The 60,948-nt window shown below is 42.4% G+C and overlaps 2 protein-coding genes across 9 annotated transcripts; both read left to right on the forward strand.

Annotated features, from left to right (window-relative positions):
* The first annotated feature begins 2,657 nt into the window (after window positions 1-2,657).
* Window positions 2,658-15,176, forward strand: STEAP1 (STEAP family member 1). Of its 5 annotated transcripts, none has more exons than XM_034760392.1 (5): window positions 2,658-2,978; window positions 6,179-6,265; window positions 9,776-10,288; window positions 11,999-12,163; window positions 14,870-15,176. In XM_034760392.1, exons 2-5 carry the CDS (start codon window positions 6,191-6,193, stop codon window positions 15,125-15,127), a joined length of 1,011 nt encoding a protein of 336 aa, XP_034616283.1. In that variant the 5' UTR covers window positions 2,658-2,978; window positions 6,179-6,190; the 3' UTR covers window positions 15,128-15,176. The 5 variants fall into 5 exon arrangements, with proteins under 5 accessions (XP_034616283.1, XP_034616281.1, XP_034616280.1 ...); XM_034760390.1 differs by lacking the exon at window positions 2,658-2,978 and adding an exon at window positions 3,747-3,858 and having other exon boundaries at window positions 6,168-6,265; XM_034760389.1 differs by lacking the exon at window positions 2,658-2,978 and adding an exon at window positions 3,747-3,858.
* Window positions 15,177-34,025: 18,849 nt separating this feature from the next.
* Window positions 34,026-58,668, forward strand: STEAP2 (STEAP2 metalloreductase). 4 transcript variants are annotated; one of them, XM_034760394.1, is made up of 6 exons: window positions 34,123-34,519; window positions 39,845-39,910; window positions 41,711-42,233; window positions 45,820-46,347; window positions 48,718-48,882; window positions 55,413-58,668. In XM_034760394.1, exons 3-6 carry the CDS (start codon window positions 41,742-41,744, stop codon window positions 55,695-55,697), a joined length of 1,470 nt encoding a protein of 489 aa, XP_034616285.1. In that variant the 5' UTR covers window positions 34,123-34,519; window positions 39,845-39,910; window positions 41,711-41,741; the 3' UTR covers window positions 55,698-58,668. The 4 variants fall into 4 exon arrangements, with proteins under 4 accessions (XP_034616288.1, XP_034616285.1, XP_034616286.1 ...); XM_034760397.1 differs by lacking the exons at window positions 34,123-34,519; window positions 39,845-39,910 and adding an exon at window positions 34,026-34,090; XM_034760395.1 differs by lacking the exon at window positions 39,845-39,910 and having other exon boundaries at window positions 34,124-34,519.
* Window positions 58,669-60,948: the final 2,280 nt, after the last annotated feature.

Genomic DNA, 60,948 nt, shown 5'->3' on the forward strand with positions numbered 1-60,948 from the left:
TTGGCCCCCAAGAGAATTTCGGAGGCTCCCCCCCACCCCCACCTCCGCCTTTCCCCATCCCCCAGCACCTCAGCGCGCCGCGTCCAGGAGCGGCCCTGGACAGCGCTGCAGCAGCGTGGCTCAGGCGGGGCCTGAGGTCCTCCCGCTCGGAGCCGCGTGGTAAGGGGGCGGGGCTGCGAGCTCCGGCGGGCCAAGTGGCAGGAGCTCCTGGACGCGGCTCGCTGAGGCTCTGAGAGAGGGGGTAAGCGGCATGGTAAGCCCCTCAGAGCTGGGCACCCTCCAACCCACAGCTCTGAGCCCAGCCCCTCTGAGCTGGGCACTCCCCAAACCCTCCCCCAGCCCTGAATCCCAGCTCCGAGCCCAGCCCCTCTGAGCCAGGCACCCCCCGACCCAGAGCCCAGCTCCCCACCCAGCCCTGTGCAACAGTAGCGCCACCCCCAGGCAGCGACAGCCCATTGGCACCAACCATCACCATCACCCAGCAACAGCCCATTATGTAATTTCAAATGTATACATACCATTAAAGGATTTAATGTTTTTAAATAATGTATTTGGTGTATTTTCAAATTATTAAAAATTAATTTTTGAATGTATTTCACTGGTTATTTTTTACATTTCCAAATACATGTTACTACTTTTTTTTTATGGAAGGGGCCCCCAAAATTGCTTTGCCCCAGGCCCCCTGAATCCTCTGGGCAGCCCTGCACCTTCGACTTCAAGAGCAAGGTGCATTTCTTCAACCTGTCCTTCTCTAATATAAACACCTAACAAAGAACATGGGGAAATAACGGCAACCCTAGCACCACTCTGCTGCACGTGTAATTTTCCCAGTGGAGAGAAGATGAGAGAACAAACCACATGTGACAGGTGATAGTCACCTCACTTAATGTTCAGATACTCTGGTGACAAGCGCCGTATAAGAACTTAGGTAGAATAAAATCCCCTTCCTAAATTAGCACCTCTTGGGAAACTGGATGCTTCAGCTCATTGCTAATGAGCTTGGCACCACTAGACCAGTCTGAATACAGTGAAGTTCATGTAGTGATTAGAAGTTTTTTCCCCCCTCCAATCTAATGTCTGTTTGATGGCCTCTATATAAGATGAGTTTGGTGGGTCTCCATTCCAGCTCCCATAACACAAACTCACCATCACCCATCACACTATTTGGCAGACTCAGCGGAGAGGCCAAGAACTGCATGATCCATGAAGAACCCCTCCTACCTTGAGAGGTTCAGTTGCCACCTCTCAGATTAGAGTTGTGGTCTCACCTCATGCTTTTGGATACCCCTGATGCTAAAATATGGTGAAAATAGCAAGCCATTCCTAAACAGTCTAGTTTACCAGATAGCCCTAGCCAGGCAAGTTAGCAGAAGACAGGGGCAACAAACATTTTCAGAGTGGCTTCATAATTCCGGTACCTAAAGTCCTGTTTCCCTGACTCAATAGGAATCAAACAGCAGGAGACAGTTCCTTTTTCCCCCATCCCAAGTCTCTTTCAGCTAGCACTCTACCCAGAAGCACCCTTGCTTAGTTTTTCTCAGGATCATGCTACATGTGCATTTTTCACTGTCTTTGCTTGCTTGTTACCTTCACTATCTGCTGCTTCTCTCCTCCATCACAGAGGGGCTGGTCCCTTTAAGACCTGTGCATCTGGACTGATTACCTGCTGCCCAATAGGGTTTCAGGAAGGCACCTGGACCTTGTAAAGGGGGACACAGCTGTTGCTAGCTGTTAGCAATTGCCTGCAGACAATGTAGGGAGTAAGACAGTTCCTGAAGGGCCCTGAATCAGTAGGGAGAAGATATCAGGAGGGAAGGCCTGTGGAGAAGGCTAATCTTTAGGCTAGAGGTGCTGAGGGGAGAAGGAAGCTGTGTTCTTGGGGAGGAGGAGCTGGGCCTAGCTGAAAAGGGGATGAAGGCTTTCTAAGTTTGTTTTCTTTTGAAAGACTGTATAGGACTTAATAAATTGGACTCCAGAAAGGAAAATGTTTTGAATATCTAGCTTGCATGGACTTTTTAAGGGACTCTGAGTGGAAGGGAAACTGAGGCAGGTGCTCTTGAGCCAGGCTGGGCTAGAAGGGATTACTACAGAGCAGGTACACCCTTTGACACCCCTGCATACAAACACACAGCTGTAATCAAATCAATCCTTCCACCCTGATGTTATTAGAATCCTGGGACACATCTTGGACTGCATGGTCTAGCCACTGCCCAGGTTTGCAAGCAGTCTAGCCCTTTGGTACTGGTTTTCCATTGTTTTACCTTTCACTAAACAAAAGGACACTTAATTGTTTCCTTGTTCAGCCTGAATGGAAGTTGGCTGTCATAATCAACAACTTCAATGAGATGGTATGATTACCTAACCCCCAGCTTAACAATATTAGTCATGTTATAAGTAATTTAGCAAATGTAGCCCAGATACCACTAAACTAGTCAATTAAGAATTTCTAATGAGAGTTTTGCCATTGATCTCTATGGAAGCATGACCGCCTTTGGACCATAATATTTATATAAAGACTGAGCCAGATCTCTCTACATATAACACTACCCTTAGCTGTCGCTGATTAAAGCAGTCATGTGCTTCCCCTCATGTTCCTACCGCTAGATGTCACCCTGACAGAAATTTTTAAAGCGTGACAAAGCACGAAAGGAGAAGAAAATTATATCCACAGACAATCTCTTATCTGCTGCCAGCCACATGGCACAGCGTGGACGAACTTGTGCTATGTAGATCTACACCAAATCAAAGGCGTGGAGTCAAGTACTTCGAATTAAACAACCAAATGAGGCTGAGTTACATTAGCAAACCTCCTCTAAACCCGAGTGCAGCCCGAGGCACAGGCGATTTACTCTGACAGCAAGTGCGAGAGGCGAATAACGTTTTGTATCAATGGCAGTAACTTTCCAAATGCCGACAAGATAATCCACAGTACTAGTGTGAACACAGTCCGGAGCTAGTGTTCTGAATGCATCTCCAAGGTGGGTCAACTTTGTCAGAATTGCCACAGGTAAAAGGGGCAAGATCAGGGCAGACTTTGGTCCTGAGGGTTACGTTAGTAGAGACAGGGCTGCAGAAGTGCTGTTTGTCAGCAAGAAGGAGACGGGTTTGGCTGGCAGCGGGGTTAGGGGAGGGAGCTCGGAATTGAATGTGCAATTGAGGTGAGGCATGTTATGCTCTCTATTTAGGCTGGGAAATTGGGGGGAGGGGGGAGTTAGGGCCCCAAACTGGCAGGATCTGGGGCGCTAGCTCCGGCTTTTTGTGCCACTGTTGCGCTAGGATGCAGTGGGATGTCTCGCCTTCGGTCTAAGCAGTACAATTTGCAGGGTGGGAGCCAAAAATTGGCTGGATCCCGCGGATCCAGATACCAGATCCATGGATTGGTGGTGGCACTGATGTGCCAGGATGCGTTGGTCACTGAACGGCTTTGGGGTGAGAGGAGCAGCTACATGTGTCCCCTCTTCACACATTAGAATTTGAGGGTGGGGCCAAACGTGGTTGGATCCAGAAAACTCCAGCTGCCGGGTCCGGAGATTTCTGTACCGGGGCAGCATGATGGGCCTAGAGTTTTTTGGTGCAGAAGGCGCGGTGAAACCTGATCTCTAGCCCTAACAATTTGAGGGCTGTGTGGACGAAAATCAACAGGATTCTGGCAAATCCAGTTTTCACCCAGCCCCAGCGGAGACGGGGTGGAGCCGGATGGATGGATGCAGAAGGCGGGGCTGGAAGGAAGGAGGGAGGGACGATGGGCAGGCTGAAGTCTGGGCATCAGACTTGCAAGGTCGCGTGTGGGCTGCGCCAGCGCGCCTTGGAATCTCACCCTGGCCTGAGCCTGGAGACCTAAACCGAGGTAGAAAGTTTGTAAGTAACTTCAGTTTAATCTCTGCGTTTTCTAACAGCCCCGCGTTTTACGTTCACGCAGACAAATAGCAGCAATCGATTCGCTTTCTCCTGCCTTGCCCTGATTAATCAAATACTTACTGAGCCGAGCCACTGGTGGGCTCTCGGGAGATCCGTTACAACGGGAGCAGGAGGAGTCCTGGAGAGCAACCTCTAACTTCACTTCGGAGTCCTCGCCCTCCCCCACTCCAGCGGCAAATTCAATTAGTACATTCCTGCAATTGGTGACTCAGAAATCGCTGTAAGAACTAGTTTTACAGTCCACAAAGGGAGGGGAGTAAACCCCAGACTCAGGGTGACAAAGTCTTGTTTGGTTTAGTTTCCCAGGCTTTAATCTGAGCTGCCTGTACAGAAGTCGCCCGAGCCCTGGGGAAATGTTTCCAGACAAGGCTCCCGTTTGTAGTAAACAGCAGCTTATTCATATTTCCTGTGCCTGCGAGTCTGACTTCCACCCCGCTGGGTTGGTTGAGTGGAACAGACTTAAGACTATTTCTGTGAAGAACAATGTTTGTTCACGGATTGTCATACATCCTCACCTGGGTCACTTTTTAGGGACAACGTCTCAAAACCTGGAGAAGATCTAATCCCATTCTGACTGTAGGGAGGAAACCCACAACAATACTTTAACTAGTCCAAATACTGTGTGTTTCTCAATAAATCTTCCACAAAGTTCAGAACGAAAGCTTTGCTAAATGCAAATGTGGAAAGTTCTTTTTTTAGAAACTATGTGCATATGTCCAAACAATGCAGAGTTCTTTAAAAGAAAAACTTTTGGTTCTTGATACCTATGCTGTAATTTTGCAAATATAATAACAGGTTTTCAGATGTAACTCCCACAGTAGGTTCTAATCATGTTTATTATGTCTCTTCTCATAAGGCCAAGTCCTGCAGTCCTTACTCCGTAAATCTCCCATAGTTTTCATAGGTAGCTTTTCCTGAGTGAGGGCTGCAGATTTTGGACCTTAGTTTATTTATTTAGCATAATTCTGAGTCAGCTTTTCATGTTGCAAAATGGAATGGTCACATCAGAAGGAAAAATATCATTTAGTTTACCAGCTGAGCTCAAAGTGGACAGCAAACCTTATATTCAACAGCGGGAGCTTGTCCCTTATAGTTTTAAATGATTTTACTGCTTCACTGTAGAAGGTGGGAAGTTGAGCCGACGTGCAGTGAGGAAAGGACTTACTACAACACTTTTTCATACAATAATAATTATGATCTACTTAGCCATAATTCTATTTAGCTATTTCCTCAACAGCTGGACTTTTAAATGTAATTTTCTTTGTCTCAGTGGGTGCACTGGTTGTGGCTGCTTCTTGCCAATTCATTTAGCATTTACCACAGAGTAGAATTATTAATGTCTCCTATTTTGGACCCTCCTAACCAATATCTTATTATTGGACATTCAGCAGATATTTTATTTCATTAATTCTGGCTCAAGAAAACAAGTGGACTTTCATGACCCATCCCCTATGATTCATTGTATGCAGCTCCACAGCTGAGACGTGTGTTGCATTGGATGAGAACATGCATTCATTCTCACAGTTTCTTTTTTCAGTATTGCTTATTAGGAATGTTTTTATTTCCAGAAAACTGATAAATTGGCTTCTAATCATTACTTTTGCAACAACAGCTGTCATCCCAGCTGATAGCCATTATAGTGAATTTCACTCCATAGTCCACAATATCACAAGCCTTTAATAGCAGGCAGGTATTGTTGGGATTCTCATCTCTAGAATGTGTAGTATCAGAATAAGAGCTGCATGTCTTAATGCATGAATATCACTTGCCCATCTATCTTTCCAATCCACATCATGCTCTTGGAAATCTGTGTGAAGTGGTACAAAAAAGGATTATTAGAATGGCAGCATTGAAACCAAGAGAAGATAGTGCTGCAGACCCTTTCCATTTTATCTCTTTCCCCAAACCTTGACCTCACTGTTATGGATTGACATGATCTTCGCAAGTCCATTCAACTTGCTCAGCTTTACCTATGCTGCCTTTAATGTCTCAGACAGAACTGAGTGGTCTCATGATCCTCATTCTGCCTAGGATCAGGAAAAAATGCAAGGAACTCCAGTTAGAGCCATGAGTGCCCCCAAGGAAGCATGCACCACTCTAAAGCCACAGGCTGAGTGTCACTTCCATAGGAGGCAAATGGTCCTGCAAACATATGGCAAATGAAAAATATGGTCATTTCTGCATTTCAGTAAAATAAGTGACAAAACTGCAGCAGTGCCTTTGAGCACTTGATGACTTACATCCTGTAGTTATTTTTCAGGGTTCCTCTGTAATGGAGAGCAGGATGGATCAGGATGAAGTTCAGAAACCGGAGCCTGGGAGAAATACGGGAAACCATAACGATTCGGTAACATCCATATAAAAAAAGCTCATATGCATCATGCAAATGTTTGATCTCGCACCTCGGTTGTTCTAGAGAATTAACTGTTTCCATAACACGGGGATCTCATCAGCTCATCTTTAAGTCTTGTAACAATATTGTCATGAGGAGATAAAAAGATAAAGACATTTCATTCTGTGTAGTCAGAGACCATGCTTAAACACACAGTTTGGGCCAGTGGAGTAGCGGCACAGTTCAGAGCTACATAAGGGGTTTGAGTTGTGCCCTACTAGCTGAACAAAGCCCAGTAGAAATTATTTTATTCCAGTAAGAAATCCCTGAACTCCCCCTTTAAAAGACAGTCTTTTTAAAGTAGTCATCTCACAATGAACATTATGTCTTCCTCACTGCCCCAAAAGAAAAGCACAAAAAAAATCTTTTCCAGCAGAAATTTGCCTCTGCAGGAGGAAGCTGAACTGGGAAGTGCTCTGCGACTGTGGGGCCTATTTCTGAACCTGCCTAAAGTCATGTATCTGGGCAGAGTTCCTCTGGGCCGTGTCCACTGGCTCCCTGGATGACTTTGAGAAGCAGTGGGCACAGTCCAGGGTTCTCTGCTCAGGGTCTGCCTCTGGCTCCCTGCTTTTAACCCTGTGACCCTCATTCCCTTGCCTGGTTTTTTTCATTTGTTTCCCCCCCCCCCCCCCAAATCTTGACGCCTGGATCAAGTAGCTCCTCCCCTTAGCCTGGGGGGAAGGGCATTTAGATGTGGGCAGGCTTGTGCCCGCCCATCCCCCAGAGCCTCAGTAGGTGCTGAGTCACAGAACTAATTCCTTATCCTGAGGGTAGCTATCCCTTATCATTGAATTAGGCCTTTCAAACCACTTCTTCAAAAGGTTAGAACCTCTGGGCCAAGTTCACAGATGAATTTTAGTGCATATAATTTACCCCATCTTCTGTCCTCTCCGCATGTATGTTACACCAGTTCAGCCTGCCTCTGCTCACCCTCTAGAGCTGCTTACGGAATGTCTGCACTGCAATCCAAGATGCGATTGCAGCTCAGGCAGACATAGCCGTGCTGGCTTTACTCACGCTGTCATTGCTAAAAGTATCAGTGTAGATGTGGCAGCATGGGCTAGTGATGGGAGTAGGTACTCAAGGACCCCAGCGGGCTTGTATATCCCGTGCTGAATCCTGAGCTGCTACGTCTACACTTATGTTTTTAGCCATGCTAGCTAGATTAAAGCTAGCATGGGTATGTCTACCTGAGCTAGAGTCACACCTCCGATTGCAGCGTAAGGTTACCCCTAGCCTGAGTGCATCTAATGGAGTCTGTCTTCACAGACAGACAAGCTATGCTTTTACTGTGGCATAACTAGCATGTTAGCTGTCCTAGTGTAAAACCTACTGGAGACAAGGCATAAGGTAAACTAGGTCAAACCGCAGAGGAGGGCTGATTTCACCTCGCTGTCATGCAGTAACCATTGCGAGTACCTTGTCTCCACTTAGGATTTTACAGCGAGATTACTATGCACACTTGTTATCTCGCTGTCAAAAACCCAAATACTATTCTGTCAGTGAAGACAAAGCCTTAGGGTATGCCTGCACTTCGAGCTGGGTGTGGAATTCCCAGCTCAACGAGACATACCCTCGCTAGCTCTGATGGAGCTAGCATGCTAAAAATAGAGTGTAGCTGTGGCGGCAGGAGGAGCTAGCTTCCCCAGCTATGTGCATGTGGTCTCGGACAGTTACATACTCAGGCTGGCTACCCTTCCTGCTGCTCAACCAATCCCTCACGCCACTGGGACTACCTTCTATTTTTAGCGTGCTTACTCAATCATAGCTAGCACAGGTATGTCTCCTTGAGCTGGAAATTACACTCCCAGCTTGAAATGGAGACTCGCTCCCAATTACCAATGAGCTACATGCTGCCCCCTTTTGCACATCATCTCTGAATTGCCCCCTCTGACTTGTCATATGGAGCAGTTTGGTTCTTGAGAATGATGCTGGATGACAGCCCTGAACCTGCTTTGGGAGAATAGGCACTGACTCCATGGGTGCTCCGGGGCTGGAACACCCATGCTAAAAAATAGTGGGTGGTCAGCACCCACCAGCCACCCGCCAGTCAGCTGCTCGGCGGGCCCCCTTCTCTCCCTGCTCTGCCTCTTCCCCCAGTGCCTGCTGCTGATCAGCTCTTCAGCGGCAGGCAGGAGGCGCTGGGGGGAAGGGGTCGGAGCAGGGTGGGAAGAGGTGGAGTGAGGGCAGGGCATGCTCGGGGGAGGGGGTGGAAAGGAGGCAGGAAGAGGCAGAGCAAGAGTGGGGCCATGGGGGAAGGAGCAGAGTGGGGGCAGGGACTCTGGGCGAAGCAGGGGTGAACCACCCACCCGGAAAGAAGAAAGTTAGCACCTGTGTTTGGGAGTCCTCCAATGTCCTAATGTGAGGCAGATTTAGAACTTCCAAATTACAGTCGCTAATTATTTTTTCCCAAATCTAGTACAGAGACTTTTCTTCACTGAGTTCTGGACATATGTCAAGTTAGATGTCTTCAAACGGAACCATTTCTGCTTATTTGAAGCTTTATTTTATTTTTACAGGATTATGAAGGGAACACTCCTTTTGGATTGTGAAGAATAAATGCAATTCCTCACCCTCAGACAAACTTTTACCAGCATCCCATTATTGCATAGATATAAAAGGAAAACATAAATTCTAATCTGTTTCCCTCTCCAGGAGTTAATAACCACAAGACAATCTTTAAATTCACTGACTGTAATGCATGCTATAGTGTTATGCTGAAGTTCTGGCCTAATTCTGCTCCCACCAAAGTCAATGAGAGTTTTGTCACCAACTTCAGCAAGAGTCAATCAAGCCATGCCTACCTGACAGAAGAAAATTAAATTTTGTAATTGAGATTATCTAATTTCACATCATTTGTGAAGGGGGAAATGAGGCAGAAAACTATTAGATCTTGTGTGTATCTGGTGAGGAAGAAGGGGACTCAAGCGTGGAGTGGGCTGATGTGTACTCCTAGCTCTCTGATTTCTACTGTCTGTGAACCATCAATCAAAAAAATTTCAATTTCTCCTGCAAATGCAGTTAAAATATCACTGGGTGACTAGAATGTTGTATTATACAATCTCTGGCTTCCATTGCCATGTGCGTTATTTGGGTTACATTATTAATCTGTGTCTTGAAATTTATTCCTCTTATCAGAAGAGGTCATAATGAAATCTTCTCTTGTGGTAGTTAACTTCCTGGAGTGAAAAATCTATTCAGAAGCCACCTTAGAGGATGAATAGGGAACCAGAAATCTAGATTTAAATTGCCTCAGCACAGATCAGCTAAGTACCTAAGTATCGGAGAGTTGAAACCTCACATGTTTGAGCTGTCTCGTCTTTGATAGCTATTATGTTACTGTTTTGTATAATGTAAGGGAAACATATGGTGAAAGGGCAATAATGCAGGAGTCTAACATGATTGATGGATTCTTTAATTTCCTCTTAAACTTGACATATTTTTTTTTCTTTTTATCCTTTTCAGAATACGGATTTGCAAGTCACCTACACCCACAAAGAGGTTGCGTTTTTTCATTTACATCAAACACATCATTTTGATGAGTTTGAATACCCTTCAGATCAATACTGCAAGCAAGATCTCTTCCCCAAATGGCACTTGCCACTGAAGATAGCATCTATAGCCTCATTGCTAATATTTATCTATACTTTTCTGAGAGATGTTGTCCACCCTTTTGTCACTACTAATGAAAACACTTTCTATAAAATTCCAATCCTGGTCATAAACAAAGTTTTACCAGTGGTTTCAATCACCCTTCTTGCACTGGTTTATTTACCAGGGATATTAGCTGCAGGTTTCCAGCTCCACTATGGGACCAAGTACAAACGATTTCCACAGTGGTTGAATGGGTGGATGTTATCAAGAAAGCAACTCGGCCTTCTCAGTTTTTTCTTTGCCTCAATGCATGCATGCTATAGCTTGTGCTACCCAATGAGGAGATCTTACAGATACAAGCTTTTGAACTGGGCGTACCAACAGGTATGATTGGGTCCAAATATCGAACTAAAACTTCTTTATTGACAGAGTTCTGATCTCACATCTACTCAACTCACGCAGAGAAGCCTGTGAGGAGAAAGATTTTCATTTGAATCTGAGGCAGCTGCCACAAAGCTCTTTGTTTAAAAACCAATGGGCTGACCCACAAAGTATATATTGCTTCATTTAACAGGCCAGGGTATGTTAAAGTGAGAAAGCAGAATCTGATTGCTAAAGCCTGGAACTAAGAGTCCCGTCCTCCAGGTGTCAATCATGGGTCTGCCAATGAATCTGCATACTCTTGAGCAAGTCAGTTCCCCTGTGTGGGCTTGAGATTAGCCCTCCATAAAATAGCCCTCCACAATCATACCTGCCTCAGAGGTAATTAGTTGTTTGTAAAGTACTTTGAGATCCTCATCTGACTGTCTTCCTATCTATACAGCTCCTGTGCTAATCCCTGTGCCACCCTTTCCATGAGGCCCTGTCCTTGCCCCACCTCTTCCCACCTCTGCCCTGCCCATTCCAACCCCTTCCCCAAAGTCTCCGCCCCCTCCCTGCCCCCATTCCAACTCCTCCCCAAATCCCCAGCCCTGCCTCTTCCCCGCCTCCTCCCCTGAGTGCGTGATGTTCCGCTCCTCCCCCCCCTCCCCGCCCCAGAGCATGCTAACGCCACCAAACAGCTGTTTGGCGACAGCCGGGCGGGAAACACTGGGAGTAGGCAGAGGAGTGGGGACACGATGTGCTGCGGGGGGCGGGGAAGAGGAAGAGGAGGTGGGGTGGGAGTGAGGGGAGCTTGGCTGCACTCACTAATTTTTCCCGGAGTCGGCTCCTATGAGCGTAGATGTGTTTGACTCAAAGAGGGTAGGGTGCTTTCAGCTTCTTGAGAATTCTGCACATGCACAAGCTCTTTGCTCCAGAATTTACAAAAAACTGGCCTGAATGGCCTGCTGGGAATTTCCCTGGCATTAGAGTAACCCCAGGTAGTGTAGTGCTGCTAAGCCACTCGCAGCCCACCCAGTATAGAGAGTGTCCTGGTGCCATGTCAGGCTAGAATGACTGTGACTGGAGCACACTGCATTGTGATGATCCCTACCTGATGCAATGGCCTCTTAAGGGCTGTTGCAGGCAGCCATAAATTAGAATAACGTGGAGGATCAAGGTCCTCTGAAGTCTAATCCTTTCCTCTGTACAGACCATTGTTTTCAGGGCAGCTCAGTGTAATTCTTAGAGCTAAATAGCTATCCTGGCAGGATAACAAAGTAATTGAGAATGCCTGCTGATTAGCCCCTTAAAATAGTCCAGGTTAATATATTTCCTGTTAGAATCTTCCAAATATGGTGTTTAGCTATAGGTAAAATTTTGTTTGTGAAAGAATAAAGATTCCCCTGCTGTGAAGTCAGGTTACGAAGGCTGCAGGAAAAGTCTCCTCTGGGTCAAGGCGTTTCTCAAGTCAGTAAACACTTCTCAATCTAGGTGATTTTCCTTCAGCATAGACTGATGCAACCTTTGTCATCAGAAGTAAATAACCTAACAGTTAAATGCAGAGACTCAGCTGTGTTCTCACTTGTAGGGCAAAAGCAAAAGAAAGAGAGTGAAAACAAAGTATTTCTCTTGGCTCATGGCTAAATGACTCTAATGTAAATAGCTACAATTCTTGGGAACAGCAAGGTCCTGTGTCAGTCTGTCACTTTAAATGTGATGTTATTTTGGCAGGTCAAGCAAAAAAAGGAAAATGCCTGGATTGAACATGATGTCTGGAGAATGGAGATTTATGTGTCTCTAGGGATTCTGGGACTAGCTCTGCTGGCCATACTGGCAGTAACATCAATTCCATCTGTCAGCCATTCTTTGACCTGGAGAGAGTTTCACTGTATTCAGGTACACATAAACATTACATGTGATCTGTGTGCTCTTGGAGGATTTTACATTATAAATTAAGATCAGCAGTAATAGCCTTTCTCTAAAATATCAGACCATACAGTGTTCATGGAAACCAGTCTGAAAATTTACTCGGTGTCCTTTGCCAATTGCTTTGCAACAAACATTCTACTTTATTTGGCAAAAAAAGATTGACATATTGATAGGCTACAGTGTTGTTGAGGATTAGAGATTGTTAATGAGAAGGAGTATCCCCACACCTGTAGGAAACTAGTTCAGAGGTCACCAACTTGACATTCTTGGTTATAAAAAACCAGATGGCTGTTCTATGACCTACTGCATGAGAAATGAGACTCTGGACTCAGTGCAGTCCATCACAAAAAACATCCCCACAATTTGCACCTTTGTTCAAGGCTTGATCATAAAGTCAGGTATTAGAAGGGTGTTAACATGAATACTTTTGAGTCCAGAACAGGATCAAGGTATGTTGGCAGGGCAGCGGAGATGCATTTGTACTGCCACCTCCTAAATCAAACCATTAAGGCCAGATCCTTGGGACCAAGCCAACTTGCATTCAGTATAGGAGACAAGGTAGGGGGAAAGGCCACCTTTCCGCTCCACTAATCCAGGGGCTGGCCACTGACAGTGATGGTCACTTTGGGATCATTCTATTGGCCAAGTATCATTGACATAAAAGGCATTTCAGAAATAACTTGGCCCATTCCTACTGGCCCAGACATGCCCTGATGTGCCTGAGCAGCACAAAGCAGATGGAAGGGAGGGCAAGGATCAGGTCCTTACCATAAACATAGGCTTTCACTCTCCCTCTCCAGCACAAAAGGTGTATTCAAAGCAAAGGAACCTAGTTGAAAAAGTAAGGGGTCAAATTCTGCCCATAGGGACACCCAATCAATCCTACATATGTACCAATCTCAGCATTCACATGTGCTTGCTTCAGCCACCTAGGCGTCAGTTTGAGGGGCTGGGGTTTTCCTCTAACTTACATTTTTATTAATTTTAAGACTCCCCTGAAGTCAGTGTAAAACTGGTTTAGGAGAGTGGTGAATCAGGCCCTGAGCACCTAAACATGAAAGTTTGATGACCTATTAAGCACTTTGCATTAGGTCATCAATGAGTATCTCCTGAGAGTGCTATGATGGGGGATCATATATACTGTAACTTGAGATGCAATCAGCTGTGGTGAAAATTCTCAGATGTATAGAGGGTAGCTGGGGGAAGATAGTGAAGAGGCGCCTCTACCTCACAATTTTGGCTATTCATATTAAAGTACTGGTATCCCTTTTTGACCCAACCAGTAAGCAAAGATTCAGGATCTAGAGGGTTGTTTTAGTAGAGGAGAAATCACAGATACTACAGTGTTTCTCTGATACAACTCTGTTAATTTCCAAAGAATGTACATAAAGTCCTGTTTCCCTGAACACAGCAGGAATCAAATAGCAGGAGACAGTTTCGTTTCTCTCAGTTCCAGCCAGCACTTAGCCCCAAAGCTCTCTCAAGGACACATTCCCAGACAGTGCTGGTTCTGGCTGTGCCCTTGGCCTTCTACTGCTTGTGTCTCAGCTTCTGTGGTGTTTTTTCTTCCCTCCTGCTTTTATCTCAGACACTCACATCTCCACTAAAACAATATCCAGTGAAACCCCTTCACCTGTGTGGCTCTGTTTCTGACCTGTCTTGCATCTGCCTTTGTTTTGAGTGATGCTCATAGTGTTTCAACATCTCAGTTCTCTAGAGGAGCTCAATAGCTTCTCATGCTGTCCTAAATGAAAGGGCAGCAGTTATGCCCACCTTCTTCTTCAACTAGGCGTCACCCAGCCCATACCAGCAGCAAGGTAAAGAAGTCCATCTAACCAGAAGAATAACACTAATATGCTAGATTAGTTTTGTAAACAAATAATTTATCAATCTGATTATGTGAAGGGATATCTAGAACATGAAAGTGCAGTGTATGATTTCCCAGTGATTACTATGAAAAGTTACATTAAAAAAAAAACAATTTTTGTTTTCTCGGTGTTGCTGCTAGTACTTTTTTCTCTTCGGGCCCGATCCTGAATTCCCTGAGCATCCTAAATCAAATCCAGTGATGTCAGTGGGAGTTATTTCTGCACTGAGCTCTTCTACAGTTATTAAATTGGGGTTGGTGTTTTTTTTTTTTTTTTTTTTTCATAGCATGGAACATCAGAAGTTCTTGACTGTAATAATTCGCTTTGCAAGAAATTAAAAAAAAAAAATCTTACTTTGTACTTATAGAAGTAAGAGGTGGAAAGACTTAACAAAACATCAAGTCACATCCATGCTCCTGCTAACGCAGGATAAAAATGGCATGTGGGGAACTAAGCTGATATCAAGAATGGACCTATGTCTTCTGAGGAAAGTACGATTTGTATGTAGCACCATAGCCCACCCATCTCTCTTGACATCTCATTTATACTTCTGCTCTAGGGAAAAGTTGCAAAAATGTGCCCAAACTTTCTCCCATTAAAGTCGAGGAGAATTTTGCTACTACTTTGATGGGTTTAGGATTGAGCCCCTTAGTTACTGAATTAATGGTCTTTGATCTGATCTAAAGCCCAGTGACTTTTGTGGGTTATGCATCAAGCCCTTAGTGCTTACAACATCTGCCTAATAAAGTACATTTTTTACTGTTATTGGAAAAAAAATAAACTTGTGTTTTTTTTCTCTTTCCAGAGCAAGATGGGGTATTTAGCTTTGCTGCTATGCACAATTCACGCATTGGTATTTGCCTGGAATAAATGGGTTGACGTAAACCAATTTGTATGGTACACCCCCCCTACATTTATGATAGCCATTTTTCTTCCTATTATAGTCCTGCTTTGTAAAAGCGTCCTGCTTCTCCCATGCCTTAGGAAGAAGATCCAGAAGATCAGATGCGGTTGGGATGCTAACACAGAGATGAATAAAACACAGATGACTTCCAGACTGTAGATTGAATGAGTGTTTATCCTGCTGCCATGTATAGATTTAATGAGCTCTATGAAATGGTCACATGTTGGGGGTTTTTTTTGCATGCATTGGTTAAATACTTCTTTTGTATTTTTCATTTCCACTATTGTTTGGGGGTGTGGTATCTGTGTTCTTCTCTGACCTGATCTGGGCTAAGGGAGTACCCTTTACTGAGACAGTGGATTGAATTGGGGTCCTCAGGCATTCACTTATTTCTTTATTCTGAGTCTTATGCTGTTTAAAATCCAATTCTTCATTCCCATAAGTAATACTATCATCAGCCATAGGGAAAGGCAATCATAAATTAGTGCTTGATATGTTGATTACAGAAGGTCAATAAGATAACAATTTGAAAGAACCAGATCTGACTCTTATAGTATAGAGGGTGTTTCCCAGTGCTTGCTATGTTTAAGGTAACACATGTCACATTTTTTCCCCATTCCCTTTTTCCCCTCTTTTTTTATTTATTTTTTTTTCCTATTTGCTTCTTTATTTATTTCTTTCATGCTTTTGGCGGGAACAAGCACACACTTACACATGTGCTTAACTTAACTCACATAAGTCCTCTCAGGGACTTCAGTGGGGCTGCTCACATGTAGAGTGACCAGATCACAACACTAAAATATCGGGACACATTAGGGGTGCCATCAGCCCAGCCCACAGTCCACCCCCGCTCCTCCCAGGCTCCGCCCCCACTCTGCCCCAGGTCCCACGCCCTTCCCGCTTGCCCCCCCCCCCACCACGCCCTTCCTCATCACCTGCTGGTTTGCTGCGTCCCTCAGTCCCCCACCCACCGCTCACCTCCTCACCTACCCCGGCCGCACGCCGCTTACTCGCTTCTTCACCCTCCCCGCCCACGCCTCCCCTCTTCACCCCCCCGTCCGCCACTCACCTCTCCAGCACCAACTTCCCCTCTGCCAGATGGGTGCTTGCCCACCACCCCGCCTCTTCCCGCCCAAGCATCCACCCTCGCTCCGCCCCCTTCCCCCAAGTCCCTGCCCTGCCTCCTTCCTCCTGGAAAGTGCTAAGTGCCGCGGCGGGAAGCGCTGGGAGGGGGGAAGGAGCAGGGATGTGGCACGCTGGGGGGAGAGAAGGAGAAGGAGGCGAGGAGGGGGGAGCTTAGCTGAAATTTTTCCCCATGGGTGCTCCAACCCTGGAACACCCACGGAGTCAGCACCACCCTCCCGCTCACCTCCTTACTGAATATCGGGACCAGGGCCGGCTCCAGGCACCAGCTAAAGAAGCAGGTGCTTGGGGCAGCCAATACCAGAGCAGCGGCAATTCGGTGGTGGGTCCCTCAGTCCCTCTCGGAGCGAAGGACCTGCCGCCAAATTGCCGCTGAAGAGTGGAGCGGCGCAATTGTGCTGCTGCAGCTTTTTTTTTTTTTTTTTTTTGCCGCTTGGGGCTGCAGAAAACCTGGAACCGGCCCTGATCGGGACAAATGGCGTCCTAATCGTACATTGATCGGGACGCGGGACAAAGGGTTAGATATCAGGACAGTCCTGATTTTATCGGGACATCTGGTCATCCTACTCACATGAGTAAAGTTAAGATCATGCATAAGTGTTTGCAGGATTGACCTTTACTCTGTACCCAAGGGTGATTTTATTTTTCAGTTAAGCCCTTTTAGACACTTCTGACCAAATAGGGTGGAGTGGGGGAGAAATGTCAGAGAATAAACAACGCTTTGAAACTTCGCATTGACATAGTCCTTGTTGAGAATTTTGTTTAGACTGGGTGAGATCATTACTTTTTAAAATATGAAACCAACTCTGAATATACTTACTCTGCTTCTACTGAAATTTTAATCAAAGCTAATGAATCCTCACATTCTCTGTGATAGCAGCAGCTGATTGAATGATATTAGTTGAATAATTCACTTGACAAATGTCAGGATATTTTTCAAATAAATTATGCAGTGACTACTTTTTTCATTATTCACCCAGCGTTAGCTCCATCACTGCCACTCTCCTGTTTGGGCCGACTAGGGAGCCCAGAACTGGTGCTGATGATGCCAGGCTCCTGTTGGGACCAATGAAATAAGAATTGTAATTGCTTCACTGGCCCACACACAACAGACACACAGCACGCACGTGGCAAAATGATCCCCAAAAACCCTCTACAAATCAGAAACAGGAGAAAATTGATGATTGGTAAAAAGGAATGGATCTAGTGCACATTATACATGGACCCAGTATACCTTAAAACTAATTAGTCCACTATACATTAATGGACCTAGCATACATAGCAAGACTAATGGACCAGTTAACATTGCTGTAGGGACAGTATATTTTACATTTCCTGTCTTTTTGTAACTGTAGTCTACTACACTACTTAAATCTTGCATTAAGCATATTCATATGTTGCTTTAGTACAAAACATAAGGGAGTGGTTACCTCGATTCTTCACTGACTAAAGAGAAAGTGGATAACACTGTTAGTGGCCATGACTGGTCTGTACTTGTCGTGTCTAAAACACAAATATATTTTAATATGTTCAGTGTTTCTAAACCCACTAGCCTCCTAGAATCTCATTGCCAAGCTGTCGTGTATAAAAGTCAGTAGTGCCAGATAGTGATGAATGTTGTCTAAGGAATTTAAACAAAGGACGCTAGTGTGCAATATGAGTCCAAGAACATTTCAGACTTATTTACTCTAGGAATAGGGCGCATGCAATTATCGGTACATTAACACTTGGAGTGCCATCACTAAAACAAATACAATGAATGAGAGGATGTTATCATGGACATAGATTAGGAGCTACCAATGGCTCCTGGTATTTGTTTAATCAAAGTATTATCTGCACTCCATAGTAAGATGCTGTAAAATAGTTTACTAACAATGCTACAGAACTACACGAACCAGTTTACCAGATTAGATAACAGGTAGCAGAGTACTTTGAGGTCATCTCCTTCCTTTACTCAACAAACCAACTAGTATTTTTAATATAAAAAATGCTAATTTCCTCTCCCATTGTAGTGATGGGGGGTACGTGGAATCTAATTGCTTTTATATATTCAAGATGTAACCATAAAACCTGACCAAATTGAATGCCTAGGGCCAAGTTCAGTCATAGCACAGGTATAAATAGCAGTGTAGACAGTGAGACACAGCTTAGGTAAGTGGAGTGCCCTACATGCCTCACCCCCAGGCTATGTACCCTACACAGCTCTCTACTCACCCAAGCAGTCCCTCTCCTGGCTACGCTGCTTTTTATAGTAGTGTAGTGTCCTCCTCCCTCCCTACTGGCGGAGACTTTCCCCACTGCAGTGAAAGACTGGGGCAGCAGGAAAAGGATCCAGCAGCAGGAAAGGGAGTTACCGAAGCCTTTCACTGTGATGCGTAGCTACGCCTGTAGTGCCTGCCAAAAGTGTAGTCATAGACTTAGTAACACAGTGCAAGCCCCCCAGTGCACCATGTAATAGAAGGTAGTATTTGATCTTGAATGATTATCTATTAAACATCTTGTGCTCTTTGCAGGAGCAGTGCTGGTTTGCTGCTTCTTTAAAAGAATTTGGTTTGGAGCACTTTCCAGTTGTGTTGCATTCTGGATTAATTGTTTTACAGCTGACAGTGGAATCAGAACCTTTGACACAGAGTTGAAATAAACAGCTCTGAGGGTAACCAGGCATTGCGACACACAGATCTAAGCAGAACCTGACCCTTGATTGTTGAAAGCTATGGAGAGGAGATGGATTAAATGCATGCTTTAAAAAAATCTTTTAAAGCAACCACTGTGCTGTCTGTAAAAATGAAGAGCAACCTAATCATACAATTGTACACATGTAGTGAACAGAATTGCTCAGGGGATTAGTAATGGAGTTGAAAGCTTTTCACTTGTGTTATCTTAACCACACTTGAACTGGTAATGGTAAGCTCTATCAGTGCAAATTGGGGGTTTTCTTGTTCACACTTGGGGCTTGAACTGGTACAACTACATTAGTGACTGACTACAAAGTGAACTATCAATATAGACAAAGGGTTGCATTTTCAAATGCCTATGTGACATAAGCATCACCCACGAAAGCTTATGCTCCAATACATCTGTTAGTCTTAAAGGTGCCACAGGACTCTGTTACTTTTTACAGATCCAGACTAACACGGCTACCCCTCTGATATGTGACTTAGGAGCCTAACTCCCATTTTTCAAAAGTGACTTAGGGCTAGATGCACGCTGGGATCTAGGTGTTGCAACTCTCAGCGTTACCACACTTAACTTTTAGGTATATAGAAAATCATTGGGATTCACAAAGCCTAAGTTGAGTGCTCAGCCTTTCTAGGCAATGAATGGAGGAGATAGGTGCCTAAGAATGTGATTCACAAAAGCCAGCATGCTAGGTGTCTCCCTGCCTAAGCTAGCCAATGGGAGGGGTGTGTTGTAAGCCGCACCATTCTCCAGGAGTTCAATGCCTATCTCTGCGTGGGCTTCTCAGCTACGAACCCACTTCTGGAGTGAAGCACCTATGGTATTTCTTGCAAGCAGCAGCTCCCTGCTTTTTAGTCCAGTGGTGAAGGTACCCATCTGAGATGTGGGTACCCTGTAGTCAAGTCCTCCTGTTGTCTGAGAGAGAGAGAGGATTTGAATGGGAATCTGCTACCTCTCTGGTAAATGTCCTAATCACTGAGTTGTGGGATATTCCGAGGTGGAACTGCCTCAGTCTCTCCTGTGGAAGCTGTTCCACTGTGGAGAACTAGTTACAGAGTCATTGGCACAGGGGAACTGGATCCTGGTTCTTCCACATCCCGAGTGAGTGCTGGAACCACCAGGACTACAAGGTCGTTCTTGTGCAGGTTTGCACTCTCACTCTCTTTGACCCAATGACTCTTTATTTAGCCACAGTGGAACAGCTTCAACAGGAGAAATTGAGGAATCCCCACCACACAATATCCCACAGCCCAGTGGTTAAGGCACTCACTGGAGAGGTAACAGATCTCTGTTCCAATCCCTTCTCTCTCTAAGGTGAGAGTGGACTTGAGGTTGGGGGTCTCCCACTGCCCAGGTGAGGACCATAAACTCTGGGCCAAAAGATATGAGGGAGGTCCTCCCCACCCAGCTTTTTTGTGTGGAATTAGGCAAAATTACAAAACCAGGCCCTGTAGGCAGGTTAGATGGAGGAACACCTATCTTCCCCTGGTTTGTGAATTGCACTGGGGCTTTGGCATCCTAACTCCTATTTATTTCTTCATTATGCATGAAGAATACAGCATATCCTCCCCAAAATTACAACACTTAGGGCACAAGATGAATCTTCTGAGTTTTTACAAGTAAATGCATTAATTAGTTTCAGTTAAAATTAATTTTAAAAGGGGTCTCAAGAAATTTAGCTCCCTGTGTCACACCATTTTTGTGTCTGCAATGATACTAGTATTGGAACAATACAAATCCTTCAAACTTGATTTCAATGGGAATTAGGTGCCTAAGCCCTTGGGAAAATCCCACTAGACACCTATCTGCTTGTTACATGCCTAAATACCTTTAAAATCTGGCCCTAAGTGTCTAAGCCATTTTAGAAAATGGGACCTATGCTCATAAGTCATTTTAGGTGCTTTTGAAATTTTTTCCAAGTCCTAAAAGTCATTCCTGAAGGGTCTTTGGTGATCCATAGGAAATTATCTTAGTGCAATTTCTGATGCACAGGTTCACATTACAAAGAGCACCAAAACACTTGGGACCACTGTTAGTAGAGAGGCCAATGACTGAATGGGCCTGAAAATTAAACTACTGTATCCATATTCTCCATGCCATCAAGAGTGATCCCTCCATTTCAGGTGTAATGTATATTAGTTGAGCAATGCAAGGGAACTTCTGTCCCTATTGTCCATATTCTGCAGATAAACAGACTAAAGGAGGACTTGCTCTGCAGGACATCAGACCAGGACATATCACAAGCACTACAGTCACTTCAGAAAGTGTTGAAGTAAATCCTTGAAAATGTGCATATTTAATTATCTAGCTGTAATTTGTACAGCACTTCCGAGTTTATATTCATCCTTTTTAAAACAGTGGGGGAATTATCTTACATAAAACTACAGTTGGTATATCCTATTTTTAATCTCTAGGTTATAGCTTTGTAGAGGGTGAGACAGAATATAAAATGATTACAAGAGCTCTGAATCTGATTTTTCCAGCATGTATCCAGGTGCATTGTCAGTAAGCTACAATTAAGACCCACCTTAAGTATGTAAAGAAAATGAAGTTGTAGTGACAGTTTGTGTCTCTAATATATTATCACAAGGTGCGTTTGATATTCATATAGAGCAAGATTCTTAGCTGATGCAAATCAGAATAGCTCCACTGACTTCAATGTCTGAAATTGGTTGAAATCCTAGCTTAGGTTACAAGTATACATCAGTTTGATGGTTTCCGTCTATTGTAAAGGCAGAGGCTTATCTTTCTCACATCCCCAGCACATATACTGTGACATTTGAGCACATCTGAGGGTTTGCTCTTTCTGACTGGCCAAAGGTAATAGCAGAAATGTACACTGGTAGCTGAAGTTTGCATAGCACCCATGAAAGCCATTCCTAGCTGTGGTCAGTTGCAACCCTTACATTAATGAGCAACAAAGAAAAAACAAATTATAAACAGATTATTTCCTGGTTATTGTTTATTGTGCAAGATCCAGATTTTCTGTCTAACAGGAATCTTTAATTCAAAGGAGGGAAAGGATGATCCAGTGGTTAGGACATTGGCCTGGGACTCAGGATACCTTGGTTTAAGTTCCTCCTCTACCACAGTCTTCCTGGGAGACTTTGACTACCAGGGCCGGCTCCAGGGTTTTGGCCACCCCAAGCAGCCAAACAAAAACAAAAACAAAAACAAAAAGCCACGATCGTGATTGCGATCTGCAGCGGCAATTCAGCGGGAGGTCCTTTGCTCCGAGCAGGAGTGAGGGACCGTCCGCCGAATTGCCGCCGAACAGCTGGACGTGCCGCCCCTCTTCGAAGAGGCCGCCCCAAGCACCTGCTTGGTAAGCTGGTGCCTGGAGCCGGCCCTGTTGACTACATAACTTAATCTCTCTGGATGAGATTCACAAAGGTACTTAGGAGCCTAACTCCCATTCAGCTGTGTGACTCAGTTTCCCATTTGAAATATCAGACTAATAGCACGGCCTTACCTCACAGCAGTGTAATGAGGCTAAATACATTAGAGCTTGAGCGGTACTTGCAACAGTGATGGGAGTCATATGAATACCTTGGATAGACATTACATTACTTGGATAGAAAACATTACAGTATCTGATTCACTCACATGAGTGTTTTTTCTCCTGTTAGTACTATATATAATTCAATCCATACAATTATAACTAAAATCTGAATGCCACTTAGGCTCCCATGCATGTATTTCATTCAGTTTATATCCTTATGACTAGGGCCCTACCAAATTCACGGTCCATTTTGGTAATTTCACGGTCATAGGATTTTTAAAATTGTAAATTTTATTATTTCAGCTATTTAAATCTGTAATTTCACAGTGTTGTAATTTTAGGGGTACTGACCTATAAAGGAGTTGTGGGGAGGTTGTGGTACCTCTACCCTTACTTCTGCACTGCTGCTGGCGGTGGCACTGCCTTCAGAGCAGCTAGAGAGCAGAGGCTGCTGGCCGAGAGCCCAGCTCTGAAGGCAGAGCCGTCATCAGTAGCAGCGCAGAAGTAAGGATGACATGGTATGGTATTGCCACCCTTATTTCTGCACTGCTGCCTGCAGAGCTGGGCCCTCAGTCAGTAGCCACCACTCTCTGACTGCCCAGCTCTGAAGGCAACAGCGCAGAAGTAAGGTTGGCATAGTATGGTATTGCCACACTTACGTCTGTGCTGCTGCTGGTGGGGCGCTACCTTCAGAGCTGGGTGTCTGGCTAACAAATGCCGCTTTCCATCCTCCCAGATCTGAAGGCAGCTCAGAAATAAGGGTGGCAATATTGTGACCCCCCTAAAATAACCTTGTGACCCCCCTGCAACTCCCTTTTGGGTCAGGACCCCCAAGTTGAGAAAATCTGGTCTCCCCTGTGAAATCTTGCATCTGAAGAAGTGAAGTTCTTACCCACGAAAGCTTATGCTCCCAATACTTCTGTTAGTCTCAAAGGTGCCACAGGACCCTCTGTTGCTTCCTGTGAAATCTGTATAGTATAGAGTAAAAGCACACAAAAGAACAGATTTCACAGGGAGAGACCAGATTTCATGGTCCATGACACATTTTTCATGGCTGTGAATTTGGTAGGGCCCTACTTATGACATCTATCTACCTGATTTGTAGATATCAAGTGGACATGCAATTAGCTGTGTCTACAAAATGTCATGGAAAACACCAGAGGGCAGGTTGATGCCCCTTTAAAAATCAGACCTAAAATTCATTCATTAATTTCCCTGAAACCAAGTTTATTTATGTCTACTATATAAGAATTTTACACACATTTCTTCAACACTCTTGTTTTCTTCACTTATGGCTTGATCCCACTTCCAATGAAATCAAAGATAGCTTTTCCATTGACGTCAAAGAAGTAAGACCAAATCCTTTGCTTCTACAGCTGCCCCTGAATAGCAAATACTTCAATAGTGTTCTGTTTTTGAGTACATTAGGGCTTTTTAAATCCAAAGCTGGAGTTACTACTTTACCCCATTTCAATAGCGAGAGTGATATGATTGTGTTTTATTGCTTTGTTTATTATCCGGCGTCCTCAGTTTTTTACAAATCATCAGTCAAGGAATCCATAGAAAAAAAATATTAAAACAGATAGAAATGACTGACCTCAACATAATTGTGGGAATGACTGGCTTGGAAAATATTCTTAAAATGGTTTGTGCAGCTGATGACCTCACCTCTTATTTTCTCTTCTATTCTGTCACATCCTTAGTTTTTCCACCACAATCCTTATCTTTGTTGCACCCACTCCTCTTTTATCCTTTTCTCTTATAGCCTTACCAACCCTATTTTTCTCTGCTCTCCCCTGTCCCCATTACCCACTTAGAAGCATTCATTCTCTTTTTCATCTCTTCCCTCTCTTCTTTCTGCCCATACCCTATTTATTTATTCAATTGCATTTACTTTACCCAAGTCTTACTTCTGTAGTTCCCTCTGATTCTTTCCTCATAGCCTCTGTTTCCCATCTCCCAGGTTTTACATTTACATATTGTATTTACCACTGAAGATTAAGCTCCCAATTTGCCAAGTCAGCCTTCCACGAAGCAGTTGGTCTGTTTAGTTAGTGAGAGGAGGTCCTGTGTCCGTGATGCTGACTCAGGGGAGCCAGGGATTAGTGGATTTAACACAGAAGCAGCAGCAACTACAGTAAGAAAATTATGTATGGATCTACTATTGACTAGGCCAAGATCACTAGGTTCCCTTGGTGAAATCCTGGCCTTATTGAAGTCAATGGCAAAACTCCCATTGATTTTAATTGGGCTAGGATTTCACCCTCTGTGACTCCATTTAACTCATCTGTAAAATGTTCGTTATTATTATACTCGAATGAATGCTGTGGAGCTGAATTAATAAATATTTGTAAAATGCTTTGAGAGCCTCAAAAGAAAGTTGTTCTATAGGGTCAGTACACAGTTGTGTCAATTTTTCAAAAATGAAATATTGTAGCTGCTTCCAATGCACCTGATACAACAGAAGAGGTTTTACCAGGAATGTTTTTGTGTATACTGTCCTTCAAGCAAGGAGGTAGAGGAAGCCCACCACCACCCCCGCGATCTAAAACTCAAAGTCATAGATCCTTCCTTGGATACGCACATGCAAGCCCAGTGAGGTCACTGGGATTACATCATTACTGAGAGGTGAATTTTTCCTTTAATTTCCTTTTTTGGTCTCAATATGAAAAAAGTGAAAAAGAAAAACTGGTGCTTGAAGTCTGTTTTGTTACACTGGAAGAGCCAGAACTCACAGCCTTAGTCATGCATGAATTGTCATATTGGCTTCATCACTGGGATTATTCATCTGAACAAGAATTTCTCATATGAATATGTACTGCAGAGACTGGCCCTAATATTTGAAATGTGGGAAAACAATGACAAAAACTCAGCAGATGCTGGAACTTGAGGAAAGGACAAATGAGAAACATTGCTGTGTAAATGCAGGAAACTTATTTTGGATCTAAAATTTGGAGTACATTTGAGGAATGGTGAAATCTTTTCACAGTCCACTTACAGATCTTATCAGAAGAAATGTTCTGTGAGTCAGGGAATTCTTCTCTCACATCAACAATTTCCTCAAATCCTTGTATGGATAAAGAATAGGTTATTTCTGAAGCTTGGGAGAAATGAGTGATTGTTTTCCAGGGTAAATGGATTTATGTACTCCTGAATATTGTTCATGCTTCACAAGCCTCTAAACATAAGCTGATTTCTCTTAAAATAGGTTGTTCTTATATTGGAGCAGATGTGGCTCTTTTGTTCCCTGATAAATCGTACAGAACATTGTTTTAAATGGGGAAAAATGTATTCTTTGATCACTGTTATACTAAATCATTTTAAGGTTTTGCTCCCCATGAAATGAAGGACAAAAAACCCAAATAAGGTATAGAAAGTGCATTAGATTCAGAAAAGCAATTATTAAGAACCTCAGTTTTACTCTCACTCCAGTATTGCTTTTTTATTGACTTTCTTTGGGCCTCATCCTGTAGTCCTTGCCAAGGCAAAATTCCCAGTAAAATCAATGGGATTTTTACCTAGATATGGGGGGACAACAGGATCAAGCTGTTTTTTGGCAATTATTCTCTTTTACAGTAAGCATGGTATTTCTGCTTTTTCTTAATGCATTTGTCTCTCCTTGGAAATATACTTTTCTGATATTTTGGATGGACTTTTCTGATGTTTGGATGTGACATAAAATACTTCTGTTTGGGCTTTGTATCACTAAATTCCTCAGTCCCAGCTGCTCCATACAAGTGGGTCTTTACATCCATGTAGAGCCCTATTGAAGTCAACAGGGCTGCACATGAGCACAAGGGTCCAGCTATGCAGTACAACTTGCAGGATCATGGCCTAGCTACTGTTGAAGCCTCAGTTTTCCAGTTTTTTGCAAATTTGCAGGGGCTTAATTTTCTGCACATGGGTAGCCCCACTGAGCTCAGTGCATGTGTGTGTGTACAGTTAAGCACCTGCATAAGTATTTGCAGAATTGGGGTCAAAATTGGTATCCCATTTTGGATGTTCTGTTCCCCACATGTATATGTTTTCCTCTCATGGTTACCCCCGTGCTGTCAAACAGAGGGTATAGATGAATTGGTTTTCTTATTCTAGGAATGTTTCACTTAATTGATGTGCCAGTGTTATACTTAGATTAAATAAAAATATTAAAAATATACTAGCTGAGGGTGTAATGTGACAGTTATGGATATTCTACTTTTTGTCATATTTCTACATTTCCATGTCCATGCTGTTACAGACTACTTGATGTCTTCTTCTTGTTCCCTTTCCATCTGCTCTTGTCAGTTGAATAGTTATTATTCTCAGCTCATAGTAGTTGCAAGACAGCCAAATTGCCTCTGCTGCTTCCCAAAGACACAAGTAGAATGAGGAAATCAGCAGAAGGATCCACTTAATATATATACAGCTTGTGATCTACAGCTTTTTGAACAAATTCAGACCCAGTGTGGGCAGCAAGAGAACTAGATACTTGCCCAGTAGGCTGGCCCTGGTATGGGCTGCAAGAGAGGTGCGGAAACCTGATCTGCTCCCTCTACCTGCTCTAGTGTTAAAGCATTTAGTAAAGTCTTCTTTCCCGGTGGAACAAGGGTACCCATACTGCACCTGGAACTCTGCATCTCTGTTTTTTGTTAAAAACCTGACTAAAGGAACATTTTGCTCTGGATATAATGAGCTAAATTTTCAAAGCAAGCCAGGCAAATTTTCATCTGCAGTTCTGGATGCACAATCATTGTGGAAAGACTATAATTTTAGCATCTAATTTCTTGCTGGGTAGTTGCACATACCACTTGTGCCTGCAAATCATGTAGTTGGGCACTGAAATTCTATTATTTGTGTCAAGAAACCATTCTGCATGCAAAAATTGTAGATGGAAATGAAGAGGTCATGTGAGGGCCTGTGTGTCTACCAAACGCTCAGCTAGAGAGTGCAGGGATTGAAAACCTTTACTGCTTAAAGTTGAAACAGAAAAAGAAGCTCTCACCCTCCAGCTGAAAAGGAGGAGAAACTGTAGGGGAGCACTGTTTACTCAAGCCAGGGAGAGATCTCGCTCTCTCCACTCTTAGCAGAGGAGGAAGAACTGTGTTCTCCCTTTTTTTAACCCCAGATGAGATGAAAGGAGAAATTTTTGTCTTATCTCATCTCTGAATAATTAAAAGTGACCGGTAAAGGTTTAAAAAAAAAAAGTGGGGGAGGTGTGCCCTGTTTGCTTTTTTATAATGTACAAAGAGAGTTTGAAAGCTTCATTTGTTTATTTTAAGATTTTTTTTCTGCTTGTTTTTTATAGTAGAAATTTGGGTCTCATCTGGCCTGGAAGATTCTATGATAACTGAAGAACTAATGAAATGATGACATCACAAAAGAGTGAAATTGAAGCAACTGCGAGGTAAAAGGATTTTTTTAGTCAGACTGTTTAACATACTGGCCTGGATCCACAAAAGGACTTAGGCATTGTGACTTCTCATTAGCAAACTAGGGAAATGTGGTCTAAATGAAATTACTATATGGTGGGTGCATAACTGGTTGAAAGACCATACTCAGGATGTAGTTATCAATGTTTGCTGTCAAATTGGGGTGATGTATCTAGTAGGGTCCCAAAGGGGCCTGTCCTGGGTCTGGCATTATTCAATATTTTCATTAATGACTTGGATAACAGAGTGGAGAGTAGGCTTATAAAATCCGCTGATGGTACCAGGCTAGGTGGAGTTGCAAGCATTGTGGAGGACAGTATTAGAATTCAAAACAACCTTAGCAAATTGGAGAATTGGTCTGAAATTAACAAGATGAAATTCAATAAAGATAAGAACAAAGTACTACACTTGGGTAGGAAAATCAAATGCACAGATACAAAATAGGGAATAACTGGCTATACAGTAGTACTGCTGAAAAGAATCTGGAAATTATAGTAGATCACAAATAGAATACTGTATATACTCGATCATAAGCTGGTTTTTATGACCCATTCATAAGCCGACCCTATAATTCAGGGGTCAGCAAACTTTGGCTCCCGGGCCATCAGAATAAGCCACTGGCGGGCCGAGATGTTTTGTTTACCTCAAGCGTCCACAGGCACAGAGGTAAACCTAAGTAAACAAAGTATCCCGGTGCGCCAGTGGCTTACCCTGATGGGCCGGGTGGGGGGAGAAGCTGGGGGTCAGGGGAGTAACCCCTGTGACCACCCCCCACATGACCCCACCTCTAGCCCAGGACCCCCACACTCTCCCCATCCCATCCCTTCCCACCTTAGCTGAGGCAGGCCAGGTGAGGATGTCTCTGGCCTGGCCGGAGCTGCTCCGGCAGGTTGGGCAGTACGGCTGCAGCCTGCGGTGGGCTGGGCCAGGCGGCATGGCCGCAGCTTGCTCCAGTGGGCCAGGCGGCGCGGCCACAGCCCGCTCCGGGGTGCAGGGCTGAGTGGCACGGCTGCAGCCTGCCAGCCCCGGAGCTGCAGCTTCTTTGGAGGCTGTGGGGAGAGCAGCGTGGCCAGCAGTGGAAAGACTCTGGCCCCGCCTGTTCCCTTCTCCGCTCTGCTGGCTGTGCTGCCTCTCCTTGCCCCCTCTGTTGGGGTGGGGGAGGGGCCGTGTCCCACCTCTCCCTCTCTATACCCGTTCATAAGCCGACCCCCTTCTCTGATGCTTCCCTTTTTTACTAAAAAATATTCGGCTTATGAACAAATATATACGGTATGTCTACAAAGTGATGTAGTTGCAAAACAGACATATTATTCTGCGATGTATTAACAGGAGTGTCATGTGTAAGACATAGGTGGTAATTGTTCTGCTGTACTGGACACTGGTGAGGGCTCAGCTGGCATATTGTGTCTAGTGAGTCCAGAGGAGAGCAACAGAAATGATAAAAGGTTTAGAAAACCTGACCTTTGCGGAAAGGTTAAAAAAACAGAGCATGTTTAGACTTGAGAAACAAAAACTGAGGGGGGAATCTGTAACAGTCTTTATGTTAAGGGCTGTTATAAAGAGGATGGTGATCAGTTGTCCTGTGAAGGTACCGACAAGAGTTAAGGGCTTAATCTGCAGCAAGGGAGATTTAGTTAGATGTTAGGAAAAACTTTCTAACTATATGGGCAGTTAAACTCTGGAATAGGCTTCTTAGGGAAGTTGTAGAATCCATATTAGAGGTTTTTAGAACAGGTTAGAGTGACAAACACCTCTCGGGGCATGGTGTAGGTATACTTGGTCCTGCCCCAGCGAAGGGGACTGGATTTGATGACTTCTCAATGTCCTTTCCAGAGCTACATTTCTATGATTCTATAATACACATGCTTTACAGCAACCAGAAGGTCCTATGGGGGAAAAAAGGGAAGAGCAGATCTCATAGTCCCATTTCTAAGGTGAAAAGCAAGCGTAACCCACACACACCACAGGCAGAAAAATTAAGGGTTTTTTTTGTTTTGTTTTCGTTTTTCAACCTATCAGGCCTTTTTTATTCACTATGAAGAAGCAATAATGGGCATAAGTGCAATTTAAAAATAATCCTTTAACAGGCAGTCCTACTTTCCTTTACCAGGCAACCCTAAAGATGGTGGGGATCAGTTGGGGTGGAAGAACCTGGTTTGGAGAGGCTGTATCTCTCTGTTGACCAGAACTCAAAACTGGCTGCCTTGAAAGCAGCACACCAAAAACTATTGTGTTTGATTTGTTACCCTGCTGGGAAGGGAAACTTTTTTGTGTTTGTTTTCACTAGCCCAGGAGCTTTGTTTTCCCATGGCCAGAAGGAAGATCCAAAATTTCTCTTTCCTTTTGCCAACTGGGAGTTTCTTTGTTATAGTCCCTCCTTCCAAGGAAGAAATAAAAGTTTGTCTGGACCCTGCTTAAAAAAACAAACCAAAAAACCTTCCTGAAAGAAAAAAAGGTTCCTGTTTTCTTTACACTGACTGTTTAGTATTTTTTCCTTTAAAGTAACACCATCATTTTAAAACTCTTGTTTAAGGGCTTGTCTATATTTAAAATGCTACAGCAAGACAGCTGAAGTGCTTCAGTGTAGACACTACGTACCAGCGGGAGCAGCTATACCCAAAAAGAGGCAGCTAGGTCAACGGAAAAAATCTTCTGTTAATCTGGCACTGTCTACACAGGAATTTAGATCAGTTTATCCATGCCACTGTGGGGTGTGGATTTTTCACACACCTAACCAATGTAGTTAAACCAATCTAATTTTCTTGTCTAGACCAGGCCTAAATGTTTTACATCCTATTGTTACAGCTACACACTTTAAGGTTTATGTAATTGGACAGCTCTTGGTTTATTAAGTTTCACAGAATAGTCAGGGTCCAATTTTGCAATGAGCTTTGTGTGTGGACACACTGTTGCTCCCATGCACAGTTCACTGCAAGATCAGGACCTCCCACTGCTTATGGGAGGGAACTGAACCCCATTCTCTTGAGTTACAAGATAGCACCCTAACTTGTGGGCCACCTTTCACCTCTTTCATTGTTTGAGTAGGTCTTTCACATAACAATGGGGGAGAGATTTAAAAAAAAAATATATATATATATATATGGAAATTGACACTGTAAATCCATAACAATTAGCAGGGAGACCCGCGGTCAGGTATAGTACTTGAAACTACCTTTAACTCATTTTTTAAGATGACTAGATATCAAATTGATGGTGCCTTGTTAATGGGTTAGCAAATGGCTGTGACTCATCCTACAAGGCTATTTGAAAAGTTGTCATAATAGAGCTAAATTTCAGAAAATATATTCTATTCAGGGCTGGCTCCAGGCACCAGCTTCTCAAGCAGGTGCTTGGGGCGGCTGCTCCGGAGAGGGGCGGCAGGTCCAGGTATTCGGCGGCAATTCGGCAGATGGTCCCTCATTCCGCCAGGGAGCGAAGGACCTCCCGCCGAATTGCCGCCGCAGCTTTTTTTTGTTTTTTTGTTTTGGCTGCTTGGGGCGGCCAAAACCCTGGAGCCGGCCCTGATTCTATTACACAAATGATTGGATCATAGCCAGTTAATATAGTACAAGGAGAGTTAAAGGAATACAGTAAAAACAAGTTAAAGCAAAGGGTACTTGTACAGGTCAGCAGTTCAAGTATCCAAGAGATAAAAGTTCAGTGGTTCAAGGGTACTGAGGCCCACTCTTGTTTTCCTTGTTAATGAATGATCCTGTGAAGGTCACTTAAAACTTGTTTAATTGCCAACAACCAGAAAATGAAATCAGGGATACATATCAATATGAAAGAGCAAAGCAACTAAATTCACAACTGTGTTAGTAAGCTTGCCTTCTATTTATGCATTTGATATGTGCAATTAATTCTAGTAACATGTAAGATAATTAGATGAGAAAAAACAATGTAGCTGAGAGTACAGTAAATGACTTCAGTGGGAGTTTGCATGCATAAGGGCATACAAGATCAGGGCCTGAACTAGAACATCATGCAGTGCACAGACCAGAATGTGTGGGACTTAGAGAAGGCAAATTTAACCGGTGAACAATCATAAGGCAAAAAGCTGTGAAACAAGAGACAGCTGCAAATAAGATTTAGAGAGCAATACCTGAGCTGTCTGCTTAGAAAAAAAGAATTACTCTCCTTGCTACAGTATTTATCTAATGCAATATCCGCTAAAAGTTTGAATATGCTATGATAAGTATCACATTTTTTTTACTGTCATAGAACACATCTGAGGAGTAAAAAAATGCACAATACAGAAAAAATATCACAAGCATTCAGGTGTAGGATCTTCCTATGTATGTTGATATATTCTCAGTCTAAACTTTCGCTTCAAATAAGTTAAGTTTCTAGCCTGTGTGACTGTGATTAGCCTTCACCTTGTAAGCATATGCAGAGTTGTCATTTTGACAGGTGTGAATATCTCCCGTGACAAATTATGCCCATTTTAATGTAAATACTTTAAACAGCTAAGAGAATCCCAAGAACTAGCTGAAGCACCAGCTGCAGTAAAACAGTATTAAAATATGTAAAGCTACTTATTTTGAGTTAGCACATAATTAAGAATATATTTGTTGAATATTTGGAGCTGACATTTTAAAGACTCTAGATGTAGACTGCTATAGTTGAACTGGCTAAGGAAAAACAAACCAAGCATCTGAAAACATTCTGAACCCGTTCCAAACCAAAGGAGAACCATCTAGTAATTAAAACAGGGAATTAAAGGGCTGAATTTCTGGTCCTCACACTAAGTGGGGAAAATCATTTGGTGCCTGTTCCAAAGCCCATCTTTCCTTTGACTTCACTGAGTTCTAGATCAGGTAATAAGGTCCTGGGAGCTGAGAGTGCAGCAGCCTGGAGGATCAGGTTCTGAGTTTCTGTGCTTCAGTTTCCCCATATGCAAAATGGTTAGAAACATCTCCACCATGCACCGAGTTGTATTATTTAATGGTTGAAAAAGCTCTGAGTTTTTGTGATGAAAGGGTTTCTTAGATCTCTTTGCAAATCCCATATCATATTTGTTAGTATTCATGGGAACAAATGTTTGATGTGGTGATCAATATAACTCAGATTTTCTAAATAAAATAAATCCCTATACTCATGAACTACCCTGCAGTAAAAAATCACTCTATATAGCTAATTCATGAAAATATACACATTAAGAATTTCACTGAGCTGCCATAAGTAACTTTTTTTTTTTAATCACTTATGTGTGTATTGGCTGTTTTCTGTTGGACCTAGTTGTGCCCATTTGTTGTTTAATCCCTGGCTGCTTTTGTAACATGCATGTTGAACACACAGAGCTAATAGCTGTCCTCTTTTACACTGATGTAACCATATTGCACAGATGTAATGGACAGAACTTGGCCCATAAATTAATATACATTAAAGGCCAAACTCTGCAGTTGTTACACAGGCAAACACCACATTGCCGTCAGTGGAGGATTCACCCAAGTAAGGCCTGCAGGTTTTGGCTCTTAGGCCTAGATCCTCAAAGGCGTTAGGCATCCAACTCCCACAGAAATCAAAGGGATTTAGGTGCCCAAATACCTTTCAGGACCAGTGCCTTAGAGTTTAGGTTTACTATTTATAATAGTTCAGCCAAAGTGTGTGCTGACTTACACTTTATGTGACCCCAGTACAGGGAACAAATGAATCAAGGTACAATAATGTGACAGATATAAATTAAACCCAGGAGCCAAAATTCTCTGTGGGCACCCCCATCCAATCTGTGTGAAACCAGCGCGGGCTGCACTCAGTGCAGAATTCAGGCCCTTGGCGGGAATTTTTACCTCCTGATTTCCTACCATGCCACCGCTGACAACGGCTCGGTAAAGAAGAACAGGAATACTTGTGGCACCTTGGTAGATGTGCAGGTGAACGAGCCCCTGATGGTATGGCTGATGTGATTAGGTCCTATGATGATGTCACTTGAATAAATATGTGGACAGAGTTGGACTCTCAGAGTTGGTAAGACAACTCCCACCTGTTCATGCTCTCTGTATGTGTGTATATATATCTCCTCAATATATGTTCCATTCTATGCATCCGAAGAAGTGGAAAATACAGTAGGAAGACACACACACACCATGAAAAAATGGGTGTTGCCAAGTGGGTTTTAGCCCACGAAAGCTTATGCTCTAATAAATTTGTTAGTCTCTAAGGTGCCACAAGTACCCCTCATTCTTTTTGCGGATACAGACTAACACGGCTGCTACTCTGAAATCGGTAAAGAAGCTGCATTTTTGAAACTAGTAACTAGAGGCAGGTGTGTCACACCGGCTCCTATTAAAGACAAATCAAGGCAAAAGCCGCTTCCTGCGGGGCCCAAATGCAGGGCCGAGTAGGAGGGGGGTTTCGAGTCACAGACAGCCCAGTGACCAGCCTCTGACGGTGAGCGGGGCTCTCTGGGCCCGGGGTCTCGGATGTCCGTCCTCTGCATTAGCCGGGTCTCCGCGGCTGAGGAAGGGCTCCAGGCTTACAGACCACAAGGGGTTTGGGCTCAGGAGGAGTCACCGCTCCGGCGGAGAGGGAGGGCTGAAGTCCGGCCAGCAGCGGCTGCTGCAGCCCCCTTGGCCTCCCTGCACACACACTGCTCCATCGCTCCGTGTCACTCCGCAGCCGCCCCCCGCCCTCTGCCTGTCGCGGCGGCTGTAGGAAGGAGCCGGGGCCGGGGCCGGGGCCGGGCCGGCCTGTGGTGAGCTCGGGCCCGGCCGCAGGGGGCGGGCTGGAGGAGCGGGAGAGGCGCCTCCCTCCAGGGGCTGGGGACCGGAGTCCGGAGAGAGACGCGGCGCGGCTGCTGCGGGAGGCTCGTCCCGGGAGGTGAGCGGGTCCCGGGCGGGGCGGAAGGATGCATCCCCCCGCGCACATCTCCGCGGTGGGCTGCACGGGGGAGAGGGGGGTCTTCGGGCGAGCCTTGTCCTGACCGTGGGCCTGAGCCCTGCGGCCCCATTCATCCAGTGCCCCCTCTCCTCTCCATCGTCGGGCCGGGAGCATCCCGGGCTGGGCAGAGCAAGCGCCGGGGGGGCAGCGCCACAGACCTGCGCTGCTGGGGGCTTCAGCCCAGCGACTGGCTTCCAGCAACCCTTCAGCACAGCAGCGCCCTGCCAGGCCTGCTGTAGCTTGTCCCCCCACCCCCGAAGAAACGGCTAGGGGGGCGCATTCTGCACTGATCGTCAGCCTCTTTTTGCACGCACACCCTGCAGTTCAGTGGGGCACGCAGGGTGTAAAGTCAGCCCGGAACTGGACCCAGTGCATGTGATCGTGGGCAGGTCACATTTTGAAAAGCACCCCAAAGTCACTTTCAGTGTCAACTCTTGTCAGTGGGACTCCGGCTGGTAAGTGACTTTGGCGTGTTGGGAAATGTCCCCTGAGAAGGTAGGTACCAGGCCAAATTCTGCTCTGTTGCACATCAGTTATTTCTTCACTGACTTATTATGGTAGAAGCTAGAGGCCCCAACCAAGATCAGGGCCCCCATTGTGCTAGGCACTGTACAGATGAATAGTGAGATACAGTCCCTGTCCCCAAAGAGTTTACAATCTAAAGAGACAAAGCATGGGAGAGGGGAGTGACCTAAATAGAGAAGTGACTTGTCCAAGGTCCTACAGTAGATCAACGGCAGAGGTAGGAATAGAATCTAGGGCTGGCCTACACGTAAAAATTAGGTCGACATAGTTACGTTGCTCAGGGATGTGAAAAATCCACTTCCCCCTGAACATCATCGCTGAGCCAACATAATCCCAGTGTAGTAGTTAGGGTTGATGGAAGAATGCTTCCATTGACCTAGCTAACATCACTCAGGGAGAGGGTGTACCTACAGCGACAGAAAAACCTCTTCTATTGGTGTAGGATGTGTCTACGCTACGGGTTTATGCCACCATACTAATTGCACCATAGCTATGCTGGTGCAGCCCCTATAGCGTAGACATAGGTTTCCTGGATCCCAGCCTAGTTCCCCAGCCTCTATGCCACATTGCCTTTCACATTACACCAGTGTAACTGAGAACAGACTTTGGCCCAGTTGTCTATGTGCAGGCTGGGAAACCACTGTGGATTCTTTTAAGATGAAAGGACTTAATTGTTAGAGAAGGTGTTTTAATTAATTACTTTACTTAAAAACAGGTTCATTGACTAGGAGCTTTTCTCTTTCTCATTTTTGCCTTTCAGTTTTTGACATTCTGTCTCATTTTTCTATGTTTCTATTGCTCTGTATTTTTTATTTTTTCTTCTCTTTCCCCTTATTTCTGTCTCTCTACCTTTCATCCTTTTGTGTTTCTTTCTTTTTACACGTTCCTAGAAGCTACAAGAGGAAAATTAAAAAGGAAACCATCATCTTGAAAAGCATATTTCTGACTGAAACATTTGTATTATCCGTAGTAAAAAGTAACACTCAAGATAACTATAAGTGAAATAAGTTGGCAAAAAACAAATATTTTTCACTTTTTTAGTTTGTGTACTTTGTCCATTTGACAACACTTTGTGTATAACCGGTTTCTCTTTTTCCCCTGTAAAGTCAGTCAGTCAGTGTCTCCCTGGCTGAACCAACCCTTATCAGCTTCAGTAGAGTAGCAGAATAAAATATTTATTTGATAGTATCCTGTTAACTATCAAATGACCTGTAGAACAGGGATTTAGAATTTACCATGCCAAACCATATCATTAGTCCATTAAGTCTGGCACATAGCGCCTTGCCCAACACAAACATAAGACCCCAAATGAACCAAAAACTAACCAACCAAAAATTCTATATTTAAGACACTTAGCTGGCTAGTTGTGCAGTGTAGAGAGATTCCTTCCTTCCTAATCTCCACAGGTGAATTATGACAGTGAAATATTATTAGGTGAAGCATGAGATATGTATTTACTTTCTCCTGATTGTATTGGCTCTGTCAGCACTGGTTCTCCACTTGTGAGGTAACTCCCTTCTCTTCATGTGTCATAATAATAATAATAATGCCTACGTCTGTAATTTTCACTCCATATATCTGAAGAAGTGGGTTTTGTACCCATGAAAGCTTATGCCCAAATAAATCTGTTAGGCTTTAAGGTGCCACCGGACTCCTTGTTGTTTTTGTGGTTACAAACTAACACAGCTACCCCCTGGTACTTTCTCTTGAGTGACTACACATTTTATTTTTAAAAATTCCATATAAAGATCCATCTGGCTGTCTTCCCAATTCTGCCAGTGCTGCTGAAAACAGGAAACCATTATTATGTATGGATGATTTTGAATGCTAGTTAATTTTGTGGAATTCTACTTGTATAACAGCTATGGGAGCTCCCTAAAGCCATCAAACCCTCTTGATCCTATCGCTTATTGGTAGCACCCAAGAAAACAGCTCAAGGAATGGTTTCAGAGCAGCAGCCATGTTAGTCTGAATCTAGCTCAAGGAATGTAGCTGTGGATGAAATAGTCCTTGTAAATTATTACTGGATGCCATAACCTTAGCTTAATGAATATCTTAATACTTTGTACTCCACAACATTGCCTTAACGATATGTCAGTCTGTTTTTTTCCATGCTGTCTTCCAATCTGTAATTGTCAAAGCAGCTGGTGGTGGAATCTCTGAAGACAGCAATCTTGACATCACATCTGTTGAGTACTTGATTTGTGACATATGCCTTAACCTTACACAACAACGTCCCAGAGCACTCCAAAAGCAGACAATGTTGGATCAAAATTTCAGTGAAGTGCTGCTTGTATGTTAATAATGGGTTTTCACAAAGATAATCTTCCTTAGTTTGCAATGCAATTCAGCCACCAATATCCCCTCCTCCCAAATGCTAGTTGCAATGCAGTCACCTGCATCTCTTGATCCAGCATTTTTCAGTCCCATCCTAATTACTTGATCCTTGGTGCTTCCTAATACTTTCCTTAATTATCTGGCTTTTTTCCACATCCTTATTTCCATTCTCCCACTCACCAGGGGTCTCAGGAGCACAGGGTTTTGTCCCATGGTGGTTTTGCTACCGAAGAGTGTATGTGTCTATGGGAATGAAAGTAGAATGGGCAAGTTGTCTTGCAGAGAAGCCATCACTGCATGTCCTTTCACAGCTCCCAGGTAGGGCCGGATGGGCATTTGCCTCTACTTGTGCTACCTGCTACTATAGCTGCAGTCAAAGTGAGGGGAGCATGGAAAGCGGAGATGTGTTCACACCCATCAGTCTCAAGGATGTTTGTGATCCAGGCAGTCACCAGCACTTCTCAGCATAACAATTGTCTTGGATTGTTCACTCAAGATTTTCAATACTGTTGTTAAATTTAAAATTGACTCAGGTGCATAGGCTTGAAGGAGATGCACTAAAATGAAGCTGTCGCAGGTATTGCTCAGTAGCCTACAGGGACAGTTGAGTCAGTTCAATATATATATATATAGCTACAAAGGCAAGGATGCCTTTGAATGGTCTGTTTGAATGTTCCCTTTGTCATTAAGGGAGTCACCACAAGTAGTAACCATAGACCAAACCACAGCTATTGAGATGGGCCTTCTATACCACATAGAGGAAGCTGGAACAGTATTAGGTGAAAAAGGCCTGCTTAAATGATAACTAGTGTGGAACCTCTTTAAAAAAGAGTTATGGTCCTCTCTTTCATTAGAACAGTTTAGACCTTGCCCATACTGCTGCTTCCTAATGCGGTGAAAGAACCAGTCAGGATGGGGAAGGATAGTATAATGGAGCACAATCCTGAACTGACAATGGTGTGCTCATATGGTGCCTTTTTGGAAGGAAACGGGCATAACTATATCTGCATAGACCTAAGAAGGTCAATGTAGCAATAAGGTAGAAAGGTATATTCTTCCCATCATAGAAGGTACAATCTCAGAGTGAAATGCTAAAAAGTGTCCATTCTCATTTGAGCATTCCAAAAAAAGTAGTCCATTCCAATTTTATGTGTACGGTATAACTTCCAGCCCCCATTTCCCACAAGAGAATAGACTGGTGGGGAGATGAAGTACAAATAGCTAAGGGTTTCAGAGTGGTAGCTGTGTTAGTCTGTATCAGCAAAAAAACCAGAATTTATTTGAGCGTAAACTTTCGTGGGCTAAAACCCACTTGGCAACACCCATTTTTTCATGGTTTGTGTGTGTGTCTTCCTACTGTATTTTCCACTGCATGCATCCGATGAAGTGGGTTTTAGCCCACGAAAGTTTATGCCCAAATAAATTTGTTAGTCCTCAAGGTGCCACAAGTACTCCTTGTTCTTTTTGCAAATGGCTAAGAGAATTCTTGAGCAAAAAGCCCATGTGTTAGTTCTCCTGACCATAGGGCAATCTTCATGTCAGGCACTGGAGTGAATCCACCTCAACGTTTTTTGGGTCCACAAATCAGAGTGACATAGTTAATTTTGTAGGGAAATGTTTGTCCTTAGGGGCCCTGCTAAAAGGATATAAAACTGAGCGATTATTCAAGTGAATTCAACTGGACAATACCCTCTTCAAGTCCAAAAGATTTTCAGATCTGGATGAGTAGAGAAGTTGGTGTTTTGTCTAAATATGTTATTATTTGCTGTTAAATATTCTTGTTAAAGATTGCTCATCGGTGGGGAAAGGTAAGATGTGTACTGTTTCTTTAAATCTGTAACAGCTAGGTAGAGGGAGGTTTGTGAATGCTCTAAGTCAGTGATACTCAGACCTCAGTGGTTCAGGAGCCAAATTAGCAATCAACATTACCAAAGACCCACAGTAGTGTGAATTCACTGTTTCATTTACTATATATACATATAATTTTCACCAATTATTATTATTTTATCAACTATAATTGGTTAACAACATAGTAAAAGCATCCTGATTGGTTAATACCTTAAATTGGTTAATAATTACATCTTACATAATTTCATATGTGCTGCAAAAAGCTGCAGGAGACACATTAAAGAGACACTTGTGGCTCCCAAGCCTCAGTTTGAGTATCACTGCTCTAGGCAGAAGTTCTACACTGAAGGTAAGAAAGAAGCTTTAGGGACAATACTGTTTTCCTCATTCTACTAAAGTTTCTTGTTCAGGGTTAGAAGAAAATGATTGTGATTTTTTTTTTTTTTTTTTTTTTGGCCGTTGTCACCTGACACTCATCATCTCTGAAAGATCAGGCCAAAACATGATGTTGAGAGCCAATGTAACCCTGCTTCAATGTTTCTTCCATTGTTACAGTGCTGAGTGAAAGGGTAATACATAGAGCTGTAATGTTGAATCCTTTGGCCAGCCTTCTCATTCAGGGTAAGTAAAATATCATTAGTTAGTAAGAGGTTGTTTCTTTTTTTGTTAGATTTGAAGGGTGTAAGTGATATGATATTGCGCCTGGATTGCTGTACAACTAGATGTGATAGATTGAACAACAATACTGTTTCGCAATTCTTAGCTTGGCATGCACCCAGGACCAAGAATGATTTTGCAGATATTTTATCTGGATATAAGGTTGTAAGACACTGGCTTCAGAAAGTAAAACTTGCCTAAACTGAGTTGTTGCATTTAGATTCATTAGCTAGATTTCATTCTTCTTTAGAAAAGTCTTAGACTGTAAGCTCTTTGTGGCAGGGGCTGTCTTTGTTCTGTGTTTGGATAGAACCTAGCCCAATGGGGTCCTGGTCCATAACTAGGGCTCCTAGATATGGAGATATCAATACCATAATACCTGTGATAATACCAATAATAACTATTTGTCTTGCACAGTGGAAAAAGAAATAGACGTATTAGGCTTCCAGGCTATTTAATTGTTTGTCTCTCTTGTCTTACAAATAGGCTACATTAGGTCCCCTGATTGTTCCAGTAGTACAATCATGAATGCTACTGTGAGATTTCATCATAAGTCAACACATGTAACAACTGTAATAATAACCAGGGGCGGCTCTATGTATTTTGCCACCCCAAGCTCGGCAGTGAGGCAGCCTTCGGCAGCATGCCTGCGGGAAGTCCGCCGGTCCCGCGCCTTTGACGTACCCACCGCCGAATTGCTGCCGAGGCCGCGGGACCAGCGGACCTCCCACAGGCATGCCGCCGACGGCAGCTTGACTGTCACCCTCATGGCGACCGGCAGGCTGCCCCCTGCAGCTTGCCGCCACAGGCACGTGCTTGGTGCACTGGTGCCTGGAGCCGCCCCTGATAATAATATATTTCCACAAAGTTTTTGTACATAGCTCTCACGATAGTGATCCCAGAAAGAGTTATCATCCTAATTCTACAAAGGGTACAGAGTGATTAAGGTCAGCATTTTCAAACTTGTAAAAGCAGCAAAGAGTCCTGTGGCACCTTATAGACTAACAGACGTATTGGAGCATGAGCTTTCGTGGGTGAATACCCACTTCGTCGGATGCATGAAAGCTCATGCTCAAATACGTCTGTTAGTCTATAAGGTGCCACAGGACTCTTTGCTGCTTTTACAGATCCAGACTAACATGGCTACCCCTCTGATTTTCAAACTTGTATCCCCCAAAGTCAGGAACTTAAAGCCATATTTAGGTGCCTGATTTTTCAGTGGGGGAGTCAACAGAATTCCTTGGAATTTATCCCAGAGTAACCTAGATCATGATGTGTAATCAAGAACAGAATATAGCCCATTGTCTCTCATTCATATGTGAAATCTCCCTTTGATCATTAAGCACTGGCCTTCTTGCACTCTCCACTAAATCTCATAGGCGTTAGCCCAAAAGCCTTCTCCCCTACATTTTTTTTCCTATCTGGAACAGCATTCACATCTCTTCTGCATTGACTCCGCATCTTATTTCAAATACATTTGAAAATACATTTTTACTCTCTTGCCTGTACTTTTTAATTTCTTTCTTCTTTTCTCTCCGTTGTTATTTATGTATGCAACCATATTACTTAACTGCTTAAAACATTTGTATTTCGGATTGTATCACTGTCACTATACAGATTAAAAGTGATTAATGCATACTTTATAAAGAAGAGTAAATAGGTTAAATTAGACCCACCAAATTTGCTTTAGAGTGTGTTTTGATTACTCTAGTGTCTTGTAAAAATATATAATGCTGCATATTTTCTTTTTGTTTTCTTTTAAAGGAAATCATTGTAAGCTTGGTGTCTTGAAAATATGGAATCAATCTCTATGATGGGAAGTCCTAAGAACCTCAATGAAACCTTCTTACCAAATGGTGTTAATGGTATCAAGGATGCCAGTAAGATCACAATAGGGATATTTGGAAGTGGAGACTTTGCCAAGTCCCTGACCATTAGGCTTATAAAATGTGGATATCATGTGGTCGTAGGAAGCAGAAACCCTAAATTTGCTGCTGAGTTCTTCCCACATGTGGTTGATGTTACTCACCATGAAGATGCTGTAGCAAAAACGAACATCATTTTTGTCGCCATACACAGAGAACATTATGCCTCTTTGTGGGACCTCAAGCATTTACTTATAGGTAAAATCCTTGTAGATGTTAGCAACAATATGAGGGTGAATCAGTATCCAGAATCCAATGCAGAGTATTTGGCCTCCCTGTTCCCAGATTCGCTGATTGTCAAAGGATTTAATGTCATCTCAGCCTGGGCACTGCAGTTAGGACCAAAGGATGCCAGCAGACAGGTATGCTTTGTGTTTGAGTTCATTTAGTGTGTGTGCAGAATGAAAACGCAGTAACTGTAATAACAGCAACTCCCTGGTATCAGCTGTCAGAACCAACACTTACTGTCTTTTTCCAAAAACATTATTTTTGTAATTTTTTCCCTAACACCAGAGGTGAAAGTAAGCTAGTATGGTCTGGTAGGGCATACCGGCAGGAGCCTGTACACAGCCGATTGTCCCGGCAGGGGGCAGCTTCCCTGGGCTGGCAATTTAAAAGGGGCCTGGGCTCCTGGCAGCTGCCCAAGCACCTGGCCCTTTAAATTGCCGCCAAAGCCCTGCTGCCAGAGCCTTGGGGCTCCTGGTCACTGCTACTGCCACAATGGGGCTCTGGTGGCGATTTAAAGGGCCCAGGGATTTAAAGGCCCCGCTCCTTCTGGTTGAGCCTTGCTGAGGTCCCCGGCCCAGCATACCGGTAAATCCCTTAAATTACTTTCGCCCCGCCTAACATCTAAACAAGGCTAGAAGCTGCGTTTCCTGCAGTGCTCTACTTTAGCTGTTAGTGATGGTATCAACTGTAGCAAGAGAAATTGTGGGAAATAAATTAATGATCTAATTTAAAACAATTTACTTTCAAGATGGCAGCTTGGATGTAACTAAAGGCATAGTTTGTTTTGTAGGCCTAGGTCTTCAACTGCCCTGAGCTCACACAGTTGACGTAAAGGAGGAAGGCAAAGGCAGCTCAAACCTACCTTTAATCCTCCCCCAACCTTAGGGACCTTTCCACTAGCACAGGATCTCAAGAGCCCCTCATGCTCAGCTCCATCCCTAAATTATCTCCCCAGAGTGCCTCCTGCGCAAAGTGGAGGAGCAGATAGGGGTTCAGCTGCTCGTTAAAGCTGCTTTAAGTTTTCTTTGCACTGCTGGAGTAGTGAAAAGGTGATTTTATAAGCAGGGGCAAAAATCTAGTCCTTGGAACCTTTGCTGGTTATGGTGCAACATGAGAAGTAACTAACCTAGCATGGCTCCCAGAGCCAAGGATGAGTTTCCAAATCTGGCATTTAGAAAACAACCATCTATTTATTTTTAAACTGAGTAAATTGATATGGAATCATATATAAAAAAATGGGACCCCCCTCACATACATCATTTTTACAGAGCCACTTTTCAAAGTGGAACTGTGCTGTATGTCGTTATTTTATTAGATCTCAGTCTAGGTTGAACTCAAAGCTGATCATCAGTAGGTTAAAAAGATGATCAGATGCCCTGGTGATGGGCAAACTATATGACTGTAGGTAAAAAAGGAGCAAGATCTAGCACTTTGTTTAAATTGTGTAATAGCACTTTTTTTTTTTTTTTTTTAAGTATAATGAAGTATCCCTTGGATCTTGCGTCTTTTTATTCCCCTTTAACATTCTGCTAAGCCATCTCTACTTTTTTCGGAACCTGAGCTGTCAAATGCAGCCCAAATTGTTGTACAAACTATGATTAGTTAAAAAACAGCGGTCAGGTGGGGTTCCTGCTTTTGTTTTTTGTTGTTGTTGCAGCTGTCCTGGTCCATTGGGCAAGTTTTCTATTAGGGCTGTCAATTAATCGCGGTTAACTCATGCAATTAACTCAAAAAATTAATCATGGTTACAAAAATGAATCACAATTAATTGCAATTTTAATCACACTGTTAAACAATAGAATACCAATTGAAATTTATTAAATATTTTGGATGTTTTTCTACATTTTCAAACATTGATTTCAGTTACAACACAAAATACAAAGTGTACAGTGCTCACTTTATTTGTATTACAAATATTTGACCTCTAAAAATGATAAAAGTAGTAATATTTTTCAATTCATTTCATACAAGTACCGTAGTGAAATCTCTATCGTGAAAATGCAACTTACAAATGTAGGGTTTTTTTGTTACATAACTGCATTCAAAACCAAAACAATGTAAAACTTTAGAACCTACAAGTCCACTCAGTCCTACTTCTTGCGCAGCCAATCACTCAGAGAAACAAGTTTGTTAACATTTATGTTAGATAATGCTTCTTATTTACAATGTTACCTGAAAGTGAGAACAGACATTTGAATGGCACTTTTGTAGCCGGCGTTGTGAGGAATGTACGTGCCAGATATGCTAAACATTCGTATATCCCTTCATGCTTTGGCCACCATTCCAGGGACATGCTTCCATGCCGATGGCACTCGTTAAAAAAATAATGTGTTAATTAAATTTGTGACTGAACTCCTTTGGGGAGAATTGTATGTCTCCTGCTCTGTTTTTTTTATTCGCGTTCTTCCAAGTATTTCATGTTATAGCAGTCTCGGATGATGACCCAGCATGTTGTTCGTTTTAAGAACACTTTCACTGCAGATTTGACAAAATGCAAAGAAGGTACCATGTGAGATTTCAAAAGATAGCTACAGCACTCAACCCAAGATTTATGAATCTGAAGTGCTTTCCAAAATCTGAGAAGGACGGGGTGTGGATCGTGTTTTCAGAAGTCTTAAAAGAGCAACACTCTGATGTGGAAACTACAGAACCTGAACCACCAAAAAAGAAAATCAACCTTCTGCTGGTGGCATCTGACTCAGATAATAAAAATGAACATATGTCGGTTCGCACTGCTTTGGATTGTTATTGAGCAGAACTCATCATCGGCATGGATGCATGTCCCCTGGAATGGTGGTTGAAGCATGAGGAGACATATGAATCTTTAGCACATTTGGCACGTAAATATCTTGCAGTGTCGGCTACAACAGTGCCATGTGAACACGTGTTCTCACTTTCAGGTGGCATTGTAAACAAGAAGCAGGAAGCATTATCTCCTGCAAATGTAAACAAACTTGTTTGTCTGAGTGATTGGCTGAACAAGAAGTAGAACCTAGTGGACTTGTAAACTCTAAAGTTTTACATTGTTTTATTTTTGAATGCAGTTATTTTTTGAACATAACTCTACATTTGTAAGTTCAACTTTCATGATAAAGAGATTGCACTATAGTACTTAAATAGTATTTTTCAATTCACTCAATATTTTATTTTTACAGTGCAAATATTTATAATAAAAATAAATATAAAGTGAGCACTGTACACTTTGTATTCTGTGTTTGTAATTGAAATCAATATATCTGAAAATGTGGAAAACATCCAAAAATATTATTATAAATGATATTCTATTATTGTTTAACAGCATGATTAATCACAATTAATTTTTTTAATCAGGATTACTTTTTTAATTGCTTGACAGCCCTACTTTCTATATTTAAGTGGTTCATTCATTTTTAACATGATTTTAGCCATTGGCCCAAAGTTCATTCTAATCCTGTAGACATTTTAGTGTTGTGAATACCAGGCATCTTGAAACCAGTTTATATTAACTCAGATGATGTACAGTCTTTTTATTTGGTTACCTTGTTGTTTAATCATTTTTCATATTTCAATATTGACCTGAATTGTTCACAGGTTAATTTTTGTGGTTCAGTTGATGTGCTAGTGACAATGGCTAGTTTAGATCTTTGTACTGTGACATCTGCCTGGAGGCCTTGAAATTGTTGATTTCATCTTTAAAGGCATTTCTGTGACTAAAAAGAATTAATTTGACTTTTCCATCAGGTCTTTATATGCGGTAACAATGTTCAAGCTCGCCATCAAGTTATCGAACTTGCCCGACAGCTGAATTTTATTCCCATTGATTTGGGGGCATTGTCTTCTGCAAGGGAGATTGAAAACTTACCTCTGCGGCTGTTCACGTTGTGGAAAGGGCCGGTAGTAGTGGCTGTTAGTTTGGCCACCTTTTTCTTCATCTATTCTTTCATCAGAGATATAATACATCCATATGTGAGAAATCAGCAGAGCGACTTTTACAAGATTCCCATTGAGATTGTGAACAAGACTTTACCAGTTGTTGCTATTACTTTGTTGTCTCTGGTGTATTTATCAGGGCTCCTGGCGGCTGCTTATCAGCTTTATTATGGCACTAAGTATAGGCGACTTCCTCCCTGGCTGGAGAGTTGGTTGCAATGTAGGAAACAGCTGGGACTACTCAGTTTTTTCTTTGCTACCGTGCACGTGGCTTATAGTCTCTGCTTACCAATGAGGAGGTCTGAACGATACTTGTTTCTTAATATGGCTTATCAGCAGGTAAGGAACATACCATTTTTTATCTAATGACAGAAGAGAGAATCAGAATGCCTTGATTGTATTTATGTGACATATATCAGTGTCTTTGAATACCTTTTCAATGGAAAATCTTTGGGGCTACATTGTGACTGCCTATTGGTCAATAGGGAAAGAGGCTACAAGGAGCGCTCTACCTTGTGGCAAGCTTCAGATGGGGTCAACCACAATCAAGTCCCTCCAGTAGGGGGAGTCTAGCATTTGTTCCCTTTTTTATTCCCCACCGGCCATGAACATTACCCTAGAGAGGGTGGGGAAGAGGCAGGCCAATAGTAAAATCAGAAGAGCACTCTTAGTTTCTATCATCTTGGGATGTGAGGGCTGAATGATAATTCATAAGAAAGCTCAAAACATCTAGCAAGTTGTTTTCATCTCTCTAGTCCCAAAGGTTTTGGTGTGTGTATGTCATAAATGTAGATGTATGTTGTTGAAAAGGTTTTTACAGGTGGCAGCATTAATATACAAACTAGATTATACACAAGGACCACTCACTGAAATGCAGACAGTTTTGGGTAGAGGTATGCCAGCTGTTTAATAGCATACCATAACACTACACAACCGTCTAGAACAGCAAAATCCTAAGCAAATATATGTTCCTTCTAGGGAAAATGAAGATGCTGTATCACTTCTCAAACTAGCGGTAAAAAAATATATTTTGTTTAGAAGAAATTCTTTGTTCCTCTACAGTTATTGGCAGGAGGCATTGACTCAGAGTTCTGAACAGCAGTTAGTATTTATATCCAAACAATCCTGGACAAAACAATCATCCTAGGCAGAAAGGTCTGCTTTTCCTAATCAAACTGTCAGTGAGGTGTCTGTTTGCCTCTTCTTCTACACTAGCATTTCATAAAGCAGGTTGGCCTTTCAGCATATGAAATCTGCAGAGCCAAGGGATGAGGCAGGAAGAAGCAGCAGCTAAGCAAATCAAGCCATAATAATGGAAAGAATAAAAGGGGATTGGATCAACAGTGTAGAAAGAAGGGTGAGCATGAAATATTGAAATAAGACAGCTGAAGAGCATGAATGAATCTATGACTGGCATTGTGACGGGGTCTGTCAGGTCATCTTTTCCCCTTGCAGGAGGGTTCAGTGTCTGACACTCCCCATTTAAGGAAAATCCACTCAGACTAGTGACCAGCAAGACAGTCCTCCAGAGGCTTAGAAGGGCTAGGAGGAAATACTGACCAATCAAGGCCCAGCAGGCCAATTAAGAAGGCTTGCCTCCTTTTGCTCATGAGCAAAGACTGGGACAGAGCAGGACCTCCTCAAGGTTCTCCCAGAACCTCGGCCAGAGCCTTGCCTTGAGCATATCAACAGAGCACTTGCATATGGGGGGAGTTTTTACTTTTTGTTTAAAGGCACAGACAGGCAAATCTTAAGTTGCTGTTTTGTTACTTGATTGTTCAGAGGCGCTCACGGCACAGGCTACCCTGCCCGAAGCTGGCAGCCAAATCTTGAAGACTTAGGTGGGAAGCGCCTGCAATATCACACATGGCCCTGATGTGGGGATTACAGTGCAGCTCTGCCTCCCACAGACATACACAAAATTCAGCCAGGAACCCTAATTGTTTAGGTTTACATACTTGTCAAAGGACCTGCTAGTACTTTTGTGAAGAAGTTCTCATATCTTCTATATTAATTTGAAAAATCTCACATGTCATCATCAATGGTGGCCCCTTGCAAGAACTGACATGTAATTACAGATTTGATAGACCCCAGGGAATTGGAAATTTGTGAGATCTAATTGAGTATACAAGTGACTTGACAGTTGAAGTGAATTGTTTCTTTCCTGTCATGAGGATGTCCAAGCTCATCCATCTTTTTTATGTCTTATGTTAATAACAGAAGAGACAGAGTAATTTAGGAGTCAGCACAAGGATTTGAAGCAATAGCAGGAAATAATGATAATTTATTTGTAAATTCAACAAAATAAAGAGAATTGCAGACCCACCCATTTTATAGTGTAGATCATAAATTGTTGATGCCTTAAAAAGTAGGTACTTTGTGTCGCAATGTGGAGAATCTCATCTGATTTCATGAGATAATTTCTATAAATAAGGAGTAGCTAGTACTTTAAGCTAATGCCTGTCCTTTTTCCACTGTTTCAACATATATTTCAACCTAATATGCACCCAGAACCCACAGTGATGAAGCAAATAGCTTTTTCTCCAAGACATGAAGAAATCTCTAAAATATTTGACTACATTTTATATTTGTTTGTAATCTGTTTTCTTACAAAACTCAGACTGGAGACTATTACTCATCAAAAGAGCTTTTGTAAATAGTATTTAATATTCTGGAAAATAAAGGCCATCTTTTTTGCTGTCTCCTCAGGTTCATGCAAATGTGGAAAATTCTTGGAATGAGGAAGAAGTGTGGCGAATTGAAATGTATATCTCCTTTGGAATAATGAGTCTCGGCTTGCTTTCGTTGTTGGCACTTACTTCCATCCCTTCAGTAAACAGTGCCTTAAACTGGAGGGAATTCAGTTTTATTCAGGTGTGTGTATGTGTGTTCTCTGGTTGTTTGTGTTAATAAGGGGTTTAATGGTTAATAAGAATGCATGGTCATTTTTATTTTGAACCACACTTTTGCTATAGGATGAAATAAGGTTTTTTTTCCCTCTCAATAGTAACTGTAAAAATGATACAACTTCTCACTCAACAGAGAGAGTCCCTCAGAGTTGGGCAGAAAATGATTTTCCTGTCCTCCTACTGTTTTCAGGAGTTAAAAATTTTCTCCTGTCTCAAATTGAGATGAGAAGTCAAAATCCTTAATATAACCTTATAACATAGGGTATAGATGTTAAGTGAGATTAATGCATGCAGCATCCTGCAAGCATTTCATAAAGTCTAAACACATTCTTATAACTCTAATATCTACTTAATAATACTAATACCCAGGTGAGCCAGACTGGTTTCCAGCTCTGCATTTGTCAGTATTCAGTGAGGCCTAAGGGCCTTCGCATGAGCTGGCACCTGGTCTGCCAGCATCACAGTGGGAACATGTCATGTTGTCCTTGTTGTCCTTCTTCCACTTCCATATACTTTATTTTTATTTGCGGTCCTCCGTACATCACAGCATATAGGGCCTTTGAAGGGCAAAGCATAGCTAGCTCCTAAATGCATTATACTCATGAAACTGGAAGTAAGAGACTGCATTTGCTATACATGTGGCATAAAGGAGACCTTTCATCCCCATCAGCAGACATTCCTGACTTGCAGAAGTCGCCATTTTAATAGTAATGCCACTGTCTGATGAGAGACAGACGGTGATGTCACTGGACCAACCCAGAACTGTCTGCCCTGAACTAGGAACTTCCATGCAGCAGCTGGGAAAATGCAGGCATGGCAGCCCAACATATGTGTAGATGACATAGAAGGATCAGAAAAACACTTAGGAATAAGCTGTGGTGAAGCACTTCATATACTTCCTGTGTGTAACACATCTTAAGTAGTACCGAAAGCTGATAGAGAAGCAAATAAACATAACCAGCAAGAAGCATTGAGACATACAAAAAGCACAAGTCCCAATTAATCACAGAAAGGTGTCAGCATGAAATGAAATTATTGTCACCTTTAAGCTGTGGTTATTGATATGAAGTACTAATAGACATACGTCTGTTGCCAGGAGACATTCTGATAGAGCACATCTGAAAAGTGTGTATTTTGCTATAGTTTGGAGTGTATTAATGTAGGCCTTACTCAGAGTCCTGTCTGACTAAGGTCTGGTTTGTCCCATTTAGGGTGACCAGACAGCAAGTGTGAAAAATCGGGATGGGGGTGGGGGGTAATAGAAGCCTTGGTAAGAAAAAGCCCCAAATATCGGGACTGTCCCTATAAAATCGGGACATCTGGTCACCCTAGTCCCATTGTAATTACATTGCCTAGTTCATAATTCTGTCACTGTTGACTGATTCTTGCCTATGTAGACTCAGACACTTTAAGGTCAGAAAGGACCATCGTGGTCATCTAATCTGACCACCTGCACATTGCAGCCACAGAACCTCACCCACTGCTGAAATTTATCCAGCTCAATCTTGAAGCCGATTAGGATTTTTACCCCCACTGCTCCCCTTGAAAGGCTGTTCCAGAACTTCACTTCTCTGATGGTTAGAAACCTTTGCCTAATTTCGAGCTTAAACTTGTTGATGACCACTTTACATCCATTTGGTCTTGTGTCCATATTGGCGCTTAACTTAGATAACTCTTCTCCCTCCTTTGAGTGTATCCCTCTGCTGTATTTATAGAGAGCAATCATATCTCCTCACATGTAACACATATTGTCACTACTTTAATAATTAGGGCTCTAGAAGGGCTTTGTAAATTATAACCATTTTAAGGGGAGTGACATTGAACATTGCATTAGCTGCAGTTGTCAGAGGTGTTCTGTCTGTGGAGGAATTCCTCCTTCTCTCTCTTTGGGTTTCTGTCAAGGGAGGAATCTATAGGAAACCTCCAACAGTGGTTGCTGGGGGAAGTGCTGATTCAACACATTTCTTCAACTGACCTGGCTCTTCCCCCTCCCTGAGAAGTGCCACCCACTTCTTAGGTAATGAAGAGAGAAGCAAAGTTGTGGCCCTTTGCATTTCCATAAACTCACTACCAGGCAGACTTTCTCCTTCAGAAGTTCTCTGCCTGGAACTATGCTAGAGACGATGGTATGAACTAAATCTTCAGTTTAAAATAAAACAACAACAATTAGTCATAGGTGATTTGAGCCATACATCCAGTGTATGATTAGGAACTCCAGCAGCAAGTCATGCAATTGTAGCTTTTCCTTACGAAAGTTTCCAAATTTGGGCCTCAGGTTGTGGGGGTAGAAATGTGCATGCAGGCAAATCATTGTGTAATTGTTTTGTGGTCTTTGGAATGCCCTGGTATACCACAACTATTCCCACTGTAATAAAAATCAACTTGTTTCTAGTTATCACAGCTTATAAACTGTAATGAAATGCTGAGAGATGATTCAAGACGTCTGACTGGTGTACAGGACATTCCTCCTCTAGACATGCCCTCATGTGAAACTGCATCACACATTAAAGAGAATTTGGACAAATTGTCTTTTTAATTATCACCTTTGGTGTGCAATGGCAGTAATAATTGAAACACAGGTGTTTCCTTGGGATTAATGACCAACTAAATATAATGGTCTTTAGCTGTTTCTCAGGGCATTAAATGTTCCCTAGATACTCATTAATTCTTAGGAAACATCCTCTGCCTCAAGCCTTGTTTCATAATCACTGACCTTACAAGGGTTATTTTACCAAGGAAAATGAAGCTGGCATTCCACCACACATTAACAGTGATTAAGTTCAAATCTCATATAGAGTGCTTAGGCAGAGCCAGATAAAATACAGCTAATGCCCTTTTAGCACTATTTCTCCATCTACTGAAAGACAATATTATAAAGAAGGTTTGTACTTAATGATTATAATCCTGCCTGAAATCAGCAGGAGATGCAGAGTGGAATAAGGGCTGGTCAGCTCAGTATAGCTAGGGGAGTTGGTGCTGGAGTAGCATGACACTAGTTTTACTCCTGGATCTAGCAGAAGCATAGATTTTCCAAAGCAGTGGCTGCTGAAATTCTCACTTCTATCCTACAGATGAGGGCTCAGTGTAAGAACCTGCCAAGCTAGAGCCTGGTACTCAGGAGATTCTGGCTGATGCCTCTGCATCACCACTAGAGGTTTAGGTCAGGCATCCTGAAGAGGACCCTGCAAAGCTAAAGTCGAGAGGAAGTACCATCCTTCAGGGCCTGAGTGGCACCCCACAGCCCACTGACTGGCCAATACCAATATATAAAACCAGGAAGCCATGATGAGGAACTGTCTGAGCAACAACACAGACCACCTGTCTGCTTCTGACTCTCCTAATGACAGTCCTGAGACTCTGGCTTCTGACCCTGGTTTGTTCTTTCCCTGTCTCTCTGATTGCTATCTGTAACCTGGTGCCTGACCTGGTCTCCTGATAACATGACCTTGCCTGCCTCTTGATGCCTGACTCTTTTTGCCCTCTGACCTATCTTGGACTCTGACCTCCTGGCATTGGACGTGGACTGACTTCTGCTCTGACCACTAGGTCAGACCACCCATATCCTGTTTGTGACACTCAGCATCATTGCAGCTGCTCAGTTTCTGACCTCCCCCTTCTGAGAGCCGCACACTCACGCAAATGCGGTTTCTAGCTCACTTTGCTGAATTCACTTGGTTTCTAAGGGCTTGTGTAAATGGCAATTTACTGTATGGCAAGCCACAGTGTTAATCTACAGCACATCAGTTTGCTTCACAGTAACATCTTGTGTGGACACTGCTACAGTGCACTGAGAGTCCCGGAGTGCAGCTTGGCATACTTTAATTGCACTGTAGCAGTTTCCACATGGGATCTTACTGAGTGGCAAGCTGGTGTGCTGTAGATTCACACTGGGCCTTGCCAGTTGCCATGTAGACAAGCCCTAACTGAGTCAACTAGGCCACTTTTCAGGAGTATGTCGTGTTTGTTATTGTGCTGTATCACACCTGAGTAACAATCAGAACAGTGCACAAGCCTAGACTATATGAAGAGCAGCCCTTTTCTATCTGGGCAGGTTTACTTGTGCAGAAGAGAGGAGATGAAGAGAGTAGTAAACTCAGAAGAAAACCCCATACTCCACTCCTTGTGTGACTGAAGTTTAATTGTTGTCAGGCTCTTCTGTTTTAGGTGAAACAGTAACATAATGTTCTGTCAAATCTTAGTCCTCTGATGGCATTTAAATAAAACTAAACTTTCTCTGCTTAAAGGATGAAAATTCTCTGTAAAGCATTTCATTATCACTGGCTTTCTCCAATAATTGTTATATAGTATTACCCATAGCTGAGCCTGCTGAAGAAATGAGCAGTCAGATTCACTAAGTTGTTCCATGTTTACACTGGTGTAACAGCACTGATTGCAAGGGAGTCACACCAGCATAGAACTGGAACAATGCAGTGGTGAGTCAGGCCCAAGCTTTTATTCGTCATCTGAATTTCTTTCCAGAATATCAGGCAAGATCCTGCGTATGCCAAATTATACCAAATAGTATCTGGCCTATGATGTTCAATTTCTTGGGGATTTTTGTTCTTGTTCTTTTTAACTAAATAGGTAGTACATCTAAAAAATGCCAACACAACTCTGGAAACCATTGTGTACACTGAAAAAAGTAATGCATAGAAAATAGCAGCTTGCTATATGCAAAAGTCTGTTACCTTCCTCAAAAGACTGACAGAAATATTTCCCTTTTTTGTGTCACTGAATCTTTTGCCCTTTTGTCCTTCAGGCTGTACTTTTCCTTAACGACAGGAGAGAGGTTAGGTTTCTACCTCTTTATTTGTACTGTAGTTAGAGAACAAAGTATTGGTGGCCAGTTTTGATTATTCTTCCACTAAATCTTTCCCAACTGAGTGACACCTTACATCACTTTTGTGGTGAAGTGTTTCCTTTCATACGATAAACATCACAGTTAAAAGCATCGCTGCAGTCATTTTTAAGGTGGTTTGGGATTTCTAGAATGCAGGCTAATGCTTTTAACTTGGAGTCTGCATAATTGTTCTGTTGATGATGTGCTTGTTTTTACTTGGCTACACAGATTCTTAGGATTAGGTGTGGAGTGTAGCCCCTACACTCCAGATATCCGCATTAACTAGTTGTCAGGGAAGGGACATGATATTAAAATGAAAAGTTTTAAAGCACTCAATTCAAGAAATTAAGTTAAGCCAAAATTAAGATTACCTATGCAACTTTACCTCTTGTGCATAAGCATAGAAATGTAGTAGATTTCCCCTCACGTGATCTTTTAAAAAGATACCATACAATTTTTTCTATAACTGTTTACACCTGTAACAGGCTGTTTTGTACTGCCCGATAAAGGGAGGCAACAAAAATTGTTTATACACAAAAGAATGGGGGTAAGGATCCCTATGGAAACCCTAATCACGTGTGTTTTATAAGGATGTCAAAAAAGTTATATTCTTTCAGAGGGAAAGAACAATCAATCGTTTTTAAGTCAGCTATCATTACACAGCTGACTTAAAAATTAGGGGGAGGGATAGCTCAGTGGTTTGAGCATTGGCCTGCTAAACCCAGGGTTGTGAGTTCAGCCCTTGAGGGGGCCACCTAGGGAGCTGGGGCAAAATCAGTACTTAGTCCTGCTAGTGAAAGCAGGGGGCTGGACTCAATGACCTTTCAAGGTCCCTTCCAGTTCTAGGAGATGGGATATCTCCATTAACTTATTTATTTTTACATGCAACCTTAATTTCCTGACTACTGAGTGCTGAACTGGGCAGCTTTAATGTTCTTTTTGCTTAGGTTTTTGCAATGAATTTCCCATGGTTTTTTGAGCGATAGGAAGAAAAGGCAGAGCACCAGCATCTCATACTGGATTTTATCTGGGGAGTATCCAATTAATGGGTGTATGCTTATGGTATCATCGCCGTAAGGAGTGGTCCAAGTCTTGATTCCACCGTCTGACCAGTGGAGCTGGGCCATTGTGATGGGGAAGCAAGCAGCACCTTTTAGGGGTCTCACAGTTTACTCCTTTCTTCCTGTAGGAGCAATGATGTTCCTTTCCAGGGCTCCTCCTGCATAGCCACACTGCTCGATACTCATGGCTGAGCAAACCAGCCCTTTGTTCTCTCATGCGACACACGGATACCTGAATCTGATATCACAACACCAGTTTTACTTTTACATAACTCCATTAACTTCATTATTTACACCCCTGAAACTCAACTGACTGCCAGATTTTAGATTTTGACTAGTTTGTTTGCTTTACATGTTTGAGGACCTCTTAGCCTTTCAAAGTAGAGCAAGCATGCAGGCCTGTGGAAGCCAAGAGGGATGGGATGTAAATCAGGGTAGAATTTAGCCCTTAATTTTCAGCACATTACAATAATGAGTACATTGAGATTTTTTTAAATAAAATTTAACCTGGCTGAAATTTTAAAGGTATAGAAGGAGTGGCTGATAATGGGTCAGGTTTTAACTTCTGTTTCTTTTCCCTGTTTTTTTCCAAAGTCTACACTGGGATATGTCGCTCTGCTCATAAGTACTTTCCATGTGTTAATTTATGGGTGGAAAAGAGCCTTTGAAGAAGAATACTACAGGTTTTATACACCACCAAACTTTGTTCTTGCCCTTGTTTTGCCTTCTATTGTAATTGTAGGTAAGATCATTTTACTCTTTCCATGTGTAAGCAGGAAACTGAGAAGAATCAGAAGAGGCTGGGAAAAAAGCCAAGTTATGGAAGAAAGAGGTGGGACTATTCCACATCTCTCACCAGAAAGGATTACGGTGATGTGATGATAGAATAGTGTCCATTAGCACTATCGTTGTCACTGTTTTTTTTTGTTTGTTTGTTTGTTTTAAAACTTGTGTTTTTAGGAGTTTATATAACTCACGTGTAAAAGTTGCTATGGACTTGCTTGGCATATGGTACAGGCTCTCAGCCAAGGAATGAGCAATTTATTTTTCTTCAGAAATTTAAAAAAAAAAATCACTTAAATTTTAAGTTACAAGACGGCAAACAATGTGAAATCAGGATTTTTTTTAATGCTTCTTTGCACAATTTGTATCACAAACATTGTGGTTTTATAATTAAAACCAAATGTTCCAGACAGCATTTCTTTGACTGATAGCATATGTTCCAGACAGTACTTTTTTTTATTAAAACCATCCTTTTTTAGTTAGTCAGTCCAGAATGTAGAGTAATAGATTTTAATGATTTAGAAAATAAACATGTTTTGAAACAGCTGAGATTAAATTTTTAATGGTTGAAATTATTTATTGCACATGTACATTACACATATTTGTGTAGCTCAACAAGGATTTTGAACCAAAACATGACTTGAATATAATAAAAAATGTGAGTTGCATTAAGGAATATGATTTCAAAGTGCTGCATATGGTTTTAGACATGTAATGTCCATTGACGTTAATGAGTCACGCAGTGAAAATCCAATCCAATACTTTGAAAGTGCAAGAAGGACTTATATAAATTTGTACAATCAACTAATGATCACTTTAAAAATAAAACATGCCAAAAATTATTTAAAAAAATTAAAGTTGGGAGAAATTTGCAATAAAAAAATTCAACTTTATGGGTGAAACTTCCAATATCTTAAGCACAATAGAGAACGACCATAATGTTAATGTTATCTGTGTGTTTCTGTGTTGGAGTTTCAGTTATGGCACATGAATTTGCCTCTCTTTCAACCTTAAGATCTTTTAATGTATTTTTGTTGCATAAATAATGTTCTATTTTTATATGAAACTTTTGTTTTTACAGCCAGCATCTGTGGGGAATGCTTTACTGTGAATTTTTAAGAAACAAAAACAAATATTGCTATACTTCAGCATTTTAACATGAGTTGATGATCTCGTGAAATGGAAATTTCCCTCTAAAATTTGTAATTCTGGCTTTCTGAATGTTGTTTAGAATGATTTATCGATGACTCCTTTAGCATGTTTTGTTCTTCTTTAAGGAATAGGCCAAACTACTCATTTACACTCGTGCTGCTCCTATAGAAATCAGTGGAAGTTGTTCCCATGCATCAGAGTGCAGAATTTGGCTCTGCATCTCTACCTATTTTTGCAGTATTACAGCTCTGCTGTCTTTAATTGTTTTCTTTCCTCACATTTTTGCAATAATTTGCCATCATTATGATAAATATTTGCAATAGGACTCTGATCCATATAGCACTTGTGTACACTTAAGTTAAGTTCATGAGTAGTCCCATTGACTTTACTGTCTACATTTGTAATGAACCCTATACCCATGCAATATGTACTTAGAGCCAAATTCTGCTCCCACTTACATCAGCATAAATCCAAACTAACTCAGTGCCAATTGTTTTTAGTTTCATTACAAACTCAAGAACCCCAATCAGGTTTTTCAAGATTCATTACAGCCTCCAAGCCTTTCAAACAAACCAAGATCCATTTATGGTTTTGTCAGAATCACAAGAAATCTGCAGTTTTACATGGTTTCACCTGTGTCTGCTTTACATATAGGGTTTGTTCAAACTCAAAACCCAGACTGAAACTCCAGGCAGAGGACTTTCTCAAAATGACACAACATAGAGTGAGACAAAGTGGGTTAGTTAATATCTCTTGTCTATAGAAAGCTTGTCTCTCTCATCAACAGAATTTGGTCCAATAAAAGATATTACTTCATCCACCTTGTCTCCCTAATGCCATGGGACCGACACAACTACAACAACACTGCATACAAAATTAAGTGTTTGCATGAACCTCTGCCAAGCTAAACAATCAGTATTGCTTGTCTCTAGCTCTCTTTACTATCCAGTGAAACCCCACCAAAAAAAATGGGGGTTAGACAAATGGGGGGTTCAATCAATTTTCTTGACATATTTTGAAAAACATAAATTCATTTTGAAATAGTGGGGAGTTCCCAGTTTCTTGCAATTTTATTTATCCTCATCCACCCCATTTTTAAATTGCCCCCTACTAGAAGCAGAAGGAGGAAAAATCCACTTCTCACTTTTTTTTTTACGTGTTCCCCTTGTAAAGTTAAAAAGTTAAACTTTTAAAGCTTTTTTGCATTTTTCCAATAGAAAAAAAAAGTTTAAAAATGAGAGAAAGCAGTCTGTTGCCTTTTTTGTTTTTAAACCGTTCTACCATATTTTTACTTGAGAAGAGGGGGAGAAAGTAAAATAGAAAAAAATCCAAAGAAATTTTTTTCTAAATGAAATTTTTAATTTTGTTTAGAATAAATCATTTAAAATTGATTAAGTGAAAAAGGAGAAAAAGTAAAAAATTTCAAATGTATTGAAAACTTCATTTTCTTTCAAAATTTTTCACAAAAAGAACATTTCAAGAAGCTAATCTAAGTTTCTTTTTGCAAAATGCCTGTGTCGTGAACAGTCAGATGGATCATTCTGTACTATATGAGCACAGTTATTTTATTAGATGAATAAAAGAGATATTATCAATATTATAGAAAGAAAGGGCATTACTAACAAGTGAATAATGCTTTCAGGTAAATATGAACAAATGACAAATAGAACTTCCATTTACTGTGTTTGTGTGTGATTCACTCCAGTACAGAAAACTTTGCAAACCTCTCCACACCATTTAAAGTGAAGAAGGGATATACATATGCCTCCAGATTGCACATAGGTGGATCCAGTGGCCTAAATTTCCTCTGTAGGGGGTGCAATTTGCCCTCATGCAGACAGGCAGCACAAGGCCCAGGGCCAGCGCTTCCACTAGGCGACCCTAGGCAGTCGCCTAGGGCAGCAGGATTTGGGGGACGGCATTTTGCCGCCCTCGGTGGAAATTCAGCGGGGGGGGGGGCGAAGGAGTCCTTCTGCTCCGGATCTTCGGCAGAAATTCGGCGGCGGGTCCTTCACTCGCTCCGGGATCCGCCACCGAAGTGCCCCGAAGACGCAGAGCCGAAGGACCCCTGCCGCCGAAGACCCCAGGCTCCCTGAATGCTCAGAGGAGGAGCGCTGCTGCCTAGGGCGGCAAAAACTCTGGCGCCGCTCCTGACAAGGCCTATGCACTTAGCCCATATCCTCAATGGTATTTAGCTGCTTAGTCCCCATTGAAATCATAGGAGTTAGGCGCCTAAATACTGTTGAGGATTTGGGCCTTATGCCCCAGTCCTGCAAACACACTTATGTACATAAGTATCTTTCCACACATATGTAATTCCATTGTCTTCAATAGAACTATTCACTTGCTCAGAGTTACTCATGCACATTGATGTATGCAGAAATGGGCCCTTGAATCCTGGTTTGGAGGCTTATGTGAGGTATAGACCTTGTGTTGTCCCCCTGCACATCAGTGAATTTCCCCCATGTGTGCAGAGGGTCAGCAGCCACTATACCAAGCTGTAAAGAGGGGTAGGTGGATTTTGTCACTTAGTGTCTTAGTTCCCCACACAAAACCCAATTACTGTGTTGGGAGGGATGAATTCTGCCCTAAGAGAATAGTATTTCTAACTTATATTGGAATGTATGACGTCCTGAAGACTCAGAATACGGTAAATGCCATGGAGCAAATTCTGCTCCCAGTTCTACTCCAGCAGCCCTATTGAAATCACTGAATTTCCATGGGTACAACTGAGCTAAAATTATTACTGATTGTGACTATTACTATTTCAATATTTAATATGTTTGTATTAATTTTATCATAATATATAGAAATGCCAACTAAAATTCATCTTCCCTAGAACTTTCCAGATCTTGTTTGATGTTTTAGGAATATTGCTGTAGTACTAATACAGTATTAATATTGTTGCATTATTAAAATACAGTAGCAACTGTGCATTGCCACCTTAGTCCATCTGTTCTGTGGTGTGTGATGCACTATATTTATCCTTATTCCTATGCAAAAAGAAATACTTAGTTCTAACAGGAAAAAATCATACAATGTAGTATGCTGCTTAACATACGTAAAAAGTAATTAGATCATTTCACGATTAACTCATTTCAAGAATGTTTAAACTCATGGTAAATCTGGACCACATGACGTTTCTTAAAATGTTGTCATGGATTGGTGCGGGGTTTTCAACCGTGTGTATGGGAAATAAATATGTGCTTTTTATTTTATGTGTCTTGAAAGTTGAAATATTGAATTGTGAAGAAATAGCTTATATTTTTGGATCAACTAAATTAAGAAATTTTATGAAATATTTGTGCTATATATGTAATAGTGTACCCAGCTAGCCTATGTATTCATTTCTAACTGGAGTAACAAGCTGACTTGCTATTAAATCTTTTGTAATTTACTTTATTGTAAAGATTGATTCTATTTAGCAAGAATTCTGAAAGTAAAATGACAAGGTCTTGCATGGCACATATTATGGATCAGATCCTGCCAATGTCTATTCATGTAAGAAATCTTTCTTAATGTGGTTAATCCCATTGATTTCTACGGAACTGTTTGCATAAGGACTTCTCCTGTGAGTCCAGATTTCCAGGATCAAGTTCTAAAGTCAAAATTCTCAATGTTGGTTGCCTGCAGTTAGACATCTCCATTATTTAGGTGCCTAAATATAGATTTAGGTGCATAACTTCAACAACCAACTTTGAGAATGATATATTTTTATACAACATTGCATTCACCATTTATTGATTGTAGGGATATCCTATATATTATGTCCTATATAGTATGAAAACAACTGAATTCTCTTCCTTGCCACCAAGGGTGGCCAAACTTACTGACCTGCTGAGCTACATATGACAGTATTCAAAAGCTCGAGAGCTAGGTTGCGACTGCCAGGGCTCAGGGCTTCAGCTTTGCTCCTGCTGAAGTCCTGATCCCCGGCCCTGAGCCACTGGACTCCCTCCCTACAGCTCCCAGCTGTTTGCTGCTGCCTGTCCACTCAGAGCTAACGCCTGGGATCTGCAGGGAGGGGCCACTGAGGGTAAAGAGAGGGTGCTGGGGGGGCGTGACTCAAGCTGCTGGTGGGGGCAAACATTTAAGTTGTGCCCCCCCACTCTCAGCTGGCACCAGTCATCACTGGTAGAAGCCCCTAGTCCTACCACCCCACCACAAGGCAGAAGCCCTGAGCTCCCCCACCCCA

The sequence above is a fragment of the Trachemys scripta genome, chromosome 2 (genome assembly GCF_013100865.1).
Source record: "Trachemys scripta elegans isolate TJP31775 chromosome 2, CAS_Tse_1.0, whole genome shotgun sequence".
NCBI lineage: Eukaryota > Metazoa > Chordata > Testudines > Emydidae > Trachemys > Trachemys scripta.

Bases quoted from the DNA above. Each gene is read 5' to 3' on its own strand.
- STEAP1 (XM_034760392.1), top strand. From the start codon at position 6,191: ATGGAGAGCAGGATGGATCAGGATGAAGTTCAGAAACCGGAGCCTGGG. The intron at 10,289-11,998 runs GTATGATTGGGT...TTATTTTGGCAG, and splicing joins TGAACTGGGCGTACCAACAG to GTCAAGCAAAAAAAGGAAAA. The intron at 12,164-14,869 runs GTACACATAAAC...TTCTCTTTCCAG, and splicing joins GAGAGTTTCACTGTATTCAG to AGCAAGATGGGGTATTTAGC.
- STEAP2 (XM_034760397.1), top strand. From the start codon at position 41,742: ATGGAATCAATCTCTATGATGGGAAGTCCTAAGAACCTCAATGAAACC. The intron at 42,234-45,819 runs GTATGCTTTGTG...CTTTTCCATCAG, and splicing joins CAAAGGATGCCAGCAGACAG to GTCTTTATATGCGGTAACAA. The intron at 46,348-48,717 runs GTAAGGAACATA...CTGTCTCCTCAG, and splicing joins TTAATATGGCTTATCAGCAG to GTTCATGCAAATGTGGAAAA.